General features: G+C 42.8%; 2 protein-coding genes and 1 pseudogene across 9 annotated transcripts; 2 read left to right on the forward strand and 1 right to left on the reverse strand.

Annotated features, from left to right (window-relative positions):
- Positions 1 to 3,074: 3,074 nt before the first annotated feature.
- HEMGN (hemogen) lies at positions 3,075 to 15,258 on the forward strand. 3 transcript variants are annotated; one of them, XM_037797786.1, is made up of 5 exons: positions 3,075 to 3,416; positions 5,373 to 5,466; positions 9,440 to 10,626; positions 13,284 to 13,420; positions 13,525 to 15,258. In XM_037797786.1, exons 1-4 carry the CDS (start codon positions 3,314 to 3,316, stop codon positions 13,388 to 13,390), a joined length of 1,491 nt encoding a protein of 496 aa, XP_037653714.1. In that variant the 5' UTR covers positions 3,075 to 3,313; the 3' UTR covers positions 13,391 to 13,420; positions 13,525 to 15,258. The 3 variants fall into 3 exon arrangements, with proteins under 3 accessions (XP_037653714.1, XP_037653715.1, XP_037653713.1); XM_037797787.1 differs by having other exon boundaries at positions 13,284 to 13,408; XM_037797785.1 differs by having other exon boundaries at positions 13,284 to 15,258.
- A 3,298-nt stretch (positions 15,259 to 18,556) lies between these two features.
- On the forward strand, positions 18,557 to 35,989 carry TRMO (tRNA methyltransferase O). Of its 6 annotated transcripts, none has more exons than XR_005210680.1 (6): positions 18,557 to 18,643; positions 21,643 to 21,817; positions 25,499 to 25,656; positions 27,970 to 28,539; positions 28,852 to 29,543; positions 35,563 to 35,676. XR_005210680.1 is itself a non-coding variant. In XM_037797792.1 (6 exons), the coding sequence occupies exons 2-6, from the start codon at positions 19,838 to 19,840 to the stop codon at positions 35,820 to 35,822; spliced, it is 1,173 nt and encodes a 390-aa protein (XP_037653720.1). In that variant the 5' UTR covers positions 18,566 to 18,643; positions 19,746 to 19,837; the 3' UTR covers positions 35,823 to 35,989. The 6 variants fall into 6 exon arrangements, 5 of the variants coding, with proteins under 5 accessions (XP_037653716.1, XP_037653721.1, XP_037653720.1 ...); XM_037797792.1 differs by lacking the exon at positions 28,852 to 29,543 and adding an exon at positions 19,746 to 19,847 and having other exon boundaries at positions 18,566 to 18,643; positions 35,563 to 35,989; XM_037797791.1 differs by lacking the exons at positions 18,557 to 18,643; positions 28,852 to 29,543 and adding exons at positions 18,778 to 18,993; positions 19,746 to 19,847 and having other exon boundaries at positions 35,563 to 35,989.
- Positions 35,990 to 50,740: 14,751 nt separating this feature from the next.
- LOC119505772 lies at positions 50,741 to 51,285 on the reverse strand (annotated as a pseudogene).
- Positions 51,286 to 71,596: the final 20,311 nt, after the last annotated feature.

Below are 71,596 nucleotides of genomic sequence, written 5' to 3' on the forward strand. Positions count from 1 at the left end.
GCGTGGAGATGACTCAGGAAGGTTGTAGCTGGGTGTGAAGACTCTTTTGTTACCTTGCAATAAAGACGCGTCTCCTCCAGGAGCTCATAGTACACAGAGCTCGGGAACCACGTGTTCCCATCTCCGTGGCCTGGCACATGGCATGGAGCGGGCATTCCAGAAGGCTGACTGAGTCATTCAACTAGATGCTGTAAACTCTGTGCAAAGATAATCTGATTTAAGAAGGTCCTCCATGTCCTCTGAGGGATTCTACAGGGTTATTTTATTAGCTCTCATAATGGAAGAAACAACTCAACTGGTAAGAATTAAAACATCTCAAATAAAGGAAACTTTTTTTTTTGGAAATGTCAATTGAAACTGTAAAACACTACTGTTTCAAAATTTTCAAAAATACTTTTAATTCGTTTTTGGTTTCTTTAAACTCTGTATCTGAAAACACCAAATAACCAAGAGATGAATGACAAACAAAGCCTTCCACTCCTTACAGGAGTCCTTTGGTGAGGGGCTCTTCGAAGTTATATGTTTAGATTTACTTAAGAGGAAGACCAGGGAACTGAGAAACTTAAAGCTCTAACGCATTGGGTTCTGGTAACTAAAAAACAGGCTAAGTGTAGGTGGTGGGTACTTGGGTGTTGTTATATCATTCTCAATACTTCCCGGTGTGTCTGAAAAACTTGTTTCTCTCATACATTCACACCACACACATTTTCACACCCAGGTGAGGTCACAAAAAAGATGAGCTCTCTTATCATCAGTAAGAGGTGCTGCCAGCAACAAGGAAGAAAATACTGAGCAGGTAAGTCCTTCCCCCCTTTGGTTCTCAGTTTCTCCATATGTAAAATAGGGGGAAGCACGAGAGAGAGAGAGCTTCTGGGTCCTTTCTGCTTTAAAGCCTCAGGAGTCTGTGGAAGCAGGGGGAGCCTATCTCCATTAAAAACGGCTTTTCATAAAGGATCCTCCGCCTCCACCCCACCCCCACATTTTCTTTGCATTCTTTGGTGCATTTGAAATATGATTTGGTTTATCAAAATCTTGTTTCCAAGGAATTTTTCAGAACTGATGGATGTAACATAAAGAACCCTTAGGATACTTTTATTATTTTTTTTTCATTGAATATACTCTTGTTTGTTTTTTTAATGCAGTTTTATTGAGATATATTCACATGACAAACAATCATTCAAAGTGTTCAATCAGTTGTTCACAGTATCATCATATAGTTGTGCATTCATCGCCACAATCCATCTTTGAACATTTTCATTACTCAAAAAAAATAAAATTAAAATTAAAAAGAACATCCAAAACATCCCCTTTTATTTTTTTAATACAGTTACTTGAGATATAGTGACACACCCTACAGTCATCCACAGTGTACAATTATTCACAGCACCATCATCATTTGTGCGTTCATCACCAGAATCAATTTTTGAACCTTTTCCTTACTTCAAAATCAAAATAAAAGCTAAAAAGAACGCCTAAATCTTCCCATCCCCTCCATCCCACCCTATTCTTCATCTAATTTTTGTCCCCATTTTCCCACTAATCTGTCATACACTTGATAAAGGGAGTGTGAGCCACAAGGTTTTCACAATTACACGGTCACACTGTGCAAGCTACATAATTATACAATCGTCTTCAAGAATCAAGGTCACTGGGTTGCAGTTCGACAGCTTCAGGTATTTCCCTCTAGCCATTCCAACACACCAGAAACTGAAAAGTGATATCTATATAGCACATAGGAATACCCTCCAGAGTGACCTCTCGACTCCATTTAAAATATCTCAGCCACTGGGACCTTATTTTGTTTCATTTCTCTTCCCCTTTTTTGGTCAAGAAGATCCTCTCTGCTGGGTCCTGGCTCATCTCCAGGAGTCATTTCCCACATTGCCAGGAGGATTCACACCCCTGGGAGTCACATCCCGCGAAGAGGGGGAGGGCAATGAGTTCACCTGCAGAGTGCGCTTAGAGAGAGAGGGGACCACATATGAGCAATAAAAAGGCTATTGGTGGGGGGGTCTCCTAGGCACAATTGTAAGGGGGCTTGGCCTCTCCCTTGCAGCAACTAGCCTCACAAGGGAGAGCCCCCAGATCGAGGGCTCAGCACACTAAATTGGCAGTCCTCAATGTTCGCGGGAAAATCAGCAATAGCCCAGGTGGGGAAGTCCAACACTTCCACATTTCTCCCCTGCTCCTTGTCCTCTCTGCCTGTATCACTCGGGGATGGAATACTTTTATTATTAATACAAGCAGCTAACATTTATTAAATGAATTCCCTAGACCAGGCACTGTAGATTCCGTATGCTAGGCACACATCAATGCCTTATATGCGTTAACTGATGTAATCACCCCAATAACCCCATGAGGTAGATGCCAAGATTGTCCCCAGGTTAGATGGGTAAACTGGCTCCCACGCACAGCACTGGGAATCGAGCTTTTGTCACTCCGATCGTGGAGCAGGAGGTGTTCAGTGCCTTGTCGTTGGTTCCGCCACGGCCCTCTGCACTCCTTGCCATCACAAACGGGGTGGCCTAGCTGAAGATGGGAAACTTTCAACTTAATTTCTGTGACATGCCACAGTGATATTTTCACTAAGACATGCCTTATGACCCTCCCCCAGATGAGTAACAGAGGATCTCACTAGTAATCTTAGGTCAATCGTGAACGATAGGGGGAGCAGGAAAGGGCTGAAGCCTGCTTTAAATTCCCAGTTTGGTTCTCTTTATGGCTCCTCTATTACCTATGTCTTAGGCATAAACAGTAAGACTTGGATTAAGGTGAAAAAAGTGCCAACACAGGAAAGGAATATAAGATCAATTTCACCCCTCGCAGCACACCTCCTAATTTTCACATCCATTATTTTCACTTTCCCCAAAACTGTATGAAGTGGGCTAGTTTCCTGTAGGAAGGAGAGTCACCGAAAGGGGAGGCGGCTTGCTGGTTAGGGACCCAGTGCTCTTTCCACGCCATGCCACCTCCCCGTGTCAATAGGAACATCAGATCAAAGCATGTCACGGCAGACAAAACCAGATGACCACCTTAGCGGAGGCTGTGCCATGGCGGGCTGGGGCCAGAGGAGCTCCCCATATAAATAGCTTCTAGAGGATGCAAACCCAGCATCGGCCACTTTCCCCCGACCCACACCTGTGCAGTGTGATAAAGGAAGGAGAATTAGCCTGCAGCTGTGGTCCAACCAGATAAAGCATTTAGGCGGGAAGTCAAGTGACAAGTGAACTTGTATGTGTGCATGTGGTTTTAAGTGTTAGTTGCTTTTCATATTTTAAAAAAGTTTCTAGGCTGCCTGTGGAAGTCAGACCAAATGGAAAGAAGGTACTGCAGCAAGATGGACTTAGGAAAGGACCAGTCTCATGTGAAGTTCCATCAGACACCTGGCCCTCGTCAAGAAGAGGCCTATGCTCCAGGTAATGGAACAGACCTTAAGAGGCTGGCGGCTGTTGGGAAGATTTGGGGCTTTGAGTATTTCCTTATGGATCTGGCAAAAAAAAAAAAAAAAAAAAAAGGCATAATTAAGTACATTCATAAAACCTTACGTGGGAAGAACTGGGGCTGTATAACTTCCTGATGTGCCTTTTAGTTCTAAGGATCTAATAAGCCAGAGTAACACAAGGGAATAAGAAATAATAATAAATATATTAAAATGAAAAATAATGAAAATACTCAATATTGAATGGCTGTGGTAAAACGTATGTACCCATACACTCCTGCAGGTACTGGAAATTTGGTATAACTTTCAGAAAGAGATCTGGTAAAAAGTAGCAGGAACTATAACAGTGCTTATTTCTTTTGGCTTGCTAACCCTAATCCTTGGCTCTGTCCTAAAGCAGCATTTCTCAAAATGTTTTTGTAAAACCCGAGGCCTTGGGATATACTGACAGGATTTGAAATTTTTTTTCTGTGCCATGAATCCTTTTGGCAGTCTGATAAACTCTGTAATTCCCTTCTTAGAATAAAGATTTTAAATACATACAATTAAATACATAGCCATCAAAATAGAAAATGTGTGATACAGTAACATGCGCTTATTTATAGATACATTAAACAACAAGACTGCCAGGGGTCTAATACCCACAGTAGTCATTAATGTAAAAGATATTTTGAGGTATCTACAACAACTGGGCCATGATGTTAAAACAAAGTCTGATTTCTTTTGGTGACAAAGTCATAGGTACTGGTAAAAACACCATAGTTTGTTCCTACATTCATAATTATGATTTTACTGACTGCATGATACTTGGTCAAGTTGATGACCATTTTAATTAGAGGTGGGTAAAACTAACGGTGTAATTTTTGCCCATCCAAGTTCACTATCAAGAACCCATGTCCACGCTGAGTGCTCTAACTTCTTTGGGGGATCAAAGAGCAGATTCACATGGAAAGGCTCTAGAAAGTTCTACATCAAAGATCCATTAACTTTCCTCCAATTCAGAGGGCAACAGAACCCTTTTGATGTTACCTTTAATATCCCAAAGAACTTGAAGACCAGAGTAACGAAATGATTCGAAATAAAGAAAAAGCTGTATGCATGAATATGCTTATTATAGTTTGATCTACAATAGTAAAAATTATATGGCAACACCCTAAATGCACAATACAAATGGAATAACTGGGTAAATGGTAGTGCACCAACTTGATCAAGTATCATGCAGTCATTAGAATCATAATTATGCAGATGGATGGATGGATTGATAGATGGATAGTTAGAATGACACAGGAAAGGTGGCAATATGTTAAAATTGGGGGATCTGGGGATCTGGGGTGGGGGTATGTTGGGGTTCTTGTTTGGGTTTCTACTATTTTTGCAACTGTCCTGTGAATTTGAAATATTTCAAAATAAAAAGTTTAAAGAAAAAAATTATAATTATGAAGACTATGTTATGGAAAATATTTCTGATATAATATTAGGTTAAATAAGATATAAAATTGTAGTAGGCTACCTTATGACTTTTAAAATTGTGCAATATAGGGATGGGTGGAAATGAGGAATAGAGTGTAAGCAGGTTATAAATAATGTTAAGGATGATAGAATAGATTATCTTTTTTCATCTATTTTTAATACATTATTTAAAATTTATTTTGGAAAAAATTAATATGCTGTTAGCACACATATATACAAATACTGTGAATAGGTCTCTGACTTTTTCATCACATACATGTTTACTGAATAAAGGTGGTCCCAGGTACCTTCTGGAAGTAAAAGGATAGATAATAAAGACTGTTTCCTAGTCCTCAAAAAGCTAGAGGAGAAAAAAAACGTAGACACCCAGCATAGAGATCTTACAACATTTCTATAGGACTCTTTTACTGATAAATGTCATAATTCATCACTTTCTCCCATAACTTTTATTTTGATCCCACAGAGGTCGTTGGAGCTTGGTGTTTGCGAAACCGAGAGCAACTCAGAAAAAGAAAAGCTGAAGCACAAGAAAAACAAACTTCACAGTGGATGTTTAGGTATGGTATCACTGCAAGGCAAGAAGATTTACTGAGCATGTGCTATGTGTCAAGGAGTGCTGAGCACTTTTACACACCATATTTTATCTTCCCAATAATCCTGTAAACCGGGCACTGTTATCCCTATTTTACAAAAAAAGGAAACTAAATCTCTGATGGGTTTAACCTCTTGCCTAACCTCTTGCCTAAGGTCATACAACTAGAAAGTTGGTGGGAACACAATTGTATTCCTGATCTCTCTTTTTTTAAATGTAATTTTATTGAGATATACTCACACACTGTACATGCATCCAAAGTATACAATCGGTGGTTCACAGTATCATCACAGTTGTGCATTCATCACCATGATCAATTTTAGAACATTTGCTTTAATCCTGGTCTCTTAACTAAAGCCACAGCAACTGGATTGTATGGTAGAGAGGGCTGGCGTTCAGCTACTCTGGTAATAGAAACCTAGACACTTGTGTTGTTGGTTGTGGGACACACCACCAGGAAGCCTCCGAGATTGGTCTCCAAGCTTTCCATTAGTAAAATCCTTATCGAAAGAGCGTGATTAGTTCTCCATGGAGTAAGACATATGGCCTGCAAATGAGGGGCCGGAGGGTGTGGGAATTCCTAAATCTCCAGTTACCCGTGTGTATTCAGGGAACGAGAATAAGGTTATGATTATCAATCGGCAGCATCGCATTGCCACCATTTGGAATATAACTGTGAAAACACAGGGAATTGCTTGCGTGGAGACAGGAAAGGGGGAGCCCAGAGAACCCAAGTGTTCCCGAGTCCAGGTAAGACAGGAGTCCTCAACCTCAGCTGCTGACACCCTCGTGGTGGGGGCCGTCCCATGCACTGTGGGACATTCAGCAGCATCTCTGGCCTCTACTCTCAGGCTGCCTGCAGCGCACCCCCAACCCAAGTTGTGCAATCCAAAATGCCCCCAGACCTTGTCAAATGTTCCCCGGGGGGCAAAATCACCCCCAGTTGAGAACCACTGGTCCAAGCACTCTTCTAAAGAAAGGGCTTTTTTCCCCTCCACGGACTGAGTACTGTCTGTTCTGCCACGACATGTTTCTTCAACACCCAGGAGCTTGCATGATTGGTAAATAGGAGGAGGCTGTCAGTATAATGTGACTGTGTTGGCTCATGATTTTTCCTAGTCAAGAGGAGCCAGGATAGCGGCAGTGGAATTAAACCCTTCAGCAGGAAAGGAAAAAGCCTTCTGCCAGCCTGGCACAGCTCTCCATGTGTGGCAGGTTGCACGTCCTCCTGTGCTCAACTTCTTGCACATTTATTTGCACTTATTTGCACAGTCTCAGCGTCTGCGAGCTGCATTTATGCTCTGTTGCTGTTGTGCACTTTTACCTCCCCCCACCCAAGGCGGCCTCCAGCCATCCTAAGCTGCCTGTCCAAGTCACCCACTCCCCACCCTGTCCCAGTACTGTTCCTGTTAGTGTTATGAAGTCACAAGGGTTTTAAGTCATTTGCCCCAACCCTTTTCCCCCCATAAGGACTGTTACTGTCAGTGTGTGATTTTGCAGAGAGTTTTTTTGGGAATGCCTCATATGGTGTCGGAACAGACACTCCTGTTCTTGGACACTGCAGCAGGTAGCTCTGGTGAAGATCAGCAGTGAGCTCCCCTAATCCCACACCCCACCAAGCACCCTGAGGTCATTACTTGGTTCCCCAAGTACTTGCCTGCAAAGAGAGGGCATCACTTCTCTTTGGTGTGACTGTGTGAAGTTAAAAACTGGGCTTTGGGTTTATAGATCAGTCTCTATGAACCTGATTGATGTCTCAGCCCCCGAGAAATGGAGCTGGTCTCTCCGAGCTTCCCAGGCTGAGGCGACGAGGCTGAGGAATTCTCCGAGGCCAATGACACCTTGCTGAGCCTCTGGGCAGCTGCTGGCCTTGCTTGGGTGACGTCTCTACCCTTCTGAGGGCTGAGCCCTGTCTTTTCACGACAACCTGGTGCACATGGTGGCAGCCCTGCAGTCCCAGAGAGAAGCAGAGAGCCTAATGATTGAGCGCCTGGGTGCTAAAGCCTCAGTTTTGTCATCTGCATTCATCTCACAGGCTGTGTGAAGGTGAGACCTGATAGCAGAATAAGTCAGGTACTCAGAGCAGTGCCCGATCCATGGGAGGTACTGCACGTACTTCCTCTATTAATATCAGAGTGCTAATTTTTATTTGGATAAGTCATTCATGTAAGTTAATACATGTAATTCTTCCAATAACCACATGAGGCTGGGCAGATGTTATTTCCCCTGTTTTCCAGATGAGGATACCAAGGTGTAGAACGGTTGAGTGACACACAGCTGATGGGAGATGGAGCCCAGGCTGAAGTGAAGGCCACGCAGATACTTTTAGATCTCTTGAAAAACTATCAAGGATATTATATTACTACTAGATCCCCCATGTAGAGAGCTACATAACAAATTCTTTAGGATTTAAAATATACAGGAAAAAAATGTGTTGACTGAAGAATTCAGATATCTTTTTTTTTTTAATCTGATAAGAACTTCATAATTCATCTTATCATCTTGCTTGTTGGTGTTAGTGTTCAAAATGCTGAAGTGCCACGACCATCTTCAGATGATCTTTTCTTCTATATGATTTTTAATATTTATTTTTCATTTTCACACATACGTATGGATGTAGGCATTTATATATACCCACACACACTTTTGATATTAACCTCAAACTATATTGGGTGAGGTAATCTTTCTAAAACTTTTTACTGTGGAAAATTTCAAACACACACAAAAGCAGAACAGAGTATGTGTATATATGTGTATATATATATGTATATATATATTTATATCTATGTGTATATATTTATTTATATATATGTATATGTATTTAAATGTACAAAGAACTAGGAGCACTATAAAGATATAAAAACATTGATTTTTATCTCCAAAGAAATTCTGGCTTACTAAAGGAAATAAGGTTTCTCTGGACATAACCACAGTAAGAGGCAGCCTATGTTCCTTGCCTTCAACCTGATGTCAGAGCGAATCCTCCAGGAGTGCTAACAAGGAGGGCCGTCGGCTGGGTGGTCTGTCAGGAAGGCTCCATGGAGCAGGTAGCATGGAACAGAATTTCAACAGGTGTAGAAAAATGATGAAATGCTTACTTACAGTAACTTTTTCCCCCCTCTGAGCCCATCTGTATTTGCCATCTGTATTTGGTTGTATTTGGTTATATTTATGGTGCCTCAAAATTTGTCATTGGCTGCAGTTTCCATACCTATCCTTTCATCTTCTGGATCCCTAACCTAGCTGTTAATGAGGAGTACGCATAACATGGCTACTGTGCCTTTCCACTAGGCTTCTTCGCCCCAAGAAACGTGTTTGCAGCTTTTGACCAGCTTTTGACCAGTGTAGAAGACACATCATTGGACATGAACTGTAGCTGGTTAGCCGTCTTTACCAAAGAAAGACAAAAGCAAGCTGTGTGCACCCACCTGCAGGCTGCACTGTCAGGGAGCCATGGCTGGGCAGGGCTGCAGCTTTATGGATCTAGAGACTCACTTGTATCAGTTTACTCGGGGGTAATGAGGTAACTGGGCTCACTCACAAAGACTAAACCCAGAGAGGCCAGTGTACAAATCGGCATGACAACCTATTATTTAAAATAGGAATTATACATTTTCCACAACCAAACATTTAAGTACATGCCATCACACACACACACACACACACACACACACACACACACACACACACTACAAAGGCACCTGGCGAGCAAGGTGTCAGAGCCAAATGATCCCTAAGGGACATTTCCTCTCCTGACAACTGAGAACATCTAGCACTGCTCTTTCATTTAACAAACAAGGAGATGGAGCCCCAAAGAGACTAAGTGACTTGTTCAAGATCATGCACCGATGCAGTGGGAGATGTGGAGCTGTTATCACCAAGCATTTGTTTGAATTCTGTAGCCAATTGCTGACACTAATTCTGTGATCTCTCCACAGACAAGAGAAAAAACACAAACGGCAGAGAACAGGAAAAGGAAATGAAGGAGGCAGAATGAGAAAAACTACAGAACTGAAGGTGGTGCCTCAGCCACAAACAGAAAAGGAAACGATGGAGAAAGCACAGGCCCCCACAGAGCAAGAAACTGAGCTGCTGAGGAGTGTGACTCATGTCCTCTCTCCAGAAACTTCCCAAGAGAAGGCTGTGCTTGAGGAACACTCTTCGGACATATGTCAAGAAAGCATTATGCCTCAGGAGCATTCTTCTGAGTACCAAACAGCTGTACCTCAAGACCATCCTTCCAAAATGTGCCAAGGTTTGGCTGAACCTGTAGGCCTGCAGCAAAGACTGTGCCAAGACACAGCTGTACTTCAAGACCAACCTCCTGTAACTTGCCAAGCAGCGGCTGACCCTGAAGGCCTCTCTCCTAGAATACGCCAAGAGCCAGCTGTACTACAAGACCACCCTTCCAAAACGTACCAAGGTATGGCTGACCCTGAAGACCTCTCTCCTAGAATGTGCCAAGAAACAGCTGTACTTCAAGACGATCCTTCCAAAACGTGCCAAGATATGGCTGACCCTGAAGACCTCTCTCCTAGAATGTGCCAAGAAATAGCTGTACCCAAAGCCCTTCCTTCTAAAACATCTGAAGCCATAACTGACCTGGAAGGATGCTCTTCTGAAGTGTACCCCAAACCAGATGTGCCTAAAGGTTACACTCATGAAACATACCAAAGCCCAGCTGAAGCAGAGGAATACAATTCCGATCCAGATCAACGAACAGCTGAGACCGAAAACTTATTTTCTAAAACACAAGATGAAATAGCTATGCCTAAAGATCTTTCTACAAAAATATACCTAGACACAGCTGAACCTGAACACTTGCCTCATAAAGCATATAAAGAAATTACTGTGCCTAAAGCCCCCGCTCATAAAACAATCCAAGAAACACCTGGGCCTGAAGACGATTCTCCTGAAATAGACCAAGAAACACCTGGGCTTGAAGAATATTCTCCTGAAATACACCAAGAAACACCTGGACCTGAAGACCTCTCTACTAAGACATATAAAAATGGTGTGCCTAAAGAATGCTTTCCAGAATCTTACCAAGAAACAGGGGGGACCCAAGGCCAGGATCCTAAATCACACCAAGAAGATGCCAAGAGTGTTTATACTTTTCTTCGAGGTAGGGGTTGGTTATTGGTGCAATAAACACAGGCCACTTAATGGTTTCCCTCCTTTAAAATTGCAGCACCGACATAGACACATCCCCTTCAAAGTGATTTCCAACCTTCTTTGACAATCCCAAGTTATTTCTGGTTATCTCAAGGGAACCATAAATGTCACTGGCTACTTTTGAGTAAAAAAATGTCTTTCATTCAGCCATTGTCTGCACAATAGGTACTTGTACATTTTGAGAAACTTTAGAAGTGAAGAGAAATGTACCCAATATAGAATGAAATATGTGCAAAACATTTTAAAAGGTAAGTTTAGATTAACAAGAAAACTTGATGAATGAGGTTTTTATGGAAAATTGAATTTTCTGGGTAAACTAAAGACAAGAGAGCTCATGGTACAAGGCATCGTGGGGGACACAAAGGTAAAAAATATGATCCAGTTACCAGGGAGGTTTCATTCTTATAGGTTTTATCAGTTTTACCCCAAACCCTTGTTTGCTTTCAAAATGTGTTGCCGAAAGCTTCCTCCTCTCTTTCTTTATTAACATGGCCTTTTGAAAACACTGACCTTTCTTTGCTGGAGTGGACCTTCACCTGCCTCAGAAGCATAAATGAGAACGTGGGCTGTCCTTGCATGATACTGTAGACGGCACAAGAAATGGGCTGAGTCTACTGACCACGGTCATCCCCAGGGAACTGTTTCCTAAAGCAATCCCTGGGATAGCAGAGTGCCTTACCATTTATTTGCCCTTTCTCCAAAAAGATGAGTGCCACAAAACATGGGGTTAGTTGGGTCTTGAGTAATACAGGTTTTGAGGTAATACTTTAAAAAATAAATTGTAGTAAAAAGCAGACAGATGACGTACTAGGTGTGGCTGGAATCAGCACAGCACCCCTTTTTCCAAGGGTTTTGGTCTAAACCCAGCAAGGTCAGTACAGGCAATTAACTGGTAGTTATTTTGTTTTTCATTATGGCTTATCAGAGAAAAGGAAATATCTACTTTTTGTTGTTGCTGACTGCAAAAGTAATAAATGGTCACTATAATAAATTAAAGCAATATGTGTAGCTTTATGCAATATGTACAGCATAGAACAAAAGGCCCCTAGAGTACCATCTCCTATCTCCAATCTCCAATGTTAAGGGTTTTTTGTTTTGCTTTGTTTTAACAATGCATTCCGTTCTGTAAAAACTGCTCTTTTTCATATGCAATATATTTTGGGGCCTTAATAACATCTTTTGAAACAAGTGCATAATATTGTATCATATGTATATAGACAGTAGTTTATTCAAACAATCCCCCTGAGGAGGAGCACTTAGGTTACTGCCAATTTTTGCTATTCTAACAATGTTCCATGAAAATTAATTAAAGTAACACGTATTCAGCTAACATTTATTTGGCCCTTTCCATGTACCAGACACTGTATTAAACATTTTATGTGAAATATTTTATTCAATGTTAACCCAATTGAATAGGTAATATTGTCCCATTTTATAGATAAGGAAACTAAGGCACTAAAGGGTTAAATTGGATTACTTCCTTTGTAGAAAGCCCAGAAGTCGAGCTGCTGGATCACAGGGTACCTAGTTTAAAGTTTGGATTCATTCAGTGACTGGCCTCCAGAAATGTTATACCAATTCACACAATGCAGGAGTTTATTACATGTGCCTTTCCCCCACATCCTTGCCAACACTGCACATTATTTCATTTTAATATTTTTTTGCCTATTTGCTATTTTAAAAAAACCTAACTGTTCTAATTCCCACTTAAAAAAGAATTATTAACTCTACTAGGCATCTTTTCATGATTATCGCAAATCTGGATTTCTTTTGTGAATTACCTGTTTGAATGCTTGTCCCATTTTTATTTTGTGACATTTGTCTTTATTTAAAAAAACTCTCTAAATAGTAGTTATTAAGCTTTTACCCATATATATGTTGTAACTATTTCTTCCAGTTGCTGTTTTGTGTTAACTTCGTCCACAGTGGATTTTGCCTTATAGAATTTTAATTTTTATGTATTCAAACCTGACAATCTTTTCCTTTGTAGTTTTTGGTCTCTGTGTCATGCTTAGAAGGGCCTTGATATCCTCAGATTATAGAAATATTCTATTTTTTTCTAGAACACTTACTATATTTTATTTTTTTTTATTTTTTTTTATTTTTTATTTTTAATCATCATTTTATTGAGATATATTCACATACCACGCAGTCATACAAAACAAATTGTACTTTCGATTGTTTACAGTACCATTACATAGTTGTACATTCATCACCTAAATCAATCCCTGACACCTTCATTAGCACACACACAAAAATAACAAGAATAATAATTAGAGTGAAAAAGAGCAATTGAAGTAAAAAAGAACACTAGGTACCTTTGTCTGTTTGTTTGCTTCCCCTACTTTTCTACACATCGATCCATAAACTAGACAAAGTGGAGTTTGGTCCTTATGGCATTCCCAATCCCACTGTCACCCCTCATAAGCTACATTTTTATACAACTGTCTTCAAGATTCATGGGTAGAACACTTACTATATTTTAATATTTAAATCTTTAATCCATCTGAAATTTATGTTTGTACATGGTGTAGAGATATTTTTCTTCGCATAAATAGTTTAATTGCCCAATACTATTTATTGAATCTATTTTATTTGATTTCACAGAAATGAGAGAAAAACCCAAGCCAGAAGAACCAGAAATGCCAGCAGTTCTGAATGTCCCTCAAGATGCTCACCCGGAAAGTGACATCTATAGCTACACTTTGTTTTGATGAGGCTCAACCTTCATGGTACAGGCCAATGTAATATAATCTTAATATTTTATATGTGTGATTTTTCTCAAAATATCATAGAAAATCTCTACAATATTCATTAATATTTTAACTTAGTCTTTTTCCATTTCTAGATCATACCTGAAAGAGAGCTAACATGGTTTTTTAGGCTCTACCACATAACAGTATCCTGCCAGTGTGAGTGTGTGTGCGTGTGGGGTGGGGGAGGCTGCTGGGAAAAGGCAAAGAAAGGAAGAGGGAGGGAAGACGAATTTATTTTTCCCCTAAGAGCACATGCTTCTTTGATTAATTCTTACCTGTAGATAAATGATTAATTCTGAACACTTAAAATTTTTGGAAGTATATTGTTTTCTTATAAACTTTTGTTTCATTGTTAATGTAAAAATGGCATCAAAATTTTCTTCAGGCTTTAACTGGCTATTTTAGTTAATTTTAGCAATTCTTATCATTCTGGGGCTCCTTCAAAAATAGCCTGGAGAAATGAGTCTGGTGTCCTTTTGTGTTTGAATTTGGGGTTTTGTATCTTTACTTTTTAAAACATTGTATTCGTACAAAATGGAACTTAAATAATTATATGTTTAACTGTGTGGGAGGCATCATGTCAAGCACGATGGGGGTCAGAAGACCAAAAAAAACACGAAGTCCCTGTCCACCAAGAGTTGTCTAGTCTCATGGGGAATAAAATGGAAAACAATTATTTAAAAAACAGTAAATGCTAGTGCCACTTGAATTGTAGAAATAATGGAGGGAAAACTCACTTTTTGCTGGAGTGATGTGAGTAGAGCCTGGAAAAGAAGGGAGGATTTATATTGGTGGGGATAAGCAGCACTGCGGTGTGTGACAAGGAGGGCAAGCTCAAGGCAAGTTCAAGAGAACAGCAGGCCAATTACCTAGTCTGTGCAGGGACCACATGGAATGCTAGGCCAGCACACAACAAACCTGGTATTACTAGACAGGTTGTAGAGAATTTTGCATTCCTAACTAACCAGTACATCACTAAGACATTAGGTAATGGGGAACTAAGTTAGGCCTTTGAATAATAGAGGCAGGTTTTAGTATTTTAGGAATATTTATCTGGTGATGATGATCAGGATGAATCGGAAATGACAAGAGACTGGGGACGGGAATGGGAACTATTCTGGGTGAGATGTCTGAAAATCCCCTCTTGTATTTTTTGTGGGGGGGAGGAATCTTTGTTTTCATTTTTCCTTCTGTTATTACAGAGGATCAAAGTAAAGGAAACTTGCAAATGTTCATTCGGCAAAGGCACAACTGCACATGCTCTCTGCACAGGCATTGTGCTGGGTAAGAGGCCACAGTCAAGGCCGAGAGGGACCCCATCCCGAGACACTTGTGGGTTCTCAACCCCACATTAGAACCACCAGGGAAGATTTCCAAAATATGATGCTCAGACCCTCTCCCCACCCCCTTACCCCCCACTCCCCTGTCATTGGAGTCAATTGCCTAGAGGGAGGTCCAGGCAGAGGTATATTTGTTTTCACTTATTTTTGCTTTAAATAAACCTATTTGGAGGGAATAATTTTAGAATTATTGACAAGTTGCAAAGAGAGCAGAGAGGTCCTATTGACCTTTCACCCCATTTACCTTAATGGGACATCTCATGTAACCACAATCCATTTGTCAAAATGAAGTCATTAAGATTGTTCCATTTCCATTAACTAAATACAGACTTTAGTTGGATTGCACTTGTTTTTACACTAGTTTCCTTTTTCTGCTCCAGGATCCCACATTGCTTGTAGGGTGTTTTTATTTTAAAAGCCACCCAGGTCAGATGAGTAGAAAACTGGGGACAAAAAAGTAAATGAATAATAGGGGGGATGGAATGTTTTGGGTGTTCTTTTTTACTTTTCATTTTTTTTTTGGAGTAATGAAAATGTTAAAAAATTGATTGTGGTGATGAATGTGCAACTATATGATGATATTGTGAACAACTGATTATACACTGTGGATGACTGTATGGTATGTAACTATATCCCAATAAAATTGCAGGAAAAAAAAGCAATGCAGACCCACAGTGACGCTCTCATTCACCATACATTTATTGAACCTCTGTGCTTTGATAAGTCCCATTCTAGATGATGGGAATATGGCAGCAAGAAAAAACACACAGAAATGCATGCCCTCCAAGAGGCTCGTTTCTACTGGCAGGTATTAGAATTGCATTTCTGAAAACTCTTCATAAATGACCATTCAGTTTACCCTTTCCACAGTCATGTTTTTTTAAAAAAAAAAAAAAAAAAAAAGTTGAGTTTTTAAATTGTGTTAAGTTGAAAATAAAGGGAAATAATGAATCAGTGACAATTCAAATTGTTTTGCTTATGTAAAAAACAATCTGAGGTATACAGATTAGAAGGCTAATTTCCTAGCTCTCCAATATTATCAAGGACCCAAATATTGTATACTTTTTCATTCACCCATTCTTACCATGCCAAAGGTACATACTATCGACATGTTTTATGACTGCTAATGTTGACCTTGATCATCTGGCTGAAGTAGTGTTTGTTAAGTTCCTCCACTACCAAGATACTCTCTCTCCACCCACTGCCTTTTTCATACTGTGTTCTTTGGAAGGAAGTCACTACAGAAAAAAAAAAGACATGCAGGTGATTCTAACGGACAGCTAGGGTTGAGAAGCACTGGTACCGTTGGAGGTTTCAATGTTGTTTCCCTCTCCCTCCCCACAAGCATTATTTTTTTTCCCCTTAGGGTATATTCATTGTACAGTGATCACTCATACCTCCTTTTATTACTCAAGTAAATAGTCAAGGCAGTATAACCACACAATAATCCTTTTAATCTGGGTGATACTTTAGGTTTTATACTTTCACATACACTATTTTATTTGATCTGCACAAAAGGTCTGTGAAGTAGGCTGGGCAGTGATCATCATTCCCATTTTACAGATGAGGGCAAAACTGCAGAGGCTCAGTACTCACCCAAAGTCACATCTGATGCCGCAGTGCCTTTCACCACCATGCTCCACCTGCAGAATGCTGCTTCCGTCTCAGTTTCACCTGCCTGAGTGGGTCAAGATAAAAAAAGTCAATGCATCTGAAGTTCTAATAGTGTTGCACTCAGACAAACCTTAAGAGACTTGCATATGTACAATATACAAGGGGACAAAGGTGAAAGAGATGGAGAAGCAGATGGAAAGAGGACTATAGGACATTTGAGGACACTTTCTGTCTGCCCTCTCACTCCACTCCCTAGATACACACAATCTCTGTTTCCCGTTATCCTCTTTCAAGCACTGCCATGTGTCTAAAAACTTCCCAGTTTTCCTCTTGGCTTAGGAGCTTGAGATCAAAGTCAGAATTAAAGTTTTGCAAGAATCCATCTAGCCCTACTGTGTGCTGCCCTTCTCCCAAGGAAGGCACAATGGTTGTTTTCAAAAATCCATGAGCCCTATGATATTGAATACAAGATGAGAAGACCCAAATTCTCAAATTCTTTTGAGAACTTCTCAAAAAGCGTAAGAAGGTCCAAATCTTTAATCGATTCTCAAAGGTGTCCTTCACCCAAATGAGAGGTAAGAATCGCTATGCTGAAAAGTGTTTCTCAAAGTGTTTGCTGCTGGATGACTGACCACCTGGATCAGAATCATAGTTTCCTAGGCCCTACCCTCCAGAGAAGGGTCTAAAACTATACAGGTTAATAACATCCTCAAATCACAGAATATAATTTTTTTAAAATGCTCCCTATTTCATTTCAGTTCCTGTTTTCAGTAAAGAGAAATTTTGTTTTTAAAAATAGGTAGCAATCCACTTCATTAGTCTCCAGGCCTGCTTTGCATGTCAGTTACTTGTCACACTTGGTAATTATGTATTTTCTGTGTGATTATCCAATGTCTATCATGACAATTATGGTTCATCTTCTTAGAACACTAGTATTCTCTCAGATTAAGGGAAAGTCTCACTTCCAGCCACACCACCATCTAGTGGCAACTGCAGCTATTTCTGCTCCAGTTTTACAACTGGATATCACCCAGTGATTTTTTTCACTTGTTCCTCCCCTAAAATAGCTTAACTGTAGACCTTTCCAAATTGTCATGTGGAAAAGAGCTGCCAGAGGACACATATAGGAACTTGATCAATTTTAAAGTTGTGTTTTTTTCAACAATAATCTTAATAATTTTTAACAACAATCTTAATCATTTTTAATAATAAACCTCGGCTCCTGTTGCTGAGCAGACGACAAAACCAACAGGCTTAGAAACAGTTTTCCTAGTTGTTAAAGCTTTCTAATCTGTGGACCTGCCTGCTTGTGAATATTTTATACTGCAGGCAAAGCGTTTTTTCTTTTTCTAAACCAAAGGGATAAAAAGCCCAGAAACAGAATTTTGTATACGTAGGTACTTGATAACAGTGAGTGGGTAAAGGATGGATTAGGGTGTAGGTACAATCGGTCATCCTGTGGGGTGGAAAAATGATTTTTATTGACCCTCAACTTTTCAGCGCTGCCCAGAAACAATCCCCCAGTATACCTGGCTTGTTGACTCAAAATTTCAATTTCCAGGAGGTATAGAGAACAAGAAACAGTTCCCATCTCTTAACCCCTAGCCTATACAACCATCAGAGTTGAACTAAGGTTTGTTGGAAGTTCTTTTCTTATAAAACATCGTTTTTATTATAGAAAATTAGAAACATGCAGAGAAATATGAAAATAATCACCTCTGTATTCCCACCCGCAAAGAGAATTTTTAACATTTCCTAACATCTACTTTTTCTATGTGGTAACTGCAGAAACACATCCTTTTTCTTCCAAAATTTGGATCACTCGTTGGACATGTAAGCTGCTTTCAACATTCTGCCTGTTAAAGATGACTCGAGAGACATCTTTGAGCGTCAACCTTCCTCGTTGCGTCCCCTTCTGGGAAGCGCGGGAGCTCGGGGGCGCTGACTGCTCCGGGAGGGCGGCCAACAGCAGCGGCCCAGGGCGAGCCAACCGAGAAGACCGCCCCGGGAAAGCCACAGAGGACCCGCCGAGTCCGCGACGACCCGGAGCAGTCGCACGCGACAACAACCTCCTCCCGCTGAGGCGCCTCCGACCGGCGCGGCTACTACGCAGGCGCCAAGCCAAGAGACCGGAAGCGGAAGGGCTTACGCGACTGGCGGGCATCGCTGATACCCGTAGCCATGCATGGCTTGGAGGACAGCGGGGCGCGGCCCACAGCCACCTCTTGCGGGTGCGTAAAGCCGGCTCTGGAGACAGGTAACTTCTAAGCGGCTGTTAGTTCCGCACTCGCGAGATCTTGAAGTGGCACGCGTCATTCTCGTTACCATGGCGAAAGCGCGCGTCACGTGCTCGGGCGACCACGTGACGTGTCTGAGGCGAATGGGAGACGTCATCCCTCACCGTCTTGTCTTGGTAGCTACACTTTTCCGGGTCTAGGCTGAGGCCGAAGAGCCACGTGCAGGGAGGTGGAATGTGTACAGCTCGTGTTGTGCCGGCGTGGAATTAGTAAATTCCACGAGAGGCATCTTGGCTGTAGGAATGAGGAGAGAGAAGGGGGAATATGTTTTGGGGAGAATTATTTTTAAACCGGGCCTGGAAACACCACCGTGAGTTTCTCTTTATTTACACCTCTTTTATTGAGAGAATATATTAATCTTAGACGATGCAAAAAGAAGAAAATGAAAATAGTCTGCCATCACCCAGAGAAAACCACGGTTAATATCTTGATGCCTACGTTCCAAATTTGTTTTAGTGCATGCACGCTAGGAAAATGAGGCAATATGTGACACACTGTTTTATAACCTTTTTTTAAAACTTACATTTCATAAAAATCTCACTGTGGCAATTAGTAATTTTCATTTCAAGGGGTTACATGCTGTTTTGTTTTATAGATTGTAATTTAACCAGTTCCCTGTTGGTGTGCATTTAAGGTATTGCCAGTTTTCAGTGTTCTAAATGAAAGTTCTTCAAACTAAAATCTTTTTGTATGTTCCAAATGTTTAACTGAGGATAAATTTCCTAGAAGTGCATTGGCTTGTCAGAGGTTTGCTCATTTTAAAAAATGGTTGCACACTGTAGGTTACAGATTTACAATTTGTCGGGCAGGAAGGAGCAGAAGCTAGGGTTGGAAGGTCTACAGAGCATGGGTTTAGGGAGCAGTTAAGTATGAAGTGTGGGTAGAGGAGGGGTTGGGAGGGTGGGAATCCATTGATTTAACTCAGGTTGTGGAGAACTTTGAATTCCTGAATAAGAAAAATGAACTCTATTAACTGGGGAGATATGAGAAGTTTAAAGCTAGAGAATATCATATCCCAAGGAACGCCAGGAGTGTGGAAGATTAGAGTATTGTGTTTTGTAGAGGGGCGTGGCCTGCAGTGGGGGGACTGATGAGAAAGAAAAAGGGAAATTAAAAATCTAGACGAGATGTAAAGGACCTGAACTGTCAACACAATGCTTGTAGGTAAGTCTCCTATACCCCCCCCCCCAAAAAAAAAGAGAAAAACTCTACTTAATAGGTTTTGTTTTTTACTGGGGTAAATATTTTTTAATGCAATTTCATTGAGATATACTCACATACCGGATAATCATCCAAAGTATGCAATCAGTGGTTCACAGTATTATCATATAGTTGTGCATTCATCACGACAATCAAGTTTTGAACATTTTCATTACTCTAAAAAACAAAAATAAGAATAAAAATAAAGAATAAAAGTAAGAATAAAAATAAAAAAGAACATTTTTTATTTTTTAATTGCAGTTAATGTAGTTGTGGTGTTATCAAACTGGGAAAAGCCTGAGTAAGGGCTTTAAAAACCACTCCTTGCTGAGCACCCTCTGTTGCTTTACATATTTTACTGATCTTACAACTTTCCAGGGTAGGTATTATTATCCTTGTTTTATAGATAAGAAAACTGAGATTCAGAGAGTTGAGAAAGGTGCACATAATCTTTTATATGTATTAAATAATAGAGTTTTAAAATGAAGAGTAATTAAAGGTGCTGTAACAGCCCCAGACCCTTAGTCCCACTCACTTGCACTGATAGGATAGATTTAATGGAGGCCAAAAATAAATTGAAGGTCTGGAGTGTCTTTTTATCATCTCTTAAAGGAGGTTAACACTATCATGAAATGTGAAAAAAATGTTACCTATAAATTAAAAAAATGGGTGTTGTGAATTCCTTGGACTTGAAACCCATGCTGATGCTGCCTTGTCAATTTTTTCTTCTTATTGGAGGAGTTACTACTTTAAAAAAAAAAAATTTGTAATTATTGCAAAAATTTCAAATGTTATAGAAATTACAAAGTCAGTGTAAAAATAATCTACCAGTTTTACCACCCATGGTTAGCCTCTGTTAATATTCTGGTAAGTATACTCCCAGATAGCTCTTTGGACATATATTTGTGCATATTTTGGTAGGTAAATACATAAACAAATTTTCATAAATGGGCTTATATTATACATACTGTTCTTTGAATTTTTCACTTTCCATATTAATCAGTGGAGACTAAAATAATCTTTTTGTCATGCAACATGAATATCCTGGGTGCCTGTCCTCATGCAGGCAGTGTACCAGGCACTGGAAATGCAGCAGCAAATGACGGAAAATCTGCCCACATGGATCTTACATTCCACAGGATCCTAGAGCTACTGAACTAAGCCTCATCTGAACTCGTGCCCTGCCTCTAGATATTTTAGTGTATGAGTCCTTATACTCCCTTTGTTGGTTAAACAAGTTTGTTTCATATGCTCTGTTGCTTTCAACTGAAAGTACCCTTAGTTATTTACAAGCACTCTCTCTTCATCTTTCATCATTCTCTGCTTTGTAATTCACACCCCAGCCTAGCAAAATAACTTTTTCCTTGCACACGCTATGGTGTTTCCCATTTGACTTTGTGCACCATGTTCCCTCTGTGGGAAAGCCCCTCCTAGCCCTTACCAGAGACACAGCTTAGTAATGAGAGCATGGAACATGAATTATGGTCATCATAGGTCTTCTAAAATGCCCACTCTTCTCACTCTTTCTTAGACCAATGCTCTTTTCAGTGTGTCATCTAAAGGAACGTAATTATATGTGTGTATGACAAGGATATTTTTATACATTTCTTAATACTATAAAAAGATAATTATGTTTATAGTTGTGTAACACCCAGTACATTTAAAAATTACAGAATCAATGCATTAAAGAAAAAATGTTCTCCTAGATCTTTGGTTTATTGTTTTGACTAAAGATTTCTTATCCTATTTTCTTCTGTAGGGAATCTTTTAACGGATCCAATTGGCTACTTGGAATCCTGTTTCTCAGCCAAGAATGGTACCCCACGGCAGCCGTCCATTTGTAGCCATTCACGGGCTTGTTTGAGGATTAGAAAGAGCATCTTTAATAATCCTGAGCATTCCTTGATGGGCCTAGAACAGTTTTCTCATGTTTGGTAAGTTGTGTTATAGTTAGAAGTGGTACTTTGGGCCAGGGCTTGCCACTGAGTAAATACTGCAGTTGGAGGCAACTGTGGAGCCATCCAGATCGGCCTCAAGTCTTACACGAAACTCCTGTACCATGTTCCCTCATATCATTGTCGGCACAGTTTGGACCCTCACTAAGGTAGCCAGTTCCACCTGCAGTTGGTTCTGATTGTGATGAACTTCCGTTGCGCTGGAATCTGCCACCTCCTTGATTCTGCCCATGGATCATTACCCTGCCCTCTAGATTACAGGTCAGCAAACTAGGGCTCGTGGACCAAATCCGGCCCGCTGACTGTTTTTTTTGAGTAAATTCTGTTGGAACACAGCCATGTCCGTTTGTTTGTGTGTCACCTGTGGCTGCTTTCCTGCTACAGTGGTGGAGTTGTAGAGTACAACAGAGACCGGTAGGCCCTCAGATCTAAAATGTTCACTGTCTCACCCATTATAGGAAAACTTTGTTGAACCCCACTCTGGACCTGTGAGGAACTATGTCTACTCTTTTGAAAAGGCAAAAGAGACCTTAGAACTCCTACTGTTTTTATAAAGTGTTACTCTGTGGGGCCCACACTACACTGGTCTTACTCCTCCCTGCCACTTGAGAAATATTGACACACCATATAATCCATCCAAAGTATACAGTCAGTGGCTCACGGTATCATCACATAGTTGTCCATTCATCACCACAATCAATTTTAGAACATTTTCATTACTCCAAAAAAAAAAGAAATAAAAAGAAAACCCAAAACATCCCATAGCCCTTATCCCCCCAATTATTATTATTTTTTGCCTTTATTTTCTTACTCATCTACCCATACACTGGAGAAAGGGAGTGTCAGTCACAAGGTTTTCACAATCAGGTTGGATTATTTTAAGTTAAAAAACTGCTGTTATAAAAAAAACAGAATTCAGAAGAAAACAAAGAGATTTTTCCTCCTGCCCGTTTTCCCTCTTCCTTCCTCCCCTCTTCCCACACACTTCAGAGATTATCACTGTTACCAGCTTGCTTTGTATCTTGCCAGATCTTTTCTCTTTCTCTTTTTTTTTTCTTTCAGCCATTTTTTATTTACAGTTTGTGTTCAATGTAAATCAATTCCATAACGAGAAGTTACTATGAATCAAAGCATAAATACACAAACACAATATACAATCCAAAACAGATGTATAGCATTCACATATAGAGCAAAAGGGAGTGTTCATTCACACACACAGTAGCTTGTTGGATCTGGTTGTTCCCACGTAGGATTCTAGAGGGGGTAAAAAATGACTGGCTATCAAGACTACTGTGGCCATATTAGATACTGGAACATCAAAGCATCAGTGTGTGACCATCCGAACAAAAACTTCATAGGGTATCTATTTTTAAAAAGGTTTCTGTGCATTGAGGCAGTTGTAAAAGATTTACTTTCCAGAATCAAGCCAACTTTAGGCTTAGGACCAAGTTCTAACTGTCTGAAAAATATTAACTGATACAAAAAGTGTTCCAAATGTGGCTACTCTGATTCATAAAGTTAAAAAAAGAATTTACAGAAAGAGTATAAAAGTTTTTGCGAATTTAATGCAGGATAGGTTCCAGTCCTCACTTCCCAAATACTGGATTTACATTATTTACTTTTGGCTCCTTCACATTTGCCTTTTAAATTTTAAGACCTGTCAATTTTTCTTTCAAAACAGACCACTTATTAAACTGTAAAAAGTATTCAATATATGCAGAAACAAAAATGCAGCATTTTGAAATTGGTTGAGGTCAATGTACTTCTACTCTTTGGAATCAGTTTAGCTAAATGAATCTGGTGCTGTTGGTGAATGGGAATGTGATGGGAAATGCCTACCATTTGATTTTACAAGTGTATAAGCAAGATTTATTCATTATGCTTGCACTGGGGGGTAGATTCCAATACATCATTGCACTGGCACATGTCAGTTACTACATAAAAAGTCAAATACAATGTCAAATCCAAAGCCTCAGAAATAAAAGAGTTCAGTTCCCAAGAGAACAGTGATAGCTTAACAATGTAAAACTTTTATCTAGAGCTTATCAGCATTAAATTAGTATTGGTGAAACAGTACATGTAGAATTTACAGTAACACCTAGAGGTTCCTTCTAATGTATACATAAATAGAATCATGGAAGCTTTTATGTTACCTAATCATTTCATGGCCCTATATAGTTAATGTACCAAATGAAAACTGAATCTCCATTCCACACCCCATTGCTTCTCTCTAGGTAAGAGAAAATCTATTTGTTTTTCAAGGTAGAGTTTTAAGTGTCCATATTTCTTAAGTCACATTTAAGGAAATCCTCTCTTCATTTTGGATGTTGTCTGTCTTTGTCTTCTACATAAAACTCCAGCAGAATTAATATTGGCCTTCATCATCTAGTCAAATCCTTCACATGTTCTTCAAACCAGTCAAATTTGGGATTCTCAACATTTTCTGTATCAATAAGGTGTAGAACCAGTAGATTCGATGAAGACCTGTTTTCTCCTTGCCACACTGGACTTCAGATGCCATTTGGGTTGGGTTCAGAAGATGGGGAAGCATAGATGTTTCTTGACCTGAGTCTCTTAGCAGTGAAGATGTAAAAGGGAGAGTGAGATCACGAGGAGGCTGGCTGTAGACTGCAGGGCACCACCTCCTGGGGTGGTGACATTAGTTGTACTTGGGGCAGCCAAGGTACTCTGGGTGGAGTTACTTGAAAGTGTTACGGCAGTTGTTTGATCTGAACAAATCTGCGTGGGTAAGAGCAGCGCCAGAAGCAGCAGCCCCAGTCCGAGCCTGGCCACCATCGCTTTGCCCATGTCCGCTCTGTCGGCGTGCTGCGACTCTCACTGGATGCTGGGTGCATGGAGAACCACTGGCTAGGGGTGGGCTCAGGCAAGGTCTCTCTTTCTCTTTTTAACATGCATATAGAAGTATAAATATACACATAAGAATTTGTTTTCAAAAAGGGAATATGTTTTCATCACTTAACGGTGTGTCATGCAGAGCCTTCATTTCCATGAACTGCCTATTCATTTTTGCTTAATTTTCTATATTTGGTTTGTTCTTTCCATTGTTATTTGTAGGAACTATTTATATACCACAGATACCATGGTCTGTTACCTATGTAGCAAACATTTTCTCCCGGGCTGATGTTTTGTTGTACATAAATTGAATAACTTAATGAGATCAAATCTGTTACTGTTTTCTTCATGGCTTTTTGGATTTGTGCCTTGCTTAGGAAGGCCTGGGCAAATTATTTAACATTTCTGAATCCCAGATTCCTCATCCTTAAATTGGGGAATAAATTATTCTTCTTGGGACTGCTAAGAGGATTAAATGAAAAGAGTGTAAAAATGTCTAGCATATGCCTGGCACAGAGCAGGCACTTGGTAGATGTTATTTTTTCAGACGTTTGACAGACGTATACTGAGTTCCCACTGTGTGCTGTCATTGGGTTAGATGCTGAGGATATAGAGTTCAGACTGTCTTCCTCCAAGGAGGGAGTGCTGTCATTTTTCTTCCCCACTGAATACTCTTAGATATTGTTAAAAGCATTCTTTATGTTTAATTTGTAGGGAATTAAAGGTTTCTCCCCCCACCCCACCCCAAACATCATGATAAAATAATGTGCTCTTCTCTTAAACAGTGGTTTGGTTTCTTTCCAATAGGATTTTGTTTGTTTTTCACAAAAATGGTCGTTTGAGCTGTAAGGCGAAAGTGCAGCCTCCTAGGCTGAATGGTGCAAAGACTGGGGTTTTTTCCACAAGGAGCCCTCATCGCCCCAATGCAATAGGACTGACTCTGGCCAAGTTGGAAAAGGTTGAAGGTAATGCGTTTCATTTCTACTATTTACTTTTTTTTCCTTACCCAAAAGAAGTCTTACAAAATCAACCTGGTATTCCCCTCTACCTGCTACACTGATGGTGCGAACCTCTGAGACCCAGCAGATGCTGAAGAAAATAAAATGATGGAAATCTAGCACTGAGAACACTTTGAGATATGCTCTCAGCGGAGGCTTATGATGTGTTTCTATCACTGCATAGGTCAGAAGCTGTTAAATTATTTAAAAATAACTTTTAAGACTTTGTAATCATCAAATTTGTAACCAGATTTTCTCTTACTTGAGAGGCAGTAAATACGGAGGGATTCCAAGACAACTGGACACTTGCAAAAATTTACCCTCAGTAGCTAAGGGTGTGTGCATATGTTGTGAGCACAGGGGTGGTGTATGGTTTCTTCCTTGCAGCCTTGAGGAAATAAACACACGTTGCAGCTACAGACTTACAAGGCCTGGGATGAAGCACACTGCGGGACTGAACATCTGTCAGGTTGTAGAAGGCACTGTGATTGTTCTGGAGATTAATTTTAACTTCGTGTTCATATACAGCACATTTACTGAGCCATAATTTTTAGAAACATTCTCTTCTTCTTGAATCACTCTGACCTAACAGCTCCCTTTGTTAAGAGAGACAGAAGCTAGAACAGCAGGTCGAGTGGAGTCAGGAGGCCGTGCAGGCTAAGGTGTGCTTGCTTGTGTAGTGGGCAAAGTGGGTGAATTTTTTAAAGTGTCCAGTTGTCTTTTAATCACTCTGTATTTACTGCCTCTCAAATAAGAGAAAATCTGCCTTCTCTGACTCCACAGGACCCTTTTGAAGATCATGTGAGACTAAAGCTCTAAAAGTTCTTTTCAGGGCATTAGGCACTTAAAAAAATGCAAATGGTGATTTTATTTGCTCTTCCCCAGAACTTGAACTCCCTGGCTGGATTATACTCAACTGGAGCTTTGGGTAGATTTTTCAGAAAAAGTCATGAGCTGATTCATCTTGAGTTTTATCAGTTTGTGGATGGCTGACTAGTTTGGGTAACAGTCCTGAGCATTTTATGATCATTTGTGCAATCCATACATACTTTCTGAGCACTGAGTATGTGCCAGACACTGTTCCAGGTGCTGGGGATACAGTGGGGAACAAATCAGATAAAAATCCCTGCCCTGGAGAATTTAGGATTCTAATGGGGGAGGTTAAATCAGAAAAGTGAAAAGGGAAACACAATAGCACAATAGACATGATCACTAAGCTTTTGGGTAACTACTAGTGTGTGTGGCACTCTTACAGTTTCTGGAGAGCTTTCATGTACATCATCTCACAGTTGCTCTGGGTTTGACGGGGAATCAGTCCCCATTTTATGGATGAGGGACCTGTAGTTCTTTGATGTTAGATTACTTACCTGATAGCATCCAGCTAGGTGGTTATCTGACTCCTAGTCCTGTGAACTCTTACTTCTGCAGCTATACCTTTTTCCCCTGCAGACATGATTAGGCATTACCCATCACTTAGAAAGTCTAAAATCATCTTTCCAAAGTTCCAGGCTCATTCACAGTAAGCACATTTTTGAAATCAGGGTCGTCTATCATGTTTTTAAATGGAGACAGAATCAAAAGTGGTCCTGTGCAATTTTTCAGTTCCCGTTTGGCAGACTTCCCTGGGTTGGCTGGGTCCTCTGCTTATGGTCTCACCAGGTTGCATTCAGGGTGTTGACTGGGATGCGTTCTTACCTGGAGGCTTGACTGTGGAAGAATCTGCTTCTCAGTTCACTCAGGTTGTTGGCAGAATTCATTTCCTTGTGATTGAAGGACTGAGGGCCCCAGCTTCTTGCTGGCTGTTGGCTAGAGGCCACCTCAGCTCCTAGAGGTTCTGTCATTTCCTAAGGCTGCCTTCAGCTCTTTAAGGCCAACCTCAGCTCCCAGAGTTGCCCTCAGTTCCTAAAGTTGCCCTCAGCTCCCAGAGGTGTCCACAGCTCTTGCAGGCTGACCTCAGCTCCCGAAGGCCATCTGCTGTTCCTAAAGGCCACCCGCAGTTCATAAGGCCACCCACAGTTCCTTGCCACATGGGCTTTCCCAACATGGAAGCCAGCAAGGAACGTGTAGAGTGAGTGTCCAGATAGAAAAGCATATGTTGGCATCAGGTGGGAAAGGGCCTGGTGCATAACAGAGTTGGGAATAAGCTTGGTGAGGCTAAGCAGACCGGGTTGAAAAGAGCATTTGGGGCTATAAATATATTCTCCAGTGTTTGCGTGCTGCATCTTTGCTGGTGACAATTTTTGAGAGGCTGTTTTCCCCGTGCTTTTCCCCATGCCGTAGGGGGCGCCGTGCACCTCTCTGGGATCGACATGGTGCACGGCACGCCGGTGCTGGACATCAAGCCCTACATAGCGGATTACGACTCCCCGCGGGAGCCGCGGGAGCCCCCTGCGGACGCGCACGCGCAGCCACCCCCTGCGTCCCCGCCTGACGGCCGGCCTGGGAACCGGGCCCGACGACAGCCCCGCGGCGGCCCCGCGGAGAGACCCAGGTGTCCTGAAGGCAGAGCTCCGGAGGGACGGTGCCCGGAGCCCGATGGGCGCGGGGAGAGGGCCGCCGACTTTGGTTTGGACTCCGCACGCGATGACAGCCCGAGGGTGGCAGAAGGGCCGCGTGGACGAGACCGCCGGGAGGAGAGCGTTTCAGAGGAAGGGCCCGATGCACGGATGGGGGGCGGGGAGGAGGCGGCGACCCTGCGGGGGAGCGCAGCGGAGAGGCAGCCGGTGGCCACGGGCGCCCCTCGCAGCGAGGTGCCCGCCTGGGTGAGGGCGCCCGCGGCCCCCTTGGCCGTCCGGTTCACGCCCCACGCCGAGGCGGACCTCGGGCGCCTCGGTGCGGAGGGTGCTCCAGGTACGTTCCCAGTCTGGTTTTTGAGTGAGGGATGAGCGTTTACTCCCAGATTTAGCCAAGTGGGGTGTTTGTGGGTATTGACAGGTGAAAAGAAACGTGGGAGCATGGCGGCGTTTGGGCTGTGCCGGCTCCGAGTTGTTCTTCTGCTGGGCTCAGCAGGCGGCGGGGTCTCAGGCTCCTCCGGTGCCTGTTACAGGAATTTCCAAAAGCTTAGAATTCAGAAGCCAAGTTGTGCTTGTTCTTTACTTAGGTCGATCAATTTTTCTCAGCTGTTCTGCAGTCTGACTAGAGAAACGCCCCATTTCATTCCAGCGATTCTGGTACAGAGACTTCCAGGAGTGGCACAGAAATTGCCCCCACGGACCCAGGACTGGAGACCCTGGACTAGAGACCTGCAGTTTACAGCAAGAGGGAGGCCTCGGGGCTCCTCCTTGGAGCCTGTTTAACACGTTGTGCTTTTTTTTTTTAATACAGTTTTATTGAGGTATAGTCACATAACCTACAGTCATCCGCAGTGCAGTTATTCACAGAATCATCACATAGCTTTGCATTCATCATCAGAATCAACCCGTAAGACATTTTCCCTATTCCAAAAGAAATAAAAGTAAAAATGAATACTGAAGACGTTCCATCACCCCATCCCACCCTACTTTTCATTTATTTTTTGTCCCCATTTTTCTACTTATCTGTCCATACACTGGATAAGGGAGTGTGAGCCACCAGGTTTTCACAATCACACAGTCACACCATAACACATGGTTCTTAATAAATATTACCTGCTTTTCCCAGCTGACAGCAGATCCCAGGAAGCAAGCTAGGCTAAAGGAAGGCTGTTATCAGTGGGCACAGTGATGCCTGTCTGAAGCAGCCAGTTGCTAAGGAGGAGATGGCAAGTTTCAAGAAGATAGAAAGCTGTTGTTGGTGTCACAGCTGACTAAGGACCCATTATGATCACATCAAGAGGAAAATTCGTTTTCATTTTGCGATTGTGCACTGAGCTTCTGGTGGGTACCAGCTGCTATTCTAGAGCAAAAGAAATAAATGTGCACTATAAAATCCGTACCCTCATGAGACTTGCATTCTAACCAGGTAGAGAGAGACAAATGTGTATATAATGTTAGAATGTGATCAGGGCTATGAAAGGATTTTTAAAAGAATAAAGCAGGGTGGGAAGGGGTGTCAGGCTGGGGTGCAGTTTTGCATGGGTGGTCAGAGGCATCCTTGTCGAGAGGATGCCCAGAGGCCAGAGCGGCGAAGGCATGAGCCCTGCACTTGTCGGGGGAGAAGCACGCCAGCCCGGGGCAGGTGGGGGGGTGGGGCAGGCAGGTCACAGCCTCAAGGCGGCTGTGGCTGAATGGACAGTAGGGGCCCAGGGGGAAGAGCTGAGGTCCAAGGAGCTGTGGGAGGGGGTGAGGCCATGGAGGGTTTTCTAGGCCAGTGCAAGGACTTGCTTCTTGTCAGGAGGGAGTGGAAAGCCGAGGAGCCTGCTGTCAGTGTCCTGCGTGGACCCAGAGGCCAGCCATCCCAGGGGTCAGGCCGTGGCCCATGCTGGGCTCAGGAGATTGCTGGGAGCACTCCTCAGCGGCATGCAGAGGGCAACCTGTTGGACTTGCCCATTCAGAGAACAGAGGCCACCAGCATTTGACTTTTCCCTGCCAGGAAGGTGGGGGAGAGCTGAGAAGAGGAGGGCATTCGGCATTTGACAGTCGAACTTGAAGGAGTCCTGCCTGTGGAACAAAGAGGTCTAGAAAGTTGGGCTAGAGGCAAATATCACAACACACTTTGGAGATACCCCCATTTTGCCTGTTGGAGCTACAGCCAGCTACACGGTTGCCTTTTTTGTATGCCAAGAGGCTTTATTGAGGTTTGGTTTGGTTTTGTTTTTTGTTTTAATTTTAAACTTTTTGTTTTAAAATACTTTGAAACTTACAGGACAGTTACAGAAATAATGCAAACTCCATACAGAGGACCCCAACATACCAGTTTTAACCAGTTTCACACTTTGCCACATTTGCCGTATCATTCTGTCTATCCATCGGTATATCAGTCCATCTGTCTATTTAACCATTCCTTTTCTGAACCCCTGAATGTAGGCTGCATACAGCATGTTCCCTGGACACCCACCACTGCTGTGCTCGTTTCCCAAGAAGGACAGTGCGTCCACCCTAAATGGAGCCACCAATTTCAAGAAACTCAACACTGACAGACTCCTTTCGTGTGTCCCAGAAATGGCCCTCGAGCTTCTCTCCTGCCCTCTTAGCTCCCATCCAGGATCACCTCCTGCCTTCAGTTGTCATCATCTCCCTAGTTGCTCTTTTTTTTCCTTTTTTTTTTTGTTTGTTTTGTTTTTATTTTTTAATGCATTTTTTATTGTGAACTTTAACATACATAAGAGTGATAACTTTCAAAGTATGATTTAACAGGTAGTTAGCAAATTTCAAAGAACGTCGTGGGTCAGAGTTTCACAATTTCAGTTATTTCATTATCGTAAAAAATAACATACATACAGAAAAGTGTCAGTTGTCAATGTACAGCTCAACAAGCAGTTATATAGGTAATTTCAAAAATTGTTACAGGTTACAGTTCCACAGTTTCAGTTCTTTTATTATTATGAAATATAGGGTATGTACAGAAAGGTAAAAGCTTGCAAAACACAATTCAATGAGTAGCTATAGAGCAAATTTCAAAACACGTTGTAGGTTACAGTTCCACCTTGTTATTTACCTTCTTCCAGCTGCAATACCTCAGCATCTAAAAATATATATATATATATTTTTTTCATAAAGTTTCAGTATTCATAGACCTTTGTTCAATCTTATCTTGTTTGTTGCTACTCCTTCCTCTCACTTAATCTCTTTCTCCATCTTCAGGGGTGTCTAGGCAGTGAGACCCCTAACTTGTTCATATTGAAAGGGGGTGTCTGCAGTATGAGGAAGGGGGTTCCATCTGATTGTTCTTTTTTTTTTATTTTGAAATAAATTCAAAGTTATGGGAACAGTTGCAAAAACAATACTTACGCCATACACAGAATTCCATGATACCCTGACCCCCCTCCCCTGATAGCCCAATCCACCAACTTTAACATGCTGTCACATCACTATTTCTTTCCCTCCCTCCCTCCCTCACTCACTCGCTCCCTATCTATCATCCATCATCTATTGCTCTGTCTTCTGAACATATGAGAGCTAGCTGCACACATCCTTGAACAAACACTATAATTCACATATACACTTCCCATGAATAAGAACATTCTTTTATGCAATCCCATTAAGCGCAGTTAAGAAGTATAAGAGATTCAACAATGATACAAAGCTTGCATTCTGTATTTCCTTTTCCTTATTTCTCATCTGTGTCCCTTTGAGCTTCCTGTCCTCCATCCTCCAGTCCCATCCAGGTTCATCCTTGGCATTCAATTGTCATCTATTTAGACTGTCTTTTTTTTTTTTTTTTTTTTCAATTGTGGAAACATATATACAGCCTAAATCTTCCCATTCCACCCCCTCCCTAGCCTTCCATTAGTGGGATTAATCACATTTAGAATGTTGTAATGCTCTTTCCCACCATCCATTACTAGAAATTTCCCTTCACCTCAAACAGCAACCCTACGCTCATTTCTTAACTCCCCATTGCCCCTTCCCCCATTTCTCTTAACCCATACTCTACTTTTCATCTCTATGGTCATACTCTCTGATAATTTCTTTGTGTGTACTGCAGGGCTTAAAATTAACCTCTTAAATCCATAACAATCTTGTTTTTCTTTGATACCACCTTCACTTCAATAGCACACATAAACTATGTTCCTATACTCCTCCATTCCCCCACCTGTATATAGTTGTCTAAAATTACATATTTTACATTGAGTTCAAAACCACTGATTTGTCATTAGAGTTTGTGTATTTTATATCATGTAGGAAGTAAATACTGGAGTTACAGTTAAAAAATCATTGACTTCTATTTGTATTCCATTGTGATTGGAGAATGTGCTTTGAGTATTTTCAATTTTTTTTTTTTAATTTCTTGAGGCTTGTTTTATGTCCCAGCTTATGGTCCTTTCTGGAGAAAGATCCCTGATCACTAGAGAAAAATGAGTGTCCTGGTGATTTAGGATGTAAGCTACTACATATGTCTGTTAAAATTCTCTATATCTCTTCCTCCTTTCTTTGTTTCTCTGTTGGTAGGGCTCCCTTTAGTATCTGAAGTAGGGCAGGTCTTTTACTGGCAAATTCTCTCAGCATTTGTTTGTCTGTGAAAAATTTAAGCTCTCCCTCAAATTTGAAGGAGAGTTTTGCTGGATAAAGTATTCTTGGTTGGAAATTTTTCTCTCTCAGAATTTTAAATATGTTGTACCACTGTCTTCTCGCCTCCATGGTGGCTGCTGAGTAGTCACAACTTACTCTTATGTTGTTTCCTTTGTATGTGGTGAATTGCTTTTCTCTTGCGGCTTTCAGAACTTGCTCCTTCTCTTCAGTATTTGAGAGTCTGATCAGAATATGTCTCGGAGTGGGTTTATTTGGATTTATTCTATTTGGAGTTCGCTGGGCATTTATGCTTTGTGTATTTATATTGTGTAGAAGGTTGGGGAAGTTTTCCCCAACAATTTCTTTGAATACTCTTTCTAGACCTTTACCCTCTCTTCCCCTTCTGGGACACCAATGAGTCTTAAGTTTGTACGTTTTATTTTATCTATCGTATCCCTGAGATCCATTTCGATTTTTTCGATTTTTTTCTCCGTTCTTTCTTTTGTTCTTTCATTTTCTGTTCTGTGGACTTCTAGGACACTGAGACGTTGTTTAACTACCTCTAATCTTGTATTTTAAATATCCAGAGTCTTTTTAATTTGGCCAACAGTTTCTTTAATTTCCATAAGATCTTCTATTTTTTTATTAACTCTTGCAATGTCTTCTTTATGCTCTTCTAGGGTCTTCTTTATGTCATTTATATCCTGGGCCATGGTCTTCTTGATGTCCTTTAAATCCTTTGCCATGTTTTTGTTCCTCAATTGTAGTTCTTCTATTAATTTTGCCAGGTACTGTGTCTCTTCTGATATCTTGCTTTGTTTGGAGTTGGATTCTCCATATCATCTGGTTTTATCATATGCATTAAGATTTTCTGTTGTTTTTGGCCTCTTGGCATTTGCTTTGCTTGATAGGGTTCTTTCAGGTTGTAAAAAAAAAAGATACCAATCTAATTTTTCAGAAACAGTTTGGTGGCATACACTTTCTCTAACTAACCAGCAGATGGCGTCTGTGAGTCACTATACCCCTCAAGTCAGTTCTCAACCTTGTTCCCGCGGTGTGTGGGGAAATGATTCTTGTGGGGTTCAGTTGGAGAACTCAGTTTGGGTGTGTTGCTGGAGCCGTCTGTGCTGAATGTGGGGTGTGTGTACGGGTGGCCAGGGAGGAAGGGCAGCTTTAATATTCAGATCCCCCAGGATCCCAGAGATTCAAGGCCGCTGCAAGAGTCTAAGCCTTCATTTCATTTCAGCCCCAGACCCTCTCTCTTGCTGTCCCACAAACCACCGGACTTGGCATAGCATCCCTGGGTTCTCCGAGGGGGCCCCCTTTCCAGCTGTGATCCTCCAGGACCTCTGCCGAGGGAATGCCGTGCTACGTCACCAGTGCGCACCGTCCCTCAAGGGAAGCCCCGGGCCACCGGGCTGTGCAGGGGCACTCTCAGCCTGATGCAAAGATGGCCGAATGGGGTGTCTCAACCCCGCCTCCTCGCACAGTTCCTCCTTCCCAGCTCCAGGACAACTGGCGGGGCTGTGGGCTGTGGGCACAGCCCCGGGCAGGAGTTTATCCAGCCCTCCGGGGAGCCAGCTGTGAGCCACGGGGTTTCTTTCAGCTTCCAGCTCTCCCCTCTGTTCCCCCGGCCCTGAGGGTATCTGCAGCAGGCTATCCTCCAGGCCAGACACCGAGAGGCCGGCCCAGCCCCCTCTTGCTGTGCTTTACTGCGTGGTTCCCACTGTCACAACTGCAGCCGCTCCTGGTTTTTTCCCGTTTTTTTTTTTTTTTAAAGAGCCAGTCAGTCTCCAAACACCAAGCCCTGGCTTCCCCACAGTGCCTTGCAGCTGCGGGTCTTCCAGCCAGCTTACTCGTTTCAGAATGCAGACTCCTGGTTTCACCAAGTATACCGCCCCTGTGGTACTAGGAGGCCTCGTCCAGCTGGCGCATCGCTGTAACCGGTATTCTGGGTTACTTTCTGGTTTTTATCTAGTGTTTTTCACGGAGGTGTTTTTTGGCCCTGTCTCACCTAGCCGCCATCTTAGTTTCTCCCTCTTTGTTTCTTTTTAACTGTGGGAACATATATACAACATAATCTTTCCCATCTCAACCATCCCCAAGCACACCACTGCGTTTTCTAAAATTAAAGTGTGTAAAAAGATACAAAATGGTAAACCTGAAGTTTTGCCACCTGGTAGGGCAGGCATCTGTTTCCCTGAACTAGGCACTTGGCTGGGACAGAGTGACCTGTCCTGGGTTCTGACATTGAGCTTTAGTAGTGTACCTGTTTCACTTTGGTCCCGGGGCTCACTCATTTCCTTGTTCCTTAGGGAAGGTGGCATGGGTAACTGGTGACCCGGCTCTGGGGTGCACCCTTTCTTGCATCTAGGAATGCCAGGGTTTAGTTCTCTTTCCTATGGCTTTCTGAGCACTGGGACTGTCTCGTGTTTCTCTGACCTTCCCTCCGTTTTGAGAAGTAAATGACAGGGGATTGAATTAAAGTTTCTGTTGAGGTTAGGAAAGTGACATTTAAGTTGACAGAAAATGAAGGCTCAGCTCTCAGCAGGCTAAGGAAGAACAACACAACAAATGTTTTGTGTGGCAAATGGAAATTTGGGGTGCGTGAATTTAATCTGAGGATAATAAATACCACTCAAAGGTGACATTCTCTGTAACAACTAAATAGATTTCCAAACCCTGTTCATTTCAAAGAGTCAACCACATCCCATATTGAAGTTCACCATAATGGCATTTGACCTTGCCTGATTTTGAGAGTTCAGTTGTGTTCTTCTCGTTGCAGATGTCGGTCACACTTCATTTAAGTATTTTCGGTCAGCAGATGAAGCAAAGCATGCCATCGAGGCTGTGCTGTCAGCCGATCCTCGGTCCGTGTATCGCCGGAAGCTCTGCCAGGACCGCCTTTTCTACTTTACCGTGGACATAGCCCACATTACATGCTGGTTTGGTGATGGTTTTGTGGAAGTTCTAAGAATCAAGCATGCTTCCGAGGTTGCTCGGATGATTGCCCCTGCAGAGTCCAGGGTGCCTCTGGGACCTTAAGGCTCCTTCGTCACATCTTCAAGACAGCCTGGTTGGCCTCAGGATAGGGTTTTTGGATTTGCTATTTGAGCTGATGCTGTATCTTCTCTGCAGAAGGTACCAACACTTTGTGATCTCATTGCTTTGATTGATTTGGGCTGTCTAAAATAAAATATTTATTTGCAAAACATGTATTTTAATGAACTTAATAAGATACAAAATTTAGAGAAATCACCTTTTATTATTTTGACTTGTTAATATTGAAGAACCTGAAGGTGATGCTGTCTCAAAGAAGCTGATTGCTTTTGGTACTAGACAAAATTAGGCAAAGAGCTCATTACATTATGGCAGGCAGTTTTAAGCCAGAGTATCTTTACAGCAATTCACATTGGTTTTCCTGTCTGGAAAAGCCCGACCTTTTTATTTTATTCTACATCAGAGTTACGACATGTTAGGAAGTTAACAAATCAAAAACAAGTGGTTTTAGAGCTCTTTAAAAGAGATTAAGCCCTTGTGTTTCAGAGACTTTGTGACATATCCATATATATATGTATGGGTATATCTATATGCATTTAATCCTCACTCCAAAAAAGTGACTGAAGTTTCTTTGGATGTCTTTGTATCAGAAAAAATCACCCCCAAAAGTTCAAGAAAATAACTTAATTGCTGGTTCATTTCTTTTTTATTCATTCTGTGACTGTTAATATATTGAGAACCCTTCATTGGTCAGATCTTGGTGATAAAATGAGATGAACAAGATGCCGTTCTCGTGGCAAGACATGGTAAGTGTAGAAAAGAAGACATAAGCAAATTATTGCCTTGCAGCATGATAAATAAAGTAATTACGTCTGTACAAGGTTACTGGGTGGCACCAAGTAGGAAGTGGTTGTAGGAATGTATTGCCTGTAGGTAGTTTTGATGATGTCATCCCAGATAACTGAAGATTTATGATCAGTACAGCCAAGTTAGACACCTGTTGATGTGACATAGGTTTTCCTAATCACAGCTGTAAATCTTACTATCTGATTGATCATGGTTTGAAATGAACCCCACCGTCTGTTCCTACTTGCTCAGTCATTTGTGGCTGACAACACTGTACTCTTGAACAAACTGGTTTGTAGTTGTCAGCTTTGATGTTACTTAGAACTTCTTGGGGAGCACCTTTATTTTGATTTTTAAAAATTTCTTTATTTGAGATAACTCAGAATGCACAGGAAGTTGCAAAAATAGTACTGAGACCCCTGTAGCTGTCATCTATCTCCCCCAGTGGTAACATCTTACTAATGTAATTGTGGTACAATATTAAAGCCAGGAAACTGACATTGCTACAGTCTACCCTTCAGTTTAATTTCAGTGTTTTTTCTCTTAAAAAATTATTTTGAAACTGTATCAGGGCTTGACACACAAAATGTCACTGTTTAGTATGGAAAAAATAATTCTGGGGATGATACTGATCAGCCTTCTAGCAAGAGGACTGTTCAGCTGTTTGGGGTTTTGTTATACATTTGCAGGATTTTACAGCTAAACAGGATCTTAAAGATAATGCAGCTCTTGGCTCCAGTTTACGAGGCTCTTCAGTGACCCAAAACTGGCCTTTAGCTCCTGCTTAAACACCACACAGCCCCTTCTCCACAGACTGCTTGTTTTGAAGATGTTCTCCCTTTAAAGATAAAATCTGCCTTCCTATACCTCCCCTTGCTAGGGAGCCATGTCCAGTGAGGTCCTTCCCCTTTGTTTTTTGTTTTTTTGTTTTTTATTGATATATATTCACATACCATGCAACACAAAGCATATGTTCAATTGTTTACAGTACCATTATATAGTTGTGCATTCATCACCAGAATTTATTTTGACATTTTCATTACCACACACACAAAAATAGTAAGCATAAAAATTAAATTTAAAAAGAACAATTAAAAAACATTGGGTGCCTTTTTTCTTCTTCATCCCCCATTTTTCTTCTCATCCATCCATAAATTAGACAAAGGGGAGTGTGGTCCATATGGCTTTCCCAATCACATTGTCACCCCTCATAAGCTACATTTTTATACAATTGTCTTCAAGATTCATGGGTTCTGGGTTGTAGTTTGATAGTTTCAGGTATTTACTGCTAGCTATTATAATTCATTAGAACCTAAAAAGGGTTGTCTATATTGTGCATAAGAGTGCCCGCTGGAGTGACCTCTCGGCTCCTTTTGGAATCTCTCTGCCACTGAAGCTTATTTCATTTCCTTTCACATCCCCCTTTTGGTCAGGAAGATGTTCTCCATCCCACGATGCCGGGTCTATATTCCTCCCCGGGAGTCATATTCCACATTGCCAGGGAGACTTACTCTCCTGGATGTCAGATCCTACGTAGGGGGAAGGGCAGTGATGTCACCTGCCGCATCGGCTTAGCTAGAGAGAGAGGAGGTCCCTCCCCTTTGAAGCAAGTCTCTGTTCCTTCATCCTGGGAAATTGACAAGACGTTCTCAAGAAAACCCACTCTCTGTTGTTGCCTTTGCTCTTTGTTGCCTGTAGGGGGCGCCCTTGACAGCTGATTTGTTTCGCTCTTTGGAGGAAAACCCCAGAGTTGAAGTTGTTGAGGTGACTTGGGCTTTGTCACACTGTCCCAGCTTTCAGGAACAGAGCCGATTCTGGGCAGTCATGTGTAAGAAGAGGTTAGAAGGGCGGGGCAAGATGGCAGACTGGTGAGCTGTATGTTTTAGTTACTCCTCCAGGAAAGTAGGTAAAAAGCCAGGAACTGCGTGGACTGGACACCACAGAGCAATCTGTCTTTGGGCATACTTCATACAACACTCATGAAAACGTGGAACTGCTGAGATCAGCGAAATCTGTAAGTTTTTGCGGCCAGGGGACCCGCGCCCCTCCCTGCCAGGCTCAGTCCCGGGGGAGGAGGGGCTGTCAGCTCCGGGAAGGAGAAGGGAGAATTGCAGTGGCTGCTCTTATCGGAAACTCATTCTACTGATTCAAACTCCAACCATAGATAGACTGAGACCAGACACCAGAGACTCTGAGAGCAGCCAGCCCAGCAGAGAGGAGACAGGCATAGAAAAAAAACAACACGAAAAACTCCAAAATAAAAGCAGAGGATTTTTGGAGTTCTGGTGAACACAGAAAGGGGAAGGGCGGAGATCAGGCCTTGAGGCGCATATGCAAATCCCGAAGCAAAGCTGATCTCTCTGCCCTGTGCACCTTTCCTTAATGGCCCTGGTTGCTTTGTCTATTAGCATTTCAATAACCCATTAGATCTCTGAGGAGGGCCGTTTTTTTTTTGTTTGTTTTTTTTTTTTTTAAATCCTTTTTGCCTTTTCTAAAACAATTACTCTAAGAAGCTCAATACAGAAAGCTTCAAAGAATTGAAATTTGGGCACGTCAAGTCAAGAGCAGAACTAAGAGAGCTCTGAGACAAAAGGCAATAATCCAGTGGCTGAGAAAATTCACTAAACAACACAACTTCCCAAGAAAAGGGGGGTGTCTGCTCACAGCCACCATCCTGGTGGACAGGAAACACTCCTGCCCATCGCCAGCCCCATAGCCCAGAGCTGCCCCAGACAACCCATTGTGACGGAAGTGCTTCAAATAACAGGCACACACCACAAAACTGGGCGTGGACATTAGCCTTCCCTGCAACCTCAGCTGAATGTCCCAGAGCTGGGAAGGGGGAGCAGTGTGAATTAACAGAGCCCCATTCAGCCATCATTTGAGCAGACTGGGAGCCTCCCAACACAGCCCAGCAGCCCAGAACTGCCCTGGGGGGACAGCACTCACCTATGACATAGCACAGTCATCCCTCAACAGAGGACCCGGGGTGCACAGCCTGGAAGAGGGGCCCACTTGCAAGTCTCAGGAGCCATACGCCAATACCAAAGACTTGTGGGTCAGTGGCAGAGACAAACTGTGGCAGGACTGAACTGAAGGATTAGACTATTGCAGCAGCTTTAAAACTCTAGGATCATCAGGGAGATTTGATTGTTAGGGCCACCCCCCCTCCCCGACTGCCCAGAAACACGCCCCACATACAGGGCAGGCAACACCAACTACACACGCAAGCTTGGTACACCAATTGGGCCCCACAAGACTCACTCCCCCACTCACCAAAAAGGCTAAGCAGGGGAGATCTGGCTTGTGGAGAACAGGTGGCTCGTGGACGCCACCTGCTGGTTAGTTAGAGAAAGTGTACTCCACGAAGCTGTAGATCTGATAAATTAGAGATAAGGACTTCAACTGGTCTACAAACCCTAAAAGAACCCTATCAAGTTCAGCAAATTCCACGAGGCCAAAAACAACAGAAAATTATAAAGCATATGAAAAAACCAGACGATATGGATAACCCAAGCCCAAGCACCCAAATCAAAAGACCAGAAGAGACACAGCACCTAGAGCAGCTACTCAAAGAACTAAAGATGAACAATGAGACCATAGTACGGGATATGAAGGAAATCAAGAAGACCCTAGAAGAGCATAAAGAAGACATTGCAAGACTAAATAAAAAAATGGATGATCTTATGGAAATTAAAGAAACTGTTGACCAAATTAAAAAGATTCTGGACACTCATAGTACAAGACTAGAGGAAGTTGAACAACGAATCAGTGACCTGGAAGATGACAGAATGGAAAATGAAAGCATAAAAGAAAGAATGGGGAAAAAAATTGAAAAACTCGAAATGGACCTCAGGGATATGATAGATAATATGAAACGTCTGAATATAAGACTCATTGGTGTCCCAGAAGGGGAAGAAAAGGGTAAAGGTCTAGGAAGAGTATTCAAAGAAATTGTTGGGGAAAACTTCCCAAATCTTCTAAACAACATAAATACACAAATCATAAATGCTCAGCGAACTCCAAATAGAATAAATCCAAAAAAACCCACTCCGAGACATATACTGATCACACTGTCAAACATAGAAGAGAAGGAGCAAGTTCTGAAAGCAGCAAGAGAAAAGCAATTCACCACATACAAAGGAAACAGCATAAGACTAAGTAGTGACTACTCAGCAGCCACCATGGAGGCAAGAAGGCAGTGGCACGATATATTTAAAATTCTGAGTGAGAGGAATTTCCAGCCAAGAATACTTTATCCAGCAAAGCTCTCCTTCAAATTTGAGGGAGAGCTTAAATTTTTCACAGACAAAGAAATGCTGAGAGAATTTGCTAACAAGAGACCTGCCCTACTGCAGATACTCAAGGGAGCCCTACAGACAGAGAAACAAAGACAGGACAGAGAGACCTGGAGAAAGGTTCAGTACTAAAGAGATTCGGTATGGGTACAATAAAGGATATTAATAGAGAGAGGGAAAAATATGGCAAACATAATCCAAAGGATAAGATGGCCGATTCAAGAAATGCCTTCACGGTTTTAACGTTGAATGTAAATGGATTAAACTCCCCAATTAAAAGATATAGATTCGCAGAATGGATCAAAAAAAATGAACCATCAATATGTTGCATACAAGAGACTCATCTTAGACACAGGGACACAAAGAAACTGAAAGTGAAAGGATGGAAAAAAATATTTCATGCAAGCTACAGCCAAAAGAAAGCAGGTGTAGCGATATTAATCTCAGATAAAATAGACTTCAAATGCAGGGATGTTTTGAGAGACAAAGAAGGCCACTACATACTAATAAAAGGGGCAATTCAGCAAGAAGAAATAACAATCGTAAATGTCTATGCACCCAATCAAGGTGCCACAAAATACATGAGAGAAACATTGGCAAAACTAAAGGAGGCAATTGATGTTTCCACAATAATTGTGGGAGACTTCAACACATCACTCTCTCCTATAGATAGATCAACCAGACAGAAGACCAATAAGGAAATTGAAAACCTAAACAATCTGATAAATGAATTAGATTTAACAGACATCTACAGGACATTACATCCCAAATCACCAGGATACACATACTTTTCTAGTGCTCACGGAACTTTCTCCAGAATAGATCATATGCTGGGACATAAAACAAGCCTCAATAAATTTAAAAAGATTGAAATTATTCAAAGCACATTCTCTGACCACAATGGAATACAATTAGAAGTCAATAACCATCAGAGACTTAGAAAATTCACAAATACCTGGAGGTTAAACAACACACTCCTAAACAATCAGTGGGTTAAAGAAGAAATAGCAAGAGAAATTGCTAAATATATAGAGACGAATGAAAATGAGAACACAACATACCAAAACCTATGGGATGCAGCAAAAGCAGTGCTAAGGGGGAAATTTATAGCACTAAACGCATATATTAAAAAGGAAGAAAGAGCCAAAATCAAAGAACTAATGGATCAACTGAAGAAGCTAGAAAATGAACAGCAAACCAATCCTAAACCAAGTACAAGAAAAGAAATAACAAGGATTAAAGCAGAAATAAATGACATAGAGGACAAAAAAACAATAGAAAGGATAAATATCACCAAAAGTTGGTTCTTTGAGAAGATCAACAAGATTGACAAGCCCCTAGCTAGACTGACAAAATCAAAAAGAGAGAAGACCCATATAAACAAAATAATGAATGAAAAAGGTGACATAACTGCAGATCCTGAAGAAATTAAAAAAATTATAAGAGGATATTATGAACAACTGTATGGCAACAAACTGGATAATGTAGAAGAAATGGACAATTTCCTGGAAACATATGAACAACCTAGACTGACCAGAGAAGAAATAGAAGACCTCAACCAACCCATCACAAGCAAAGAGATCCAATCAGTCATCAAAAATCTTCCCACAAATAAATGCCCAGGGCCAGATGGCTTCACAGGGGAATTCTACCAAACTTTCCAGAAAGAACTGACACCAATCTTACTCAAACTCTTTCAAAACATTGAAAAAAATGGAACACTACCTAACTCATTTTATGAAGCTAACATCAATCTAATACCAAAACCAGGCAAAGATGCTACAAAAAAGGAAAACTACCGGCCAATCTCCCTAATGAATATAGATGCAAAAATCCTCAACAAAATACTTGCAAATCGAATCCAAAGACACATTAAAAAAATCATACACCATGACCAAGTGGGGTTCATTCCAGGCATGCAAGGATGGTTCAACATAAGAAAAACAATCAATGTATTACAACACATTAAAAACTCGAAAGGGAAAAATCAATTGATCATCTCAATAGATGCTGAAAAAGCATTTGACAAAATCCAACATCCCTTTTTGATAAAAACACTTCAAAAGGTAGGACTTGAAGGAAACTTCCTCAACATGATAAAGAGCATATATGAAAAACCCACAGCCAGCATAGTACTCAATGGTGAGAGACTGAAAGCCTTCCCTCTAAGATCAGGAACAAGACAAGGATGCCCGCTGTCACCACTGTTATTCAACATTGTGCTGGAAGTGCTAGCCAGGGCAATCCGGCAAGACAAAGAAATAAAAGGCATCCAAATTGGAAAAGAAGAAGTAAAACTGTCATTGTTTGCAGATGATATGATCTTATATCTAGAAAACCCTGAGAAATCAACGATACACCTACTAGAGCTAATAAACAAATTTAGCAAAGTAGCGGGATACAAGATTAATGCACATAAGTCAGTAATGTTTCTATATGCTAGAAATGAACAAACTGAAGAGACACTCAAGAAAAAGATACCATTTTCAATAGCAACTAAAAAAATCAAGTACCTAGGAATAAACTTAACCAAAGATGTAAAAGACCTATATAAAGAAAACTACATAACTCTACTAAAAGAAATAGAAGGGGACCTTAAAAGATGGAAAAATATTCCATGTTCATGGATAGGAAGGCTAAATGTCATTAAGATGTCAATTCTACCCAAACTCATCTACAGATTCAATGCAATCCCAATCAAAATTCCAACAACCTACTTTGCAGACTTGGAAAAGCTAGTTATCAAATTTATTTGGAAAGGGAAGATGCCTCGAATTGCTAAAGACACTCTAAAAAAGAAAAACGAAGTGGGAGGACTTACACTCCCTGACTTTGAAGCTTATTATAAAGCCACAGTTGCCAAAACAGCATGGTACTGGCACAAAGATAGACATATAGATCAATGGAATCGAATTGAGAATTCAGAGATAGACCCTCAGATCTATGGCCGACTGATCTTTGATAAGGCCCCCAAAGTCACCGAACTGAGCCATAATGGTCTTTTCAACAAATGGGGCTGGGAGAGTTGGATATCCATATCCAAAAGAATGAAAGAGGACCCCTACCTCACCCCCTACACAAAAATTAACTCAAAATGGACCAAAGATCTCAATATAAAAGAAAGTACCATAAAACTCCTAGAAGATAATGTAGGAAAACATCTTCAAGACCTTGTATTAGGAGGCCACTTCCTAGACTTTACACCCAAAGCACAAGCAACAAAAGAGAAAATAGATAAATGGGAACTCCTCAAGCTTAGAAGTTTCTGCACCTCAAAGGAATTTCTCAAAAAGGTAAAGAGGCAGCCAACTCAATGGGAAAAAATTTTTGGAAACCATGTATCTGACAAAAGACTGATATCTTGCATATACAAAGAAATCCTACAACTCAATGACAATAGTACAGACAGCCCAATTATAAAATGGGCAAAAGATATGAAAAGACAGTTCTCTGAAGAGGAAATACAAATGGCCAAGAAACACATGAAAAAATGTTCAGCTTCACTAGCTATTAGAGAGATGCAAATTAAGACCACAATGAGATACCATCTAACACCGGTTAGAATGGCTGCCATTAAACAAACAGGAAACTACAAATGCTGGAGGGGATGTGGAGAAATTGGAACTCTTATTCATTGTTGGTGGGACTGTATAATGGTTCAGCCACTCTGGAAGTCAGTCTGGCAGTTCCTTAGAAAACTAGATATAGAGCTACCATTCGATCCAGCAATTGCACTTCTCGGTATATACCCGGAAGATCGGAAAGCAGTGACACGAACAGATATCTGCACGCCAATGTTCATAGCAGCATTATTCACAATTGCCAAGAGATGGAAACAACCCAAATGTCCTTCAACAGATGAGTGGATAAATAAAATGTGGTATATACACACGATGGAATACTACGCGGCAGTAAGAAGGAACGATCTGGTGAAACATATGACAACATGGATGAACCTTGAAGACATAATGCTGAGCGAAATAAGCCAGGCACAAAAAGAGAAATATTATATGCTACCACTAATGTGAACTTTGAAAAATGTAAAACAAATGGTTTATAATGTAGAATGTAGGGGAACTAGCAGTAGAGAGCAATTAAGGAAGGGGGAACAATAATCCAAGAAGAACAGATAAGCTATTTAACGTTCTGGGGATGCCCAGAAATGACTATGGTCTGTTAATTTCTGATGGATGTAGTAGGAACAAGTTCACTGAAATGTTGCTATATTATGTAACTTTCTTGGGGTAAAGTAGGAACATGTTGGAAGTTAAGCAGTTATCTTAGGTTAGTTGTCTTTTTCTTACTCCCTTGTTATGGTCTCTTTGAAATGTTCTTTTATTGTATGTTTGTTTTCTTTTTAACTTTTTTTTTCATACAGTTGATTTAAAAAAGAAGGGAAAGTTAAAAAAAAAAAAAGAAGAAAAAAGACAAACAAGGAAAAAAAAAAAAAGATGTAGTGCCCCCTTGAGGAGCCTGTGGAGAATGCAGGGGCATTCGCCTACCCCACCTCCATGGTTGCTAACATGAGCACAGACATAGGGGACTGGTGGTTTGATGGGTTGAGCCCTCTACCATAAGTTTTACCCTTGGGAAGACGGTTGCTGCAAAGGAGAGGCTAGGCCTCCCTGTATTTGTGCCTAAGAGTTCCTCCTGAATGCCTCTTTGTTGCTCAGATGTGGCCCTCTCTCTCTGGCTAAGCCAACTTGAAAGGTGAAATCACTGCCCTCCCCCCTACGTGGGATCAGACACCCAGGGAAGTGAATCTCCCTGGCAACGTGGAATATGACTCCCGGGGAGGAATGTAGACCCGGCATCGTGGGACGGAGAACATCTTCTTGACCAAAAGGGGGATGTGAAAGGAAATGAAATAAGCTTCAGTGGCAGAGAGATTCCAAAACGAGCCAAGAGATCACTCTGGTGGGCACTCTTACGCACACTTTAGACAACCTTTTTTAGGTTCTAAAGAATTGGGGTAGCTGGTGGTGGATACCTGAAACTATTAAACTACAACCCAGAACCCATGACTCTCGAAGACAGTTGTATAAAAATGTAGCTTATGAGGGGTGACAGTGGGATTGGGAATGCCATAAGGACCAAACTCCACTTTGTCTAGTTTATGGATGGATGTGTAGAAAAGTAGGGGAAGCAAACAAACAGACAAAGGTACCCAGTGTTCTTTTTTACTTCAATTGCTCTTTTTCACTCTAATTATTATTCTTGTTATTTTTGTGTGTGTGCTAATGAAGGTGTCAGGGATTGATTTAGGTGATGAATGTACAACTATGTAATGGTACTGTGAACAATCGAAAGTACAATTTGTTTTGTATGACTGCGTGGTATGTGAATATATGTCAATAAAATGATGATTAAAAAAAAAAAAAAAAAAGAAGAGGTTAGAAGAAATGGGTGCCGTTTATGACATGTATTACACTTTTCTTGAATCGTAGCTTGGTTGAGGGTGTTGGATTGATGACCAGTTTTAAACATGTGGTTGCATTTGGTATCTCAGTAGCGTTAGGAAATTATCATGCTTTTGGGAGCTAAGTTAAGGGCCTGACCATCATTCAGAACTGGGGTAGGCAAACTACATTCCCAAGGCCAAATCCTGCCGCCTGGTTTTGTACGGCCCCTGCCCGTGGTCTAAGATTGGTTTTCCGTTTTTAAAGTATTGTAAAGAAACAAGCAAACACCCCCACCCAACCCCCCCACCCCCACTGACCTCCCCCAGAACAGACAAGAGCATGTGACAGATGGTGGCCCACAAAGCCAAAAATACTATTTGGCCCTTTATGGAAAAAGCTTGCCGGCCCCTGATTTAGGACACTATTTCTCTGAAAAGGTGTTTTGAGTTCCATAAAGTGAATTTATAAATTAATTTTCAAGTACCACATGTTTCTAAGTCAGGGACTAGCTATATATGGAAAGGATTTAGTCACGTAGTTATGTGAAAGAGTGATAAAAGACCATAAACAGTGTGTATGTAGTATCCCATTCATATGTATAAAACAAGGTTATACAAATACATATTACACAGATGTAGAAAGCTTCTAGAAGGACAAACAGAAAACTGCTAACACCAGTTGTTACTTCTGGGAAGGGTCCCTAGAGGCTCATCAGGGGAGACTTTTCCCTTTATTCTCTGCAGTGTGTTGTGCCATTTTTTCCCAATCAAAAGCCAGCATTATTTTGATATGGGAACCTAAGGAGAGTAAAACATCCAGTACCCAATCTGGAATGGACATGATATGTTAGTGTAGCTTAATAAATAACAGGTACCTTTATATAGCTAAATACACATCTATAATCCACCCACCTCTCCCCCACTCCACCCCTATATCTGGTAAACCTGATTAGAGACGTTTTTCCTTTTTCCTGGAGCATCACACGTGGATCACAAACTCAGAACCCACCCGGGGTCCTGCATCAGCTGGGGCTGAGCCATTTGGAGCCTGAGCAAGGGTGCCCTGATGTTTTCAGTTCTTCCAGAGATGGGATTTGTGTAAGGCTTGTGCCTCCTGCAGAAGACAGGCACCATCCAGTTGGCATTGCTGGCAGAGGGCTGAGCCACCAGCAAGCCACTTAGCCCAGTGCTCACCAAACCTGTGTGGTCCGTCCAAGCTGGACTAAGGAATGGGTGTCTGCTTACAGGATCCACCATGCCGGCTCCACCCACTGGCTCTGTGTCCACTCACGGGCCAGTGACCAGTGGGGCTTGCTCTCCCTGCATCCCCAGGTCCGGTCCTTGCCCACGGAGAGGATGGGCACCCTGAGCTCAGTGGGTCTACTCAGCAGGAAAGCAGAGGCCTGGAGCTGAAGGTACAAGACTTTAGGAAATCCATTCCGTACTCTTTTTCTTTCTTTCTCTTTTAATGCAATTTTATGGAGATATGTTCACATACCATACAGTCACTCAAAGTGTATAATCAGTTGTTCACAGTATCATCATATAGTTATGCATTCATCAGCACAATCACTTTTTTTGAACATTTGCATTACTCCAAGAGATAAAAATGAAAATAAGTATAAAAATAAAAATAAGAGTATGAACACCTAACACATCTCACACTCCTTCCCTCCCCCACCCCCATATTCATTTACTTTATGTCCTCCTTTTTGCTACTTATCTGTCCATACACTGAATAAAGGGAGTGTGAGCCACAATGTTTTCACAATCACAGAGTCACACCATATACAATCAATCCCGTTTACCCTTATGTACTCCTTCAGCATAAAATGTTCAATTTCTAACCTCTTTCATAAGAGATGGGAAATTTTCAGTGATTATTTCCTCCAGTATTCTTTCTGCCCCTTTTCCCTTTTCTTCTCCTTCTGGGATGAACATAACATGTATATTCATGCACTTCATGTTGTCATTCAATTCCCTGAGACCCTGCTCATATTTTTCCATTCTTTACCGTATCTGTTCTTTTGTGTGTAGGATTTCAGGTGTCCTGTCCTCTCATTCCTGAATCCTTTCTTCTGCCTCTTCAAATATGCTATTGTATGTCTCCATTGTTTTTTTCATTTCTTCTATTGTGCCTTTCATTTCCTTAAGTTCTGCCAATTGTTTTTTCAAACTTTCAAGTCCTTCCTTATGTTCACCCAGTGTCTTCTTTATGTCCTTCATCTCTTTTGCCGTATCTTCCCTCAACTTGTTAATTTTATTCTTGAATTGATTTAGCATATTTGTTTGAAGATCTTTAATTAGTTGTTTCAACTCCTGTATCTCATTTGAAGTTTAAGTATATGCCTTTGACTATGCCACATCTTCATTTTTCTAGGGTCTAGGCATCTGGTTTCTTGTTGTCTAGGCATCTGGTTTCCTTGATTACCCCAACAGATTTTCCAAGACCGGACAGCCCTAATCTCAGGAGGGTGTAATCTGTATCAGGTTTCCCTGGGGATGATCTAGCAGGTTGTCAGACTTTTCTGTGAGGCCTCTAGATGCTGTTCTTTTCCTATCCTGCCTGGCAGGTGGCACTTGTCAGCCTGCAGCTACCAATCGGCATGAAGAGGTGCATAATATTTAATTCTCAGTAGACCCTGTCCCTACCAAGGGCTGAGAGTGTCAGAAGCCAAGCTTAAGCTGTTAATTTTTTTTGTCCCCCCCACCCCCAGGTCCTAGGGTCTGAGTTCTCTAAGGGAGGGCAGACACTTGAGCTGGGCCCCGCCTCCCCCTTTTCTCAGGGAAGATAAGCCCTTTAGGGGTTTATCTCCTACACTTGACTTCTTCCTTTGTCTAACTATCTTAACTCCACCCTTGCCTGGGTCACTGCTGACAACTGAAAATGCCTGAGGCTTTCTCTAATGAGCTACTTAAAATGAGAGAAAAAAAGGAAAAAAGGAAGACATCCCCTTTTCAGAGCCAGTCCTCAGCCCCCCAGTAAGTCAAGAACCAGAGTTGGTGCTTGGTTCTATGTGCCCCTTTTCTTGGCACACAGCCCTTTTTCAGTATTCTGAGCTCAGCTGACTCCAAAAAACTCTGTTTTTATTAATTCATATATTTTTTCCATCAGTCCCACTTTCTCTCTACTTGCTCCAGGTTTATCTGTGCTTATAACTCCTTTCCTGCTTGCTCCAGCTTTATCTGTGCTTGTAACTTAAATTCAGTAGTCCAAATTCATTAACTAAAACTGCAGTTGGAGCTTGGTTGAGCTACCTTCCTTTCCTCCTAATAGACACCTTTTTTTCCCACAGGGAAGTGTTTTGGCTCAGCCTGCCATGCCAGTGGGGTAGGGGCACCAGCTCTGCAGTTTGGGGAGCTTTACTTACAGTTCTATGCTGCAATCTCAGCCATTCCACCCATTTCAGACTGGTGTACAATGTGTGTTTAGTCACAGATGTCCCCCAACAGTTGTTCCAGACTATTTTTACTAGTTGTTCCTGGCTGCATACTGGTTGTTCCAGAGCCAATGCTCTTTTAATGCTATCAAATCATGCTTTTGTTGGAATCGTATATTATGCTAGTGATAATTTTCACTCCAAAATACCATTTAAGTACCAAATCAAAACACTGTGGATTTTAATGTTGGTTTATAGCAGAGCAAACTATTTTATACAAATTAATATGCCTTTTTAAAGTATACATCTTCTCCCTTTAAAGTGATTTCCTTCATGTAAACTGCTGACGTTTAATGCAGCAAGTCAATCTTCATGTAGAGAAGATGGCTCTGCTTTGTTCTGGGGTTGGTCCAAAGCCAGGGAGTGTCCTGTGTGCAGAAGTTTTAAAATTCTACCTTAAGGAGATTCAGTATGTCTACATCAATTTCAAAGTACTTTTTCAAAAATTGTAAAATTTTAACATAAATACTGGAACCCTCAAAATTAGATGGTGTCTTAGTTCCGAGGCCAGTATGACAAATAGCAGAATGGACTGGCTTAACAACAGGACTTCTGACTGGTCAGCCTTCTTTGGTTCCTTGGCTTTCCCACCATCTGGTGAAGCCCTCTCCTTTCTCTTCTGCGATCCCACTGACGCCCTTCTTCCCACACTTCCCCGTGTCTTTCTTTTGTAGCTAAAAAAACAACTTGAAGAGATCCTATTTACAAGGGGCTCACACCCACAGGAATAGGGGTTAAGATGAAGAACATGATTTTTCTGGGGTGTGTAACTCAGTCTAGCATAGACACTAATTTCAGACGATCCTGTTTTAATAGAAGCCCTGGATCTCTTTGTTTTGATCAAAAGTCACAACCCCTTTCTCCAGCTTATTACAAAAAATTCTACCTAAAATATAGTTGTACTTTTAAAATAACAAACAAATAAATGCCAGCTTGGAAAGACCTGGGGGATCTGAAGTTGTGTACTAATATTCATGATCATTTCTCTACAAATGCTGCTGCTGCCATTACCGTGCTTGTGCCGCCTCTTACCAAAGCAGTCAATTCTTCAACCTCAGGATCTAATTTTGTATTACCCATTCCATTGCTTCTCCACCTTTATTCACATTCGAAGAAATCATACTGGCCATCAGTCTTCCTGGGTAACTGCTGAGGCTGATCCCTTTCATAGTGATTATGGCTCCTTGAGTGAAAGTAGCTTTTCTTGAGGGTCTGGAGGATGTGGTTTGTATATAAGTCCCTCTCTCATCTGCTGAACCCATATTTGTAAATGAAATATTAGTTGATTAAAGTTCCATTGTTCTTCCTATAGGATTGACTACAGAATGTTCTTGCACATATGTTTTGGTCCTTGCTGCATGAATAAGTGATTTCATAGCTGTGCAACTTTCTGGAGAAATCTAAATGTCTGTCATCAACTCCAACTGCTCTCGGGTTCACAGGGTTGGGTATGTCTGCATTGCCACTGTTGTGACAGTTTGCATTGGGAGATCAAAGATATGCTCTGAGAGCCTTATTTTCATGGGGTCCATGACCTGCACAATGTTCCGGGTGCGAGGGGACAGTGAGGCTGGAGGCAATACCTGCCCCTGCCCCAAATCCTAGCCACCCCCACCCCAACCAGCTCACACTGTGCAAGCGCTGTCCTCTTCACTTGTTTTTGATTAACAAAAACTTTCCTTGTTACACTTGCTTTTTCTCTGAAGTATTATCTGTTGGGTCCATTCACTTCTACACCATTTATAAATTAGTTTTCATTTCTGAAATGATTCTTTTATTTGTAACTCTTTCCTTATGACCCTTGGTTGGGCACCTGAGTGCTAAGGGATTTGGGAAATACAAAGGGAAGAGCAGGTTTGGCGGGTTACGTTTAGAAGATGATGGGTTTGGGGTCCCTGTGGGAAACTGAGGCTGGGGATGTTTAAGAAGAGATTGGATTTATGAGTTTGAAGCTCCAAGAAGTAGACCTGAAATACAAATCATGTGAATGGATAACTCACCTCAGGAGAAAGAGAAGCCCAAGGGCAGGATCCTAAATTAGGAAATAATCTGAAAGTCAGGAAGAGATTTATAATTTTTTGGAATGAAACAATTATATTGAAGTGCAGTTATGCACAAGGATGTAAAACAAAGTCTTGTCAAAGAAATCAGAAACTATTTACATGGCAAAGAAAAATAATATGGTTAATTTAATATGATACATACATCTGATAAACTAATCATTAAAAAGGATTAGATTATTTCCATGGAGATGTGACCCCACTCATTCAAGATGGGTCTTAATTAGTTTACTGGTGTTCTCTATGAGAGAATAAAAGGCAGAGACATTTTGAAGAGAGCTCAGAGACTTTTAGGAAGACTTTACAATGATGTAGAAAATGTTTGTGACAAAAATGTTAAGTCTTTTCCTACCTGTTCCAGTTTGCTAAAGCTGCCGGAATGCGAAGTACCAGAAATATATTAGCTTTTATAAAGGGGATTCATTAGGTTACAGATGTGCAGTTCTAATGCCAAATGAAGGCATCAGCAAGAGGTCCGGAACACCTCTATCAGCTGGAAAGGCTTGTGGCTGGCGTCTGCTTGTCCTTTGTTCCCGGGTTGCATTGCTTTCAGCTTCTGAGTCCAGCGGCCTCCTCTTTAAGCCTCTCTGCATTCTCACTTAGCTTTTCCAGGGCAAACTCTGGGCTTAAGCCCTTAGTTTAGCATCTCCTGGTTCTGGTTTCAACGGCTCTCTCCAAAATGTCTCTGGGTGTTTTCTCTCTAAGCATCTCTGAGCTCTCTTCAAGATGTCTCTGCCTTTTATTCTTTTCACCTCTAGTGAAGACAAACATTACTAGAGTTCCTATATTGCGTAGTACCTGATACACAGTAAGCCCTTGAATTGGTTGTCTATTGCTGCGTAACAAATGACCCCAAAATTTAGCAGCTGGAAACAACCCATGTTTGTTAGTTCACCGTTTCCCTGGGTCAGGAATCTGGCGCAGCTTAGCTGGGTGCTTCAGCTCAAGGACTCTCACTGGCTGCAGTTAAGGTTGTGCTGGTGCTGGAGTCATTTCCAGGTTTGGCTGCGGGAGGATTTGGTTCCAGCCCAGTCAGGTGGCCTCTCCATGGGGCCTTCTCACAACCCAGCCACTGGCTTCCTCCAGAGTGAGCAATCCAAGAGAGCAACCCAGGTCCAAGTCCCAGACTTTCTACAACTGAATCTTGAGCAGCTCCTACCCCAGCCATGGTGGAGTCTAACTCAGCAACACCCCCAACACCCCCACCCAACATGCGCCCGGCTCTGTGCTTACCAGACACTGGCTACTTTTCTTAAAATACAAAATGCCACTGTTTTAGGAAGAGAGTGTTTTCCCCGACCCCCTTCACAGCTGGGCTGCCTTGGGTTTAGGGATTGCAGTGGAGAGAGATGGCCAAGGCCAGAGGCCAATTGTCATGTCCAGCGCTTGACCCCAGTCCCATTCCAGTGGCAGTGGGTGACCTGCTTTAAGATCCGTAGAGATCCCTTGTCCCCACCTGCAAATAGGTGGTCCTCCTCCTCCTTTCAGCTTTGTCAACACCTTTCCTCTTCCTTCCTTTGGCTTCCTCTTGGAGGAGGAGGAGGAGGAGGGAAAAGATACTGCTTAACCAGCCCCCCAGGTCCACAGTGCCCACCAAGGACCACCCCCACCACATTGGCGCACACACCACTCGCCTGGAGCCGTCTGCACCCCTCTGGTACTGAGAGAGGAAGGGAACACAGGAGGCCGTGGACAGGGCCATCGAGTGTGAGACCCTTTTCAGCAGCACCCACCCCCGGCCGTGTGCAAGTTCAGGGAGCGGAAGGGGCTGCTGCCCCAAGGCTAAGAGGTGGTATGCGGTAGCCAGTCCCCACCAAGAGGCTCAGGGTCCAGACTTCTCCCCACAACTCTTGACTCAACCAATGGCCCAGCCACCCCCAAACTTCCAGCGCCCACTTTTGGGACATGTGAAGCTACTTGTCTCTTAAGCTGAACGGAGGCCTTTTGGGTCCATGAAACCTGTGTCACCCCCATCCCCACCCCTCTCCCTGTGCTAGAAACTTTAAGATTTGAAGGAGCAGGGCGACAGTGTCTCCACAGGTTTCTCTCACATTGGCAAGCCCCTAGGTATTTTTAGAGTAGTTTTATTTTATATTTGTAATGACAGTGTTATGAAAACATACATTTTAAAAAATAACAGGTGCAACCAAAGGAACTTGGGGCAGGGCAGGTGCCACACTCCGTCCATCCCCATCCATGCCCCTGGCTGCTGGGAGAAGCCCTTGCAGACCTCTGTTTGGGCTGAGCCCCTGCACTAAACCCAAGCTCCTGGGATCCCCTAAACCTGCGCCCCATGCACAGCACATGAAGAACAAAGAGATTTGGGAAGAATAAATATTCCTGGTTATGCAAAACAGGGACCACCCTCTTTGGAGGATGTGCCACCAGGTGGACGGACAGATTTTCTCTTCTTTGTCTCAATTTTTTCTTTGAGTCAGCAAAGTTCTCCTCCCAGGAGGGGCTGGAGGGCTTTCTGAGCCTGGGACGGAGGAGGGTGGCTGGGGGTGCCTGGTCTCCCTGGGCCCCGCTGGCAGGGCCTGGCTGGGGGTCAGAGCACAGCTGCCGACCCTTGAATCTCTCCCTTTCCAGGGATGTCTGCCCTGGCCACTGACCTGCCCGGCCCTGCTGAGACAAGGCTATCCCTCGGTCCTGTATGATGGGCACCTGTCACTTCCTTCAACCTGGGTAGTCATAGGAAGGCTCTGCCTGGGCCTGGAGTTCTGGAACTTTCCTCTGCACTGGAGCCCCCAGGCCCGTGACCATTATGTTGTCCCGAGCTCTGGGTCCCCATCCCCAATGCCATGGCAGAAGATCTGCTTTCAGCTGGGTCTGGGCGCCACAGAGGCTGACCCTGACTTGGCTTTTTACAGGAATCTTCCTGCCACTGTCTTTTTTCCCTGGACAAAGCCTAGTCCTTTCACCCTGGCACTCTTTGGAGGAGTCTGTTCCTGCTGTTGCCCAAGCCAGGGGCTCTTGCTCACAGGGTGTCTGCTAATCCCCTGGCCTGGGCAGGGAGCTCCCCAGCCCTGCACCCTACCTGAGTGTGTCCTATTTGGGGTCTCTAGGGTCATTCCTCTCTCTTATTATGGCTAAATTCTTGTCCTGGCTCCTCCCTGAGGCCTGCAGCTTTGGCATCCAGGGATCCTGGATACACAGGACCTGGGGAAGTGTCACGTCCCCACGGGCCTCCTCTGCGGAGGACACTATGAGACCTCAGAAGCCAGGCCAGCCGAGGCGCGGACACCTCCAGGGGTGGCCCTGAGGCTGGGCTCTGCAGCTCTAGCTCCAATTTGAGCCTCAACCCATCAGGCTTGGGGCCCTGGATCTCGGGCAACTCTTGGTGGGGGGTGGTGGGGGGAGGAGGCCCTCCTTGGTCACTGGAGCCCAGGGACCGCTCAGACGGCCGTTTTGTTTGTTTTAGGTTTTTGGAGTTAGGGGGCTAGGTTTTAATTTCTGGAGTTTGCAGCATATATCAGAAGTGGCTTGAGAAATTCTGAGATGGGAGAGGAAAAAAGGGCAGGGTTTTTCGAGTATGAGCTTAGGTGCTGTTTAATTTGGGAAAGGCCAGAGAGAGAGGGAACTGGATGCAGATGGGCCACTCCATCCAGACACTTTTTGCAAAGGAGGATGGGCTGAGGTTGAGAGGAGCGGGTCCTCCACGGGGAGGGAAAGGAGGGTTGAGACTCTGAGGTGGAATCTGGAGATGGGGGAGGGTTGTTTCCCGGCCGTGGTTTATCAGCAGTTTCAGCTTGGCCAGGAGGGGCTGTGTAAGGAGGAGGAGGAGGAGGATTTGATAAGTGGAACAAGTTTGGCAGAAAGAGGGGCAGAGAGAGGGGCACCTGTGCAAGTTGAAAAAGTCCTGGACACACGGGACTTCACTCCACTTGCTGAGATGCTGACAATAATTGTCAAGGTTAAAAAGAATTTGGGGATCAAGGGTTCTGTTTTCTGGCCAGGTTGATCCATTACCTAATTTGTACTGTGGCCATGCAGCCCATGATTAGAATGAGGTGTACAGGGTAAGGAGAAACCCCAGCTCCCAAGCTTAGGAACAATGGGGAGGACGTCCCCCCTCGAGAGTCCCCAAGCTCCAGTGCAGTGATGCGGGAGCGGATAGTGGCGTCCCACCACCCTACTCGCTCCTAGGGTCCCAGGCCCGGTTGTGGCAGCTCCCACTGGGCACTAGGATTCCCGTGAATGTTGTCCCAGACGACACAAAAAGAAAGCACTGGAGAGAGAGAAGGTGCTTTCTCCTTACCCTGAGATGATTTGCTGGTGGTGGGTGTTGAGGTCAGGCACATGGGTTCCAACCCTCCTTATAGAGGTTTCGTCTTATTTCTTGATTCCTGGGTTTCGGCACCAAAATGTTAGGTTTTTTGATTGGGAAGAGAAGAGATGAAAACTTGATCAAAGGGAGCTTTAATGTCTGGCCGTGTGCAGGCAGGCTGAAGCCTAAGATGGCAATAGCCCTGAACTAGGGGAACAGTAGGGCTAGTAAAGGATGGCTGGCAGGAAGTTCTTTGTCCAGGGACGGGGAGGCTGGCAGGTCCAGGTTGGCAGTTCCTCAGTGGCCACTTTGGGGTAGGGGGAGTAGCTGGCAGGTTTCCATTGGCTGGTTTGAGGATGGGAGCTTGAGGAGTGGGACTAGGGAGCGGGAACGTGGGAGCAGGGAAGTTTAAAATTTAAGCATTATTGCAAGCTTGCAGAATTCCTGAGGGCGGGGGCGGGGGCTTACTGCAGATGTGCAGGGTTCCTAGGGTGGGGGTGGTGGTGACTTTATGGCAACCTTGCAGAATGCCTGGGGCGGGGGTGTTGGCTCATCGTGGAGGTGCAGAATTTCTAAGGGTGGGGAGTGGGGTGAGGGCCCAGGGCCTAAACCTAAGTTTGGGAGGAGGCTCTCAGGGCATCTTCCAATCATGGCTGAGGAGCCAGAGTCACCTCGGACTTGACCGCTGCCATGAGCTCCTCAGCCCTCAAAGGAGTCCCTGAATTATCCCCAACATCCCTTTCCTAAGATGTGAACCTCTGCGGCGAGCCCCTGCAGACCCCGCTCTCCTCTCTGTCCTCGGCCTCTGGGGTGTGTGCTGGAGCTGGGGTGGGGGGTGGTGGCGCGACTCCACTCTTGTCCTTGGGTCATTTCCTGCTGTTGTTTGTCTCTTGGGACTCTCATCCCCATACAGTCCACTCAGCCATGCCTTGTCCATGATGGTGGGTGTGTGTTTGTCCCTCTGCTCTCCTCCTGGGACTGAGGGTTCTCTGCAAACCCAAGACCAGTCCCAGAGCGGGTGGCACAGGGCCCTCTGGCCTTCCTCGCCCACAGCCGGGGACTGAATTCTTTTATGATCAGCTTGTCTTCCCGACCTCACTGGGGGTTTCCTCCAAGGAACTTGGCAGCCTCGGCCGTGGGGTCAGCCCTGGGAACATGGGAGGCTGAGGAGGGCAAGGTGGGCTGCGAAGGGGCCGGGATTGGGCCTCGCTCAATTTAAAGAGTTGCATGAATCCAAGGACCCTACATCTGCTGCACCCAGATCCATCTATGTCTGTCTGGGCTTCCAGCAGCTGTCATGTGCCTGGGTCAAAGCAGGAGAGCTCCGGAGAGCATTTCAGGCAGTTACTGACCCACAGATTTCGGACTTCTAGGTGGCCATCAGAATCCCCAGGAGGGACCGTCATCGTAAGCCACGAAGGACATGCGTCTGTGGGGTGGGGGGTGGGGGGATCCTGCTTGGGACCTATGCCCAGGGTCTCACCCGGGTGAATCTTTAGGGCATTCTCCGGGTGCTTCTGCTCCAGATTTCCCCTTTAATTTAAGGCATTCTCCGAGTGACACTCCAAGTCACTGTTAGTCTCCTTCTCATGGGGTAGGGGCCGAAGCCCCAAGAGAGACCATCTGGGGCCCCTCCTCTCGCACGGCGCCATGCACTTCCCAGGCCTTTCCCTGCGGGAACTTTGCCGGCCCCTCACAGGGACGCCTCCTGGCACCTGTTGTGGGGGGACTCGTGTCCTCAGAACGATCAGTTCAAGGCCTCACCCTCACACCTCACCCTGTGCGTGTGGCTTATTTGGAAACGGGGTCTTTGCAAATGTCATCAAGTTGAGATGAGTTAATGGGAGTGGGGTGGGGCCTCAATCCAATATGACTGGGGTCCTTTTTTTTTTTTAAATTAAATTCAGTTTTATTGAGATATATTCACATACCACACAGTCATCTAGGGTGTACAATCAACTGTTCATATTCCATCATATAGTTATGCATTCATCACCCCAATCTATTTTTGAACATTTTCCTTACACCAGAAAGAAACAGAATAAGAAAAAAAATAAAGGTAAAAAAGAACACCCAAATCATTCCCCCCCATCGCACCGTATTTTTCATTTCGTTTTTGTCCCCATTTTTCTACTCATCCATCCATACACTGGATAAAGGGGGTGTGATCCACAAGGTCTTCACAATCACACTGTCACCCCTTGTAATCTACATTATTATATAATTGTCTTCAGGAGTCCAGACTGCTGGGTTGGAGTCTGGTAGTTTCAGGTATTTACTTCTAGCTATTCCAATACATTAAAGCCTAAGAGGTGTTATCTATATAGTGCATAAGAATGTCCACCAGAGTGACCTCTCGACTCCATTTGGAATCTCTCAGCCACTGAAGCTTTATTTCGTTTCCTTTCGCATCCCCCTTTCGGTCAAGAAGATGTTCACAATCCTGGGATCCTTTTAAGAAGAGCGCAGGTGGACGCAGAGACGGAGACACAGGGAGGACACAGCTGCGTGAGGCTGGAGGCGGGGGCTGGAGCGACGTGGCCACCGGCCAAGGGCTGCCCGGGGCCGCCGGGAGCTGGCTGAGGCAGGGAAGGACCCTCCCCGGGGCCTTTGGAGGGAATCTGGCCCTGAGACACCTGGATTTTGGACATCTGGTACCCAGAACTGTGAGAGAATAAACGCCTGTGGTTGAAGCCCCCGGTTTGTGGTACTTTGTTTCAGTAGCCCCAGGAAATCAAGGCAGAACCTCAGTCCCGTCTCGCTTGGCTTCTTGCTGCTGGGCCTGAGCTGCGGAGGGCTGTGCGAGGCCGGGTGACGCAGGGATGTCCCTGCTAATTTGCCCCGAGGCTGCAGCTGGGCAGGGGGGCCCCAGTGTTGGGGGGCTCTGTCAGAGGTTCCCAGATCTCCTTGCTGATAGGAAATTCAGGATGGAAACTGGTACTTGGGGCAGGGGCACCTTGCTGTTGGCATTGGGAGCTGGAGGACAAAAGCTTTCCTGAGAACATGTAAAATTCACAAATGTTTCAGCTGCTTCTGCAACAAATGCCAATCCAGGGATTGAATTTTAGTGAATTACGGTGTGTGTCAACTTGGCTAGGTCCATTTGTTTGGTCAAGCAAGCACTGGCCTGATTGTTACCATGAGGGTACTTCACAGATGGATTTACAGCATTAGTCAGTTGATTGCATCTACGGCCAATTGCATTCACAATCAACAAAGGAGATTGCCTCCAGCAATGAGGGGATTCTCCTCATCTGATCAATGCAGATTTTAAAGCCAAAACTGAGGATTTCAGAAGTCAGGAAGAAAAATTTTTCTCTCTACTTCAGCCAGTCAGCTTTTTGGGGGGAAATTGACTTCACCTTCATTGAGTTTACAAATTGCAGCCTGCCTACAGAATTTGGACATGCCAATAGACACATGAGCCAATTCTTGTAAGAAATCTCTTATTATTTACATACATACATATATCACATACAGATATACCCTGATATGGGTGAGGGACTGGCCCCCACCCTGGACTCTTGGGACAGACACTCTGCAGACCCTTGTCTAGGATGGAGAAGAGAGGAGCAGCAGCAGGAAGGAGGATTGAAGGGGGGCCCTGGAGCAGAGGCTGGGACTGGAGCAGGGTTGGAGGCAAGGGTTGGGGCTGGGCCTAAGCGTGGGGCAGGGGCTGTGGCTGGAGCTGCAGGGGGGCTTCTTTAGCCCAGATTTGGACCGTGGCTGTTAGAGAAGCCATTGAAGGTGACAAAAGGAGATTCTCGTGGGGAGCAGCTACCAGAAAGCAGGACAACAGCTCCCCAGGACTGTCGTGTGCAGAAAGGGAGACACAGAAGTGTCAGCTCCATCTCTGCTGCACATGTCCCCCACCCCCTCCCCATTGGGGATTGGGGGCTGCCAAGGACTGTGCTGCTGCTCAGGTTTGTCTTCGGTGCTCCCCAGGGGTGGGGGCCTGCAGCATCCCAGATGTCAGCACATGACTCCAACGTCGTTCCAGGCGTTGGTTGCTAGGCTGCCTCGGTTGCTGGGAAAATGTCCCTCCTGCTTCCTCCACACCCTGGGATTGGCCTGGGGTCCTGGCATTGCATAAGGCCTGCTAGGAAGAGGGATACAGAAAGAAGGAGCAGAGATAAATCATGTTTTCCAAGGAGCAGGTGTGTCCTGGGCCACGTCAGCTCCTTTCTGGCAAGCTCTCCAGACTGGGAAACCAGGGGGCTCAGTTGCATGTGGTGAAGCTAGGAGCAAAAAATCTTCTAGGAGGCTGAGTAAAATGGCCCTTTCGATACTGATCAGTGTGGGGGTTCTCTGCCCGATGCACACAAAAGAGCCAATTCTGTGACCCCAGGGTTTCATAGAGAGAAAAAGGTTATTACCAAGTGCAAAGCAAGGAGACCAGATGGCCTATGGGCCTTAAATCTGTCTCCCAAACTGGAGAAACTTCCGGTGTTTTATAGCATTCAAAGGGCAGGCAGGCTTAGGATAGGAGCAAGGTGGTCAGTTCTGGGCTGACTCACGTCACTTCATTAATAATCATTAAGGGGCTCCATACAAGGGCACCCAACTTCAGGGGCTGGAAACAAGATAAGGGGATACAAGCAGGCCAGTCAGGAGTTGTTTCCTTACCATCCAGTTACAAGGTAAAGATTAGGCAGTTATGAAACAGAGCACTAGTGTCAAAGAAACCAGGCATCCAGTTACAGTTCAGTGAGTTGCAATAGTTACAGATGTTGGCTTCTGGCATTCAAAGGCTAACAGACAGCAAGGCTCTGATTCGTGAGCTTGCAGCCAGTTACTAGCATTTGTTTTTGGAGACATTGCCATGTATCTGAAAGTTAGGATGTGCCTAAAAGCAATTTAGCAGACTAAAACACATTAATTAATTTTTTGTTTAAGGAGACAGACTGAGACCCACACCCAGTGGGACACACACGGTCAGATGGACAACAAAGACAATCCTCAGGCTTGAGTGTATAAGTTTTATATTGAAAGTGCTTTCTCACATGTTATCCTGGATTGATTCTCATAACCAGGCAGTGGGGGGCGGGGAGAGTGCTGGCCAAGTGTATCTCAAGGGGGCATCTGAGCCTTAGGGAAGTCAACAAACGGTGCAAAAGTTGGGACCCACAGGTCCACCTCCAAATGCCGGCTCCACTGCACCTCACACCATGCCCAGCAGGGGAGACCCATCGACCAGCTACCTCCTCCTTTCACCCTGTGGCCAGCCGGGATCTGAGCACTGGCCCTCATTCTGGTTTCCTTCCCGGGAGCCTCCCCTCAGAGAGGCAGGGGCTCTGGAGGCTGACCTCCTCAGGGGCCGTGGACCCCAGTCCTCCTTGGAGGGAGAGCTCAGGGCTGAGCGGGGCAGACCTTTCCTCTCAGGGCTCCTCCTTGCTCCCTCCTCCCCCTCTGCATTGAGGCTGAAAGACAAACAAGGGACCAGGGGGCTGCGACCAAATTCTCTCCTCTCTTGGAAGATCACTATTGATGGATAGCCTGGCCTCCTACGTCGATTAACAGAGCTCTGTGTTTCTTCCTTTTCATTCATTTGTAGAGTGGATAAAAATATTTTCTATTTTCTTTTTTTAAATCTCAAACAAGGATTTTCTTATGTGATCCTCAATTATTTATTTTTTCAATCAACAGACCCCTACTGAGGATAGACCCAAATCTCAGATGGGATTGGGTCCATCAAATAGGATTCTGCTTCTTGAGGCCAGCACGCAGGCCCCAGCATCTGCTTAGAAGCCTCCAGGGGCATCAGCACTGCTCTTCCGATCAGCCCTAAGCCAAAGGAGAGGCTCAGCTAAGAGGCTCTGAGGAGGGAGGGTGACGTGCAGAGTGCTGAGGACGCTGTTCTCCCTCAGTGGTTCTGAAATCTCAATAATCCAATCCGTGGCCCCTGAGTCACATGCAGACACTCTGTGAGCTTTTGGGAGACGCCCTGGCCTCTGCTGTAGCCCCTGTCTTGCACACAAGGATGATGTTCTCTTTTTTCCCTCGAGTCCCATCTCTCTGTGCCAACATAATTGACAGAAAAGTGGGAAGAGGGATAGGGAAAAAGAGACTCAATCTCTGATGGTCCTCAGGTTCTCTTACCTGGTTGATGTCTCTATCTTTCAAAAATATTTGAAAACGGATTCCTCTGTAGGTAGTAGAGTAATAGAAGGAGGAGTTCCAATCCACAGAGGAAGTAGAAGATCAAATTAATGGCACCTTAAATTGAGCCTGTGCTCAGCCACGGAGCCCTAACACCCCACCACCTCCTGGAGCACAGAGGCTGTAGGTATCTGAGCCCTGAGACTTCACACCGGAGACCAATCTGGCTGGAATCACAGAGCTGTAGGGCAACCATGGAGGGTCCTTTAAGGCTGGGAAGGGGACATAGAGTACACAGTGGACTCTTAGACTCTGCCCCCACCATCCAGCCCAGCAGATTCCTCAGTCCTCCAGGGCCTTTGACATCCCTCCACCCTTCCCTGGGCCTTCCCATTCTCCAACCCCATCATTTTGTCCTATGATCGTATTCTTCACCTATAGCCTCTAGGTCCTCCTTTACCCTTTGGAAATCTCAGCATGAGCCTATCAATTCCACAGCCGTTGAGAGTCTGAAATCCTTCTAGGAATTTTTGTTAATTATCCAGGATTTGCCACTTTCAGGATTTTTTTTTACATCTTTAGCTCCAGCTTCCCCACACAGGTTTTTGCCTTCAGTCAACATAGTACATACAACTCAACACTCCCCTTCAATATCTCCATGAAGAATCCATGTTCACAAAAAGGAACTGGTAACACTTTGGGGAAGATGGTGAAATTAGGGAGAGACAGAGCAAAATTCTCCATAAAAGACTACATAAATGGCAGAAAGCACTCCAGAACAGGCAGTTCCAGGGAGCCACTGGCCAGTCAGGGACTTTTACAGCACATAGTGGGGACTTAGCTGGAGAGGCAGAGAGACTGCATTTGAAAGGATGAGGTGAGTGCATTAAGCCCAGGCCACCACCAGGGATGGGTGGCTGGAGCAGGCTGATGAGCGTGGCAGGGAGCAAATTTCCACACCCTGTGCACCCTCTCAGCAGTTGGCTGCAGAGATAACCCTTCCAGCCCTGTGATTGAGGAGCTCCCGTGCCAGGGACTGGCAGCTAGAACCGACCAACGAGTGCAGGAGCAAGCAGCTTTCCAAACCCCATGCACCCATATCAGCAGTTGGCTGGGGAGATAACCCTGACAGCCCTTCAGCCATGCTGGATCTCTGATGAATGTGGAAGGGAGCAGCTTTCCATGCCCCATGCACCATCTCAGTAGTTAGCTCTGGAGCTCCTGTGAGGGGAACTCAGCTTTGGCAGACTTTTGGTGACCACATTCACTCTTCCTCACAGAAGCCCATGGTAAGCACAGCCAAGAGATAAGGGCACCACACGGAAGTGCCAGAAACCCCCTCCCTAACCACAGGGACTTGCAGGTGCACAGTGGACAGGGACTGCAGTGCATTTGAGCTGGAGGGTAAGACATGCAATTCCACAGCCCAGAGTGGTCCACTCAAAGCCCTAGGAACTGCTGGGACCCATCGTGCCCTGGGGTGGGCTCCCAGCCAAGCTGCACAGGGTCTGCCCCTCCCACAGGGCTGGCAGTCCCAAGTGCACAGGGAAAACTGGCATGCTGAATGGACTTCCATCCAGTTTGGATCCTGCCAGCACACAGACAAACTTGGGGGAGAAACTGGCTTGAGGGTAAGAGGTGGCTCAAGAATATACCTGATGGTAGGATATATATCCCAAAATAATCTTATCAAAATAAGCAAATGCCATGAGGACACAACAGAAAATCATAAAGCACATGAAAAAAAAACAGAAGATATTGGCAACCCAAACAACCAAATTAAAAAGGTGGAGGAGACACAGAATTTGGAGCAATTAAGCAAAGAAGTACACACAAATCTCCAACACAATGTCAATTAGTTGGCTAAGGACATAAAGGGCATCAAGAAGACTCTAGAAGAGCATAAAGAAGAACTTGACAGAGTAAATAGAAAATAACAGATTTTATGGAAGTAAAAGATACTGTTGATCAAATTAAAAAATATACTAGAGACACACAACAGCAGATTTGAGACGGCAGAAGAAAGAATAAGTGAAATAAAGGACAGAACAATTGAATGTGAATGCACAAAAGAACAAATCATGAAAAAAATTTAAAAATTTTGAAATGGATCTCAGGGAAATGATGGACAACATGAAGTGAATAAATATAAGAATCATTGGTGTCCCAGAAGGTGAAGAAAAGAGTAAAGGGATAGGAAGAATATTTGAAGACATAGTTGGAGAAAACCTCCCAACCCTTCTAAATAACATAAATATGCAAATCAAAAATGCCCAATGAGCTCCAAATAGAATAAATCCAAATAAATATTCTGAGACATATACTAATCAGATTGTCAAATGCTGAAGAGAAGGAGAAAATTCTGAAAGCAGCAAGAGAGAAGCGACTCACCACATGCAAAAGAAACCACATAAGATTAAGTACTGATTACTCAGTGGGCACCATGGAGGCAAGAAGGCAGTGGTATGGCATATTTAAGATCCTGAAAGAGAAAAATTGCCAGCCAAGAATTCTTTATTCAGCAAAGCTCTCCTTCAAAATTGAGTTTAAAAATTTCACAGACAAACAAATACTGAGAGAATTTGTTAATAAGAGACCTGTCTTGCCAGAAATATAAAGGGAGTTCTACCAGCTGAGAGAAAAGAAAGTTGAGAGTGGTTTTGAGAGGGCACAAGAACTGAAGAGTATAGTAAGGGAACTTAAAGGGAGAAAAAAAAAAGAGAGAGGGGAAAAAAACAGATCGACAAATAAAAACAAAAGGATAGGATGGTTGCTTCAAGAGAGCTGCCTTCACAGTAATTAAATTGAATGTGAATGGATTAAACTCCCCAATTAAAAGATATAGATTGGCAGAAGGATTTAACAAAGTGAGAACTGTCAACATGCTGTTTGCCAAGAGGCTCATCTTAGACCCAGTGACACAAAGAGATTGAAAGTGAAAGGATGGGAAAAAATCCATGCAAGCTACAGCCAAAAGAAAGCAGGGGTAGCAATACTAATATCAGACAAAATAGACTTTAAATTCAAAGATGTCCATAAGAGACAAAGAAGGACACTGTATATTAATAAAAGGGACAATTCACCAAAAGAAAAAAACAATCATCAATGTTTATGCACCCAATCAAGGAGCTCCAGGAGTACATGAGACCAAACATTGGCAAAATGAAGGAAGCAATAGATGTTTCTACAATAATAGTGGAAGATGTAATACACCACTCTCCTCTATAGTTAGAACAACCAGACAGAGAACCAATAAGAAACTGGAGAACCTAACAATGTGATAAATGAATTAGACTTAATAGTCATACATAAAGCATTACATCCCAAATTACCAGGATATACATTCTTCTCTAGTGCTCATGGAACATTCTCCAGGATAGATCATATGCCAGGGCATAAACAAGCCTCAATAAATTTAAAAGTTTGAAGTTATTCGAAGCACATTCTCTGGCCATAATGGAATGCAATTAGAAGTCAATAACTATCAAAGAACCAGACCACTCACAAATATGTGGAGTTTGAACAACACACTCCTAAACCAGTCAGTGGGTCAAAGACGAAATTGCTAGAGAACTGCCTACATATCTAGAGATGAATGAAAATGAGAAACACAATATATCAAAACCATGGGATGAGCAAAGGTGTGTGCTGAGGGGGCAATTTTATAACTCTAAATGTATACATTTTAAAAAGGAACAAAGAGCTAAATCAAAGAACTAATGGAACAACTGAAGAAGCTAAAGAATGATCAGCAAACTAACACTAAAGCAAGTAGAAGAAAAGAAATACAAGGATTTAAAGCAGAAATAAATGATTATGGAGAACAATAAATAAATAAATAAATAAATCAAGAGAATAAATAAAAACCAAAAGTTGGTTCTTTGAGATGGTCAACAAGATTGACAAACCCTTCACTAGACTGACAAAGTCAAAAAGAGAGAAGACCCAAATAAAATCAGAAATGAGAGGGAGGACATTACTGTAGATCCCAAAGTAATTTAAAAAAAAACATCATAAGAGGATACTATGAACAACTGTTTGCCAATAAACTAGAGAATTTAGAGGAAATGGATAATTTCCTGGAAACACATGAACACCCTAGACTGACCCAGGAAGAAACAGAAGAACTCAACAAATCAATCAGAAGTAAAGAGATTGAATCAATCATCAAAAAGCTTCCTGCAAATAAAACCCCCCCCTAGGCCCAGATGGCTCACAGGGGAATTCTACCAAACTTTCCAAAAAGAACTGACACCATTCCTGCTCAAACTCTTACAAAAAATTGAAGGAAAAGGAACACTACCTAACTCATTTTATGAAGCTAACATTACTCTAATACCAAAACCAGATAAAGATGCTACAAGAAAGGAAAACTATAGGCCAATCTCTCTAATGAATATAGATGCAAAAATTCTCAACAAAATACTTGCAAATTGAATCCAAAGACACATTATAAGAATCATACACCCTGACCAAGTGGGATTCATCCCAGGCATGCAGGGTGGTTCAACATAAGAAAATCAATGTAATACAACACATTAACAAATCAAAAGGGAAAAATAAAATGATCATCTCAATAGATGCTGAAAAAGCATGTGACAAAATTTAGCATCCTTTTTTGATAAAATGACTTCAAAAGGTAGGAATTGAAGGAAATTTTCTCAATATGATAAAGGGCATATGTGAAAACCCCACAGCCAGCATAGTACTCAATGGTGAGAGACTGAACAACCCCTTCCTCTAAGATCGGGAATGAGACAAGCGATGCCCACTATCACCACTATTATTCAACATTGTACTAGAGTTCAAGCCAGAACAATATGTCAAGACAAAGAAATAAAAGGCATCCAAATTGGAAAGGAAAGAGTAAAGCTGTCATTGTTTGCAGATGATGTGATCATAATTTGGAAATCCTGAGAAACCAACAGCACAGATACTTGAGTTACTAAACAAATTCAGCAAATTGCCGGCAGGATACAAGCTTAATGCCACATAAGTCAGTAATGTTTCTATACACTAGAAATGACCTAACTGAAGAGACACTCAAGAAAAAAAACTTCCATTCACCAATAGTGACTAAATAAATCAAGAACGCAGAGGGCAATAAACTAACCAAGGATGTAAAAGACCTCTACACAGAAAATTACATAACTTATTAAAACAAATAGAAGGAGAGCCTAATAGGGAAAGATATCTCCATGTTCACGGGTAGGAATGCAATTCCAATCAAAATTCCAACAAACATAATTTGCAAACTTGGAAAGCTAGTTATCAAAATTATTTGGAAGGGAAAGGGGTTTCCAATTGCTAAAAACATTCTAAAAAAGAAGAATGACGTGGGAGGACTTACCCTTCCGACTTGAATCCTGCTATAAAGCCACAGTAGTCAAAACAGCATGGTACTGCACAAAGATATACATATCATCAATGGAATCAAATCAAGAGTTTTGGAAATAAACCCCCCGATCTATGGTTGACTGATTTTTGATAAGGCCCCCAAAGCCACTGAACTGGGACAGAACAGTCTCTTCAACAACTAGGGCTGGGAGAACTGGATATCCATATCCAAAAGAATGAAAGAGGACCCCTACCTCATACCCTACACAAAAAATTAACTCAAAGTGGATAAAGGCCTCGATATAAGAGGCAGTACTATAAAACTCCCAGAAAATAATGTAGGAAAACATTTTCAAGACTAGTATTAGAAGGTAGCTTTTAGACCTTACACCCAAAGCACAAGCAACAAAAGAAAAAAAAATAGATAAATGGAAACTCCTTAAAATCAAATCTTCTGTACCTCAAAGGACTTCATCAAAACAGTGAAGAGGTACCCAACACAATGGGAAAAATATTTGGAAACCATATATCTGATAGGAGACTGATATCTTGCATATATAAAGAAATCCTACAACTCAATGACAACAGTACAAACAGCCCAATTATAAAATGGGCAAAAAATATGAAAAGGAATTTTTCCAAAGAGGAAATACAAATGGCTAAAAAACACATAAAAAGTTCATATTCACTAGGTATTAGGGAAATGCAAACCAAACCACAATGAGATATCATCTCACACCAATTAGAATGGCTGCCATTAAACAAACAGGAAACTACAAATGCTGGAGAGGATGTGGAGAAATTGGAACTCTTATTCATTGCTGATGGGACTGCTAATGGTATAGCTGATGTGGAAGACATTTTGGCAGTTCCTCAGAAAACTGGTATTGAGTTACCCTAGGATCTGGCAATTTCACTTCTCGATATATACCTGGAAGATCTGAAAGCAATGATATGAACAGACATTTGCACACTGATCTTCATAGTGGCATTGTTCACAATTGCCAAGAGATGGAAACCATCCAAGTGCCTTTCAACAGATGAGTGGATAAACAAAATGTGGTATATACATCTGATGGAATACTACGCAACAGTAAGAAGGAAATGAGGTGCTGAAACATTTGACAACATGGATGAACCTTGAAGACATAATACTGAGTGAAATAAGCCAAACACAAAAGGAGAGATATTGTATGTTATCATTAATGTGAACTCCCTGAACAATGTAAAATCAATGTCTTATACTGTAGGAAATAGGGGACCTAGAGATAGACAGTAGCTAGTGAGGGAGTGTTCTAGTTTGCTAATGCTGCCAGAAGGCTAAACACCAGAAATGGATTGGCTTTTGTAAAGGGGGTTTATTTGGTTACAAAGTTACAGTCTTAAGGCCATAAAGTGTCCAAGGTAAGTCATCAACAATCGGGTACCTTCACTGGAGGATGGCCAATGGTGTGCAGAAAACCTCTGTTAGCTGGGAAGGCACATGGCTGGGGTCTGCTCCAAAGTTCTGTTTTCAAAATGGCTTTCTCCCAGGACGTTCCTCTCTAGGCTGCAGTTCCTCAAAAATGTCACTCTAAGTTGCTCTTGGGGCGTTTTCCCTCTCTTGGCTTCTCTGGAGCAAAAGTCTGCTTTCAACAGCCATCTTCAAACTGTCTCTCATCTGCAGCTGCTCTCTCAGCTCCTGTGCATTTTTCAAAGTGTCCCTCTTGGCTGTAGCTCCTCTTTAAAATGTCACCCACAGCTGCACTGAGTTCCTTCTGTTTGTCAGCTCATTTATATTGCTCCAGTGATTTTATTTAGACCCACCCTGAATGGGTGGGGTAACACCTCCATGGAAATTATCCAACCAAAGTGATCACACACAGTTGGGTGGGTCATACCTCCATGGTAACATCCAATCAAAAGGTCACACCCTAATCAAAAAGATTAATCAATCTGCCCCACAAGACTGCATCAAAGATAATGGCATTTTGGGGGACATAATGCATCCAAACCAGCACAGGGGGGATGATAACCTAATATGTACAGACATGATAATGAGGGTGAACTTGAAGGTATGGGAATGGACAGGGTTGATGATGGTTCTTTAAGGGGATTATAACTATCAGTGTCACATTGAAGGCGAACATGATCGAAATTGGTTGTTTAAGGGAATGTAGCTTACAAATATAAATAAGTGTTTGCATGAAATACATCTAAGGTATGAAACTGGTACAAACAGTTAACAACAGAGTGGTATATGGAAAAACTACCCATTACATATTATAGACTATATTTAATACGAATACTTTACCAGCACTACACTAATACTAGGGATGAATAATAGTAGCTGATAAGAGTTCTGGGATGTTTTGTGCTATGATAATTGTTTAAAATGAGCTTGATGATGATTCTACCACTAAGTGAAGATAATGTGAGACTGATTATTTATCTTGGACTGAATATATGCTATGTGAAATTAGGAACTCCCTACTTTATAAGTCGAGCCCTTGATCTTGAGGCTTGCTCTTGTGAAACTTAGGGGTATAAATGGGAGGCTATATTTATGCCTAAGAGGCATCTCCAGAGAACCTCTTTTGTTGCTCAGATATGGCCTTTCTCTCTCTAAGCCCAACTCAGCAAATAAATTCATTAACTTCCCCACCTAGAGTGGGACATGACTCCCACGGAGGTGAATCTCCCTGGTGATGTGGGACACGACTCTTAGGAATGAACCTGGCCCTGGCATCAAGGGATGGAAAATGCCTTCTTGACCAAAATGGGGAAAGAAAGGTAACAAAGTAGGGTTACAGTGGCTAAGAGATTTCAAGTAGAGTTGAGAAGCTATACTGGAGGTTAGTCTTATGCAAGCTCCAGATAGACATCCCAAATGGCCACAGTATGCCAAGCCCAAATCAACAGTAGTCCCCAAAATACCTAGTCCCTATCTGAGACTCTATAAAAAGTTTCACTCACTGAGTTTATTTTTCAGAAACTTAAATCCACCAGAGTGTTCCTGTGCCAGACAAGTCCTAAAACCACAGGCAACAGCCTCTTTAAGAACAAACAACCAGATGCAGCCCCTTCCCCATAATGTCAACATCCCTTTTCAATATGAACAAGTTAGGGTGGTCACTGCCCAGACACCCCTGAAGATTGAGAAAATGATTAAATGACAGGAAGGGGTAGCAACAGACAAGACAGGATTTAACAAGGATTATGAATACTGAATCTTTATATAAATATTTTTTAGATGCTAGGGTATTAGAATAGCTGGAAAGAAATAATTGAAATGGTGGAACTATAACCCATAACATTCTATGAAATTTGTTCTCTAACAACTTGTTAAATCGTACTTTTGAAAGTTATCACTGTTTTGCATATATGTTAAATTTCACAATAAAAAATGTATTAAAAATGTAGCCCCATAGGAAAAAAAGTTAACTCAATTATAATAAAATTACATTAAGAATTAAAAAAAAAAGGAACAAGTGAGCAACACAGTCTTTAGAGAAGGCTAAGGGGGACAAGAGGGAGAGAGCCCTGTAGCACACACCTAGCAAATAACCTAAAAATCCCTCTTAGTAATTCCCTTTTCCCCAAAGTCGTTTTTGGGGTGCTCTGCCCCTGCAAGCTCTCAACTGTCCCCCTCCACCTGCACAGTGTCCCACCCTGCTGGTCTCTCTGTCTTTTCTCCAAGGTCCCTGTTTTTCCCCAGCATTACAATTCTTTTCCCTTGTTATACAGAAGAATTCACCTCTCCCCAGGCTCTGCCCCAATCTACACTCTCACAGCTGTCTTGATTTGAGGAGTAGAAGATGGGCCTCCTCTTTAAGATATTCCAACCTCTTAAGAGCACAGTTATATTCGAAATTATTTTTTGTTAGCTTTGATTCACACCTATGATTGCTTCTCCTACGAACTGTTTCTTGATTTTTCCCATCCACTTTCTATATTTTTACCCAAATCCCTATCAACATCTCACTATATTTTTCTTTTAAGAGCATATAGTTCACATAGCCATTCAAATTTTCTAACAAAACAATAACTTCCAATCAAGAAGTCCAACCAATAGACTATAAGCTATATTCC

This window comes from Choloepus didactylus, chromosome 10, assembly GCF_015220235.1.
Source record: "Choloepus didactylus isolate mChoDid1 chromosome 10, mChoDid1.pri, whole genome shotgun sequence".
Lineage (NCBI taxonomy): Eukaryota > Metazoa > Chordata > Mammalia > Pilosa > Megalonychidae > Choloepus > Choloepus didactylus.

Bases quoted from the DNA above. Each gene is read 5' to 3' on its own strand.
- TRMO (XM_037797788.1), top strand. From the start codon at position 18,568: ATGCATGGCTTGGAGGACAGCGGGGCGCGGCCCACAGCCACCTCTTGC. The intron at 21,818-25,498 runs GTAAGTTGTGTT...TCTTTCCAATAG, and splicing joins GAACAGTTTTCTCATGTTTG to GATTTTGTTTGTTTTTCACA. The intron at 28,540-35,562 runs GTACGTTCCCAG...TTCTCGTTGCAG, and splicing joins CGGTGCGGAGGGTGCTCCAG to ATGTCGGTCACACTTCATTT.
- HEMGN (XM_037797785.1), top strand. From the start codon at position 3,314: ATGGAAAGAAGGTACTGCAGCAAGATGGACTTAGGAAAGGACCAGTCT. The intron at 3,417-5,372 runs GTAATGGAACAG...TTGATCCCACAG, and splicing joins AGAAGAGGCCTATGCTCCAG to AGGTCGTTGGAGCTTGGTGT. The intron at 5,467-9,439 runs GTATGGTATCAC...ATCTCTCCACAG, and splicing joins ACTTCACAGTGGATGTTTAG to ACAAGAGAAAAAACACAAAC.